This window comes from Myotis daubentonii, chromosome X, assembly GCF_963259705.1.
Source record: "Myotis daubentonii chromosome X, mMyoDau2.1, whole genome shotgun sequence".
In the NCBI taxonomy this organism is placed as follows: domain Eukaryota; kingdom Metazoa; phylum Chordata; class Mammalia; order Chiroptera; family Vespertilionidae; genus Myotis; species Myotis daubentonii.
The window spans coordinates 88,593,092-88,665,180 of NC_081861.1; the positions used below are offsets into that span (position 1 = coordinate 88,593,092).

Sequence of the window (72,089 nt, forward strand, 5' to 3'; positions counted from 1 at the left end):
AAGGTCAAGGGGAAGGGAAAAAAGGGAGACATATATAATATTCTTTGTAATACTTTAAGCAATAAAACAATTAAAAAAATAAATAAATAATGGGCAGAGGACCTGAATAGTCACTTATCAAAAGAGGATATACAAATAGCCAGGAGACACCATCACTAGTCATCAGAGAGATGCAAATTAAAATGTCAAATGAGGTACCATTGCATACCTGCCAGAATGCCTACCATCAATAGATCAACAAACAAAAGGTGTTGGTGAGGATGTGGAGAAAAAGGAACCCTCGTGCACTCCTGGAGGGAATGCAGACTAGTGCAGCCACTATGGAAAACAGTGTAGAGTTTCCTCACAAAATTAAAAATGGAACTCCCATTTTTAAGTGATCCCACTTCTAGGAATATATCCTAAGGATCCCAAGATACCAATCAGAAAGAATATATGCATCCCTATGTTCATAGCAGCATTATTTACAATAGCTAAGATCTGGAAACAGCCCAAGTGCCTATCAGTAGAGGAATGGATTAAAAAATGTGGTACATTTACATAATGGAATACTACGCAGTTGTAAAAAAAGAAAAGAAAAAGAGAATGGATGGAGAGACCTAGAGATGATTATGCTAAGTGAAATAAGCCAGTCAAATACAAATATCACATGATCTCACCTATATGTGGAACCTAATGAGCACAATAAACTTATGAATAAAATAAAACCAGAGGCATGGAAACATGAACAGACTGATGAATCTCAAGGGGAACGTGGGAAGGGGAGCAGGCAGAGACTAACCGAATAACTTATATGCATATATGCATTGCCCATGAGGAGTGAATGCAGAGGAATGGTGGTATGAGAGATTCCCTTGGCCTCTCCCCGTGAAATTTCAACAAGTTAGCCCAACTATAATTCAACAAAGAATTCCCTACTCTTTACAGAAGTATGCCTGACAGACCGTTGCATTGAGACATCTAATGGTGGGCAACAGGGAATAAACAGGGAGATGAGAAGGGAGTAAAGCTCAGACAGCCTGGGATCTTGTAGCTGGGGCCTGGAAAAGGGAGGGAGCTAGAAGTAGCAGGCATTTTCACCAGCCAGGAGGAACAGAGCTGCGGGGTCAATCCATTGGGCAAGTAGAGGGAACAGTGACTGAGCTAGCAGATGCCTGCTAGAGCACAGGATTCCGCGACATGGCTCTCCACTGTCATGCAAGGTGATGGTGTTTCAGACAATGAAACAGAATCACAGAGCCCTGCCACTACTCGTACTCCCAAAACTTGCCTTCCATTGTCCTTGATCAGGTCAATGAGCATATTATCTGTAAACAAAGAGCTATAGAAGTAAAACTGCTGTTTCCCTCGGTGACTGATCTCCAGGTGTGGTGCTTGAGGTGGGACCCCATGGGGTCAGGGGTTACCATTTCAGTGAGGGCAAAACGAACCCCACCTCCAAGCAGCACGAGTGTACTGTCTTACAGACGCGTTGGAGGTCAAGTCTGGGAGATCACAGAGGTAAAAAATTTTGCAATTCAGAACATCTACTGGGAAGTAGTAGAAATACCTCTTCAGAGAAAGCTGCTATATAGCCTATCAATATAGACAGATATACATGCCTAGACAAAGGAGAACAGCAAATACCATGAATAACCATGGTAACGAGGATTATCATTAAAACATGAAAAATCTCTAGAAAGCAAGCTGGAAGACATGGAAATATGTGATATAAATTAGAGAGACTTCAAGATTACAGTTCTGAAAATGTTCAATGAGATATGAGAAGATACAGATATGCAATTTAATGCACTCAGAAAACAAAGCAATGAACAAGATACTTTACCAAAGAGACTGAAACTTTAAAAAAGAATCAGAAATCCTGGAAATGAAGCATGCAATTAAGGAAATTAAGATTGAACCCCTGAGCATAGAAAACAGAGCCAACCAGATGGAGAAAAGAATTAGTGACATCGAAGCTAGTAACCTAGAAAAGATGCAAATGGAAGAAGAGAGAGGCATGAGAATAAAGAAAAATGAAAGAGCTCTATGAGAACTATCTGACTCCATCAGAAAAAGCAATATTAGAATAGTAGACATTCCAAAAGAGGAAGAGAGGGAGAAGGGAATGGAGAGTCTATTCAAACAAATAGAGGATGGGAACTTTCCAAACCTATGGAAAGAATGAGATCCTTGAATCCAAGAAGTAAACAGAACACTTAGTTAACTCAATGCAAAGAGGCCCTTTCCAAGGAAGGCATTTTGTATTAAAACTGTCAAAAATTAATGACAAAGAAAAAAATTCTCAAAGCAGCCAGGAAAAAGAAGGAAGTGACCTACAAACAAAAACCCATTAGAATTTCATCTGGCATGCCATGAACACAGACAATAGGGTGGTGAAGGCCTCTCTATATTAATGACCTATGTAATATTCCATTACATGTATACATTATATGTACCATAATTTACCCATTCATCTCTTGATAGATATTTAAATTGTTTCCATTGGTTGGCTATGTGAATAATGGTGCAATGAACATGGGAATGCAACTATCTATTTGGGATCCTGATTTCAATTCTTTTGGATAAATACACAGAATAAGCAAATCCATAGAGACAGCAAGTAGTTTATTGCGTAGGCCTGGAGGTGGGTTGAAGGATTGGGGTAATGGCTCAGGGGTGCAAGGGATCTTCTTGGGCTAATAAAAATATTCTAAAAGTGATTGTGGTGATGGATTTGCTTATTTGTGAATATATGAAAAGCCACTGAATAAAACATTTTATGTTTAAATTTCTTTTTTTATTGTGATAAAAAACATATCACATGAAACCTACCTTATTAACTAATTTTTAAGTAAACTATATTGTTAATTATATGAACATTATTATACATCAGATCTCTAGAATTTTTTCATCTTGCATGACTAAAATTGCACAGTCACTGAATAACTCCTCATTTTCCCCAACCCTAGCCCTTGACAACCAGCATTCTACTTTCTGCTTCAAAGAGTCTGACTACTTTAGACACCCCATATAAGAAGGAACATGCAGTATTTGTCCTTTTGTGACCAGCTTACTTTACTTACAGTAATAGTCTCAACTTTCTCCTAGCCTGAGTGGCTCAGTGATTGAGGGTTGACCTATGAACCAGGAGGCCACAGTTCAATTCCTGGTCAGGGCACATGCCTGAGTTACAGGCTCAGTCCCTACTGGGAGACTTGCAGGAGGCAGCTAATAGATGATTCTCTCTTATCATTGATGTTTCTATCTCTCTTTCCCTCTCCATTCCTCTCTGAAATCAATAAAAATTTATTATTTTTAAATATTCTTAAAGTTAATCCATATTGTAGCACATGGCAAGGTTTCCTTCTTTTTTCAGAGTGAATAATATCCCATTATATGTATACATTTTATGTATCACATTTTATCCATTCATTCATTGATATATATATTGGTTGTTTCCATCGGTTGGCTATTGTGCATAATGGTGCAATGAACATGGGAATGCAACTATCTATTTGAGATCCCGATTTCAATTTTTTTGCCTGGCAGGCGTGGCTCAGTGGTTGAGCACCGACCTATGAACCAGGAAGTCACTGTTCCATTCCCAGTCAGGGCACATGCCCCAGTTGCAGGCTTGATTCCCAGTGTGGGGCATGCAGGAGGCAGCCGATCAATGATTCTCTCTCATCATTGATGTTTCTATCTCCCTCCCTCTCCCTTCTTTTCTGAAATAAATAAAAATATATATTTTTTAAAAAGCTCTGGATTTCAATTCGTTTGGATAAATACACAGAAGTGGGGATGCTGGACTCTATGTTAGTTCTATTTTTAATTTTTTTCAAGAACCTACATATTGTTTACTAGGGCAGCTGCACCATTTTTCACTCTCCCCAACAATGCACAAGACATTCAATTTCTTTACATTCTTGCTGACACCTGCTATTTTCTTTTGTTTTATAATGGCCATCCTAATAGATGTGAGGTGATAACTCTGCATTTTCCTGGTGATTAGTGATGTTGAGCACCTTTTCATATACCTAATAGCCATTTGTATGTCTTCTTTGGATAAATGCATATTCGATTTCTTTGCCCATTTTAAAATTGTGTTACACTAGTCCCCCCCCCCCAGCCCCCCCGCCCCTTACCTATCCATGGTTTTGCTTTCTGTGGTTTCGGTTATCTATGGTCAACTGCAGTCTGAAAACATTAAATGGAAAATTCCAGAAATAAACAATTGTAAAGTTTTAACTTGAATGCCACTCTTTTTTAAATTCTTATTTATTGATTGATTTTAGAGAGAGAGGAAGGGAGGGAGAAAGAGATTTGTTGTTCCACTTGTAAGACAAAGAAAAAGACCTTTCTTGTTGTTGTTGTTGTTGTTGTTGTTATAACCTTCCATAAACTATGAGAAGCACCTGGTAATTAAACACGAAGATTGCTGGCTTCCTTGATTCAAGTTGTGTCTCTCTTCAAGCATCCAGACAGAAAGGGACTGCAAAAACAGGCTGCACTTCCCCACCACCTGCTCCTCCCTGAGGTTTTAATGACTCTGGGAAAATTGGCACCAAAGAGTTTCCAGATAGTAAAAAGTGTCCTTTTCTTTTCTTTCCAAACCCAAGTCGCCCCCTTTTGAACTCCATAATTCTTGCTCTAAGAATATTTTATACGCTTGGGAAAATGCTGATAAACACATTCCCAGGACATCTGCAGGACTGTCTTCTGGAAAGCAAACAAATTAATTTTTTTAAGACAACCTCCAGGATCTGGAAAACTTCAACACAATGCCACATTCCCCTTCCTATTTACTCCCTAATACCGTAATAAAAGAACAACCCACTCTAACTTTGGTGCCTTGTGTCCCCAAATAGCACCTGGCCCTTTCCTTCCTTGGAAAGTAAAAATAAATTTCCTCCCTGCATCTATCTCTTCTCTCAGTTGTGAATTCTTTCACAGATCATGTCACTGGCAAAAACCTAACACACTTACTTATGCATTCATTGGTTGATTCTGGTATGTGTCCTGACCAAACCAAAACCTCGGTGTATCCGGATGGCCCTCTAAACAACTGAGTTACACAGCCAGGCCTGCATGCCATTCTAAGTAGTGTGATGAGCTCTCCAGCTGTCCAACTTCAACCTGCCAGGGATGTGAATCATCCCTTTGTCCAAAGTATCCATGCTGTATACACTATCCAGCTATTAGTCCCTTAGTAACTGTCCCCATTATCAGATCAGACTATCACAGTATTGTAGTGCCTGTGTCCACGTAATCATTATTTTACTTAATAATGGTCCCAAAACACAAGACTAGTGATGCAGGCAATTTGGATATGCCAAAGAGAAGCCATACAGTGCTTCCTTAAAGTGAAAAGGTGAGTAAAATACAAAAAGATATTTTGAGAGAAAGAGACTATATTCACACAACTTTTATTCCAGCATGTTACTATAATTGTTCTATTTGTTATTAGGTTTATTGTTAATCTCTTAGAGGGCTTAATTTACAAATTAAACTTTTATAGGTATGTATATAAAGAAAAAAACATAGTTTACATAGTTTACATAGTTTACATAATATCCCTAGTTGAAGGCATACCCTGTGGGTCTTGAAACAAGCTAACACCTAGAAAATTGCCCAAGAGAAAGGAAAACTAATGTGGACAGCAAACCTGTTTGCATATGTTCATAGAAGCTTTCCTAGCTGCTTGGGTGACAGTACACTGGGACTGGACGAATACCCAGACATATCTAGGACTACTGGACACAGAGTCTAAGCTGACATTGATCCTGGAAGCCCAAAGTGTCACGATGGGCGGGGGCGGGGGAGCTGTTTGAGAGGGGCTTGTGGTAATAGAGTCTGGTTCACAGTGAGCCGACCTGGTGTTTCGATCAACAGATGAACACAGTGGTCGTTTCTCCAGCCCCAAGTTATGTGCCAGTGGTACACTTGGCAGTTAGAGCAATGAATCCCAGAGGGTCATTGGTCTGTGGGGTAAGAGCTATCGTGGTGGGGAAGGCTAAGTGAATCCCCTGATACTGGCCCCAGCCCAGGCCAAGATAGTAGGTCAAAACCAAAAATGGGGATATTGCGAGAAGGGCGTTAGCAGAGATTGGTGAGGGCCTACAAAAAGCAGGGAAACTGGAGCCAGTAGAGCCCCAGGGATGAGGAGAGTGGGGGAGGTGTGGAGAAGTTCTAGGATTCTCCCTGTGGGGTAGAGAGGGAAGGAGGATGGGAGGGAAGAAATGGAAATGGCCAGAGGGATGCTGAGGTTTCCACTGGATGGTTGGGTAATGTTTCCTAGGACCGTGGTGGGTACAGGAGATTTTGCTATAGCCTTCCTCATCCATCTTAGCAGGTCGAAAATAGCACACCATGTCTTTAAAAGTCACTGGGAGGAGTGGGGGAGGGCATCAGCTACACACAGGCAGAGGTTGGGGGGAGGGGAGGCGGGGCACACGTGAGGAGGAGGATCAGAGATTTAGAGTGTACCCAATCTCCCTGCTGCATAACCTTCTCTATCAGAGCCAGAAAAATTGGGTCTTTGAGTGCCCTCTGGCAAGAGGTGTTCAGACAGCTCCGGCCTCTCTAGGAGATCAGCCAGAGTAGGCTGCAGGAGGGAGAGGCGACTGGAAAGACAGAGGAGTATGGCCCGACCAGGCATGGCTCAGTGGATGAGCATCAACTTATGAACCAGGAATTCATGGTTGGATTCCTGGTTAGGGCACATGACCAGGTTTCAGGCTCGATCCCCAGTAGGAGGTGTGCAGGAGGCAGCCAATCAATGATTCTCTCTCATCATTGATGTTTCCATCTCTCCTGTGCCGAGCCAGCTCAGCCAAGGGTTCAAAAGCCTGAGTGAGGGCAGTGAAGGATGAAGAAATGACAGACAAAGAGAATAAGCTGGGTCTAGGGGTGGATCTTCCTGTGCCTTGCTGAGGCCACAGAGAGAGATCCAGAGGCAATCTGAGCCTTTATTTTATAGCCAGAGGTAAACAAGGCAGTGGTCACCATAGTTACAATGTTCTTGTGAGTTTCACTTGTTTTGGCAGCACTTGCTACATCTCCCTCAGCCCATTAGCTTCCCAGATAAGATCTAGGGAGCGACATAAGGTCAAGCCTAATTATGCTAAGGGGACTGTGCCCTCTAAGCTGGGACTGGTTCGTGGCATTGCCAACAGGTCAGTCCGAGGCTTAACCCCATAGCCGCACCCTACATTCTCCCTGTCCCTTCCTCCCTCTGAAATATATATATATATATATATGTGTGTGTGTGTGTGTGTGTGTGTGTATATATAATGTTTTTAAAGACAGGGGAGTATGAATGGGAAAGAGAGGAAGAAGTGTGGAAGGAAGGGAGGAAGGATGTTGGAGTAGGGGTTGGGTGGCAAGCAAGTGGAAATTCTAACACTGGAGGGCCTTATAGAAACCAAGGCAGGGCCAGGGCTGCTCAGCTCAGGAAAGCTGGGAAGCTGGGAAGCAGGCGGTTCAGGAAAATTTGAGAGACAACTGGCGCCCTGGCGGGCTGCCCACTGGTAAGCATTGGCTGTGCGTCCTCCCAGGCCTTTATATCATGTCTGTAGGCACACCTATATGTACTCTCAGACCTTATATCGGATTGACTAGTTTCAAAAGACAAGTTAAAAATGTGTATCCGAGGCCATTGCTCTGCAGCTTGCTGTGTGCCTTTGGAATCTGTGCATTCTTTGGACTGGGGCGTTTTCATCTACCCAGTGAAAAGATGTAGGGTGCATACACTACACTGCATTCATCCACCTCCTTCCTGGTGGGAATTTAGAGTGTTGCCAGTGTTTCCCACCACCCTTGAGCATGTGTCCTGATGCACTACACGTACCAGCGTGTGTCCAGAAGGTGCACTCGGCAGAGGTCCATGCCTGGTCATGGAGGGAATGGGCGCTTTTTCATTTTTAAGATTTTCTGCTCCAAAGCAAGGGCTCTGGAGCGGGACTGTCTTGGTTGCTTTGTGATCCTGCCGCTGATCGCTACAAGCCCAATGGCCTTGAGCCAGTGGCCGAACCTCTCAGTGCCAGCTTCCTCACCTGTAAGAGGGTGGTGACGGCGAGTACTTCAATCGTAGCATGGTCGGGAGGATGTGTTGCTATTGATCTACAGCGCTTAGAAGAGTGCCAGGCACGTAGCAAGGGTTGTGTAAGGTGCTTTTCCCGGATTCTGCGCAATTGCCTCCCCAAACGGTTCTTCTGTGCCTGCGCACAGGCCGCCGCTCCCCTCCCCCCAGGCCCCCCACCTCGGCCACTTCACAGTGGGCCAAGCACGGGCTTGCTCATAACCTCTCCCACCCGTGGGACGGTTAAGCTCTGTGATTATTGCAGACCTGCTGTGAAAATGGGTTTACGGTTTGCGTCCGTGTCCCCAGGCTCAGTGATGGTGAGCATCTTTTGGGGTGTGCACTGGCCATGGGGAGTCCCCCTTCTTTGAACTGACTCAGAGTGGGGGCGGGGCTGAGGGAGGGGGCAAACCCCAGCCCTTCCACCAAACCGGCCCAGCAACACACAGCCCTGGGCCGATTTGACCACCCATCCTAAGGGAAACGGAGTTGCGACAGCGACCCTGCCGCCCGTAAATGCCTCAACTTTGCTCCCCGGGCCTTTATGGAAAATGTATGTGGACCCACCGCTGACCACGCGCTCGGGTGTGCGTTCCCCTGTTGGGTCGTAAGTGTTGTTGCAGAAGAGTGGCTGGTGCTTCACCTCCATCCTGAGCTTGCACCCTCACCACCCACCCCTCGACCCACCCCCCAAACAGGTGCATCATCTCCCCGCTTCGTACATGGGAAGCGGAGGCTAGGTGCTTTGACTCCAGTCGGACAGTAGGTGCCTGGCCGGGGGAGGCGGGGCAGGAAGTGATGGGAGGAGCCCGCCTATGACCACACTCCTCCACCGGGTTGGCTTCCAACTGCCACTGTGACGTCGCACGCACACATGCACGCACGCATGCACGCACGCCTGGACCAACCAGAGGCCCTCCACCCTATTGGCCAGGGCCTGGGGGGCGGGCCTAGAAGGGGCGCACTGATTGGCAGGCGGCGGGACACGCACCAATGAGAACGCCTGGACGTTGATGGCTCTTGGGAGTCGCGCACGCGTGGAGGCCACCGCGTGAGCTGCCTGTGGTGACAAAGGCTCTCTCGGAAGGTCAAGGCCTCGCGCTCCTGCCGCTGCCTGTGCTCAGGGCGACCGTTTACCCTGTGCCTGGGCTGTCGGGACTTGGCGACATGAGCTCCCCCAACAAGGACGAGGGGTCTGTTTGGGGAGTGGGGTCCCACCCAGCGGGCGGGGAGCAGGCCGGTGGACTAGGCCCTACTTGGGGGACGCCCCTGCCCAGCAGCCAGGACGAGGGCGCGTTCTCAGACCTCGAAGGCTTCCAGGACGAGCGGGAAGTGATGGAAGGGATGCTTTGGGGTTGCGAAGGCCGACCTGGCTCCCCGGCCGACTTCGACGGGGGCCCTCTCGACTACCTTGCCGAGGAGGCCGCGGTGGCCACCCTGCAGCAGCTGACCGACCGGGATCACCTGGCTGTCCGCAGAAACCCCTCCCCAGAGAGCTGCTGCGACTCTGAGGCGTCCGCCCTTTGGGTGGACTTGCAGGCAGGTCCCGAGGGTAGAAGCTCGCAGGCCTATGGTCTGGTGGGATCTCGGCGGCCTTCCACAGCCCGGCTGCCCGTCATGGAGCCTGCGGGAGGCCGGGCCTGGGGAAACTGCGAAAGAGGAGCTAAGAATAGGTCAAGGGTCACCGTGGGTCCCCAGTGGTCCTCGGAAGAAGGCCTGGTGGGCTGGCCTTCCCACTCCGAGTCATCAGATGAATTCAGCGAGCTGTACCTGCTGAGTTTGAGCCTCTATGGCAAAGGAGGGGGCCAGGCCAAACCCAGGAGCCTGCAAGACACACCCAGACACTCGGGTGCCCATGCCAGGGACAAGTTCCTTTGCATGCCAAGTTCCTCTTTCCTGCCCTCCGCTCCCCCACGACTGGCTTCAGTTGGGGCGAGGCGGGCTGTTGGAGAGCTGGACGTGTCCCGTGGGAAACCCCAAAGTGTGGTCTGCGGGAAGGCGGGGAGCAGGCCCAGCTACCTGCCCGGAGCCGCTGCTGCAGGCAGCCCGCCCAAGGCCACTCCTGGAAGGAAAGTGGCCCAGGAGAAGAAATCCCTAGCGGGGGCCTCCAAAGTTGCCCCCCAGGGTACCTTCCCTTCCTGGGGGCAGGGAGTCTCAGCAGCTGCCCTGGAGCCAGCCACCTTCCCCCCAGTCGCTGGTGGTCCGGTGCTTGGGAGGGGCAAGGGGTATTCCTTGGACCCTTTGGGAACCACACAGCCCAAGCACACCGGCGCTGGGCAGAAGAAGTCTGGGGCCAGGAGGAAGAAGGGGTCCCTGCCGGTGGTGGTAGAAGAAAAGGAACCGCAGAGCGACCCAGGCCCAAAAGTCCAAGTGAGTATGAGGCCATGGTCCTCCCCGCTCCCCAACCCGCCCTGCACTTCTCTAGGCATGCTCCCTCTGTCCCTCCTCAGGGCTTGTCATTGGGCACCCTGGGTCATTAGGATGCCAGATCTGGGTGGTTTTAGCCAGGGCAAACCCTAAGCTAGCCCTCCATGTGTGCCAGGCACCATTCTCCGCACCTGGCAAGTTTCCCCGCTAGGGTGGTAGGGAGGGCTGGGGCAGCTGGTTTGGATCGGGGGACCCCTTAAGACTTTGGGCCCCAAAGCTTCAGTGTTTAGAACCATCGGCTCCCTGACTCCTACTTGCTAGCTGCTCCCCGAGCTGTCCTTGCAGGGGGCCGTGGGCTGTCTCAGCACCCCACTGTTGTGTCTAGCTCAGCCTGGCCTCCTGACCGGGGCTGACTGAGGGCGAAAGTGCTGATGGGGTCCGCCTCTGAACTGCCTTCCCTATTCCCTGCCTCACCCCAGCCCCTACACACACACACACACACACACACACACACACACCCACACACATCCCGAGTCCAAATAAGTGAGAAATTTTTATTTCGTCCTCAGACACACAGTCCAGGGCCATTCTGCCGAGAATGCAGCAGCGGTGAAGGCCAAGGCAGAGCCGCCGGGGTTCCAGGACAAGCACAGCCCTGGGCCCTGAGCCAGGGAGAAGTCCTGCCCAGAGGGCCCACAGCCTCCAGTGAGTCCCGTGGGTCTGCTGGGAGCGGCAGGGAGAGAGGCTGAGGAGGGAACCCTCCTGCTCTGGCTCCACCAGGGGCTCAGCCCTGCTCCCTGCCTCCCTGCCTGCCCAGACAGCTTCTCCCACAGGAAATAGGGTGTCTGGACAGGGCAGGGCTCGAGGCACTTCATCCTCTGCCTGGGGTTTGTGCACAGGGGTGACTCTCGTGGCTGTGCCCCAAACTGCCACTCCAGACACAGAGTTTCAGCGGAACAGGGCCTTTTCCGATAGGTCGTGTTGGGCCACTGGGCTCGTCCCAGGGGCTGGTTTTGCCTGCAGCTCTGCAAGCATCCAACCCAGGGCCACACACAGTGTTGGGGACCACAGCCGTGGGTGGGCTGCCCCTGGGGAACAGGCGAGGCAGGCCCAGAGAGAAGGGTGGAGCTGCTGGGCAGAGCAGGGGCAACTTGCTGCCAGCAGAGGGGGGTGCTGCCTCACGTGAGACCCTGCTAAGCCCTTTCCACCTCCCTGGGAGCTTTGGGAGCTGGATTTGGTGTCCTTTCCCTCTCAGGTGACCAGGCACCACGTGGACATCCCCCAGCACCGGAAAGGCAGCAGCAACCACCTGGAGCAGAGGGTTGTCCTCGGGTAACGCTTCCTCTGGCTCCTAGAAGTGCATTTCTGAGCTAGACTGTGGGTTGTGTGTCCAGATTAAACCGACCCGTGCCTGTCCCCTCTCCCCACACCGCCGCAGCCGCTGCCCCATCCCACACCTCCAGGAGGGCATGCACCTCCTTTTCCCACTGAGGAGCCCATGCGGGGCTAGCCCAGGTGGTGGGGGCGGGGTGTCGTCGAGGGGAGAGGAGGCCTGAGTATACTAATCATTTCTCTTTCTCTGGTGTCTGCTGGCCTAGTGCCCGGAGCTGCAGAGACAAATATACGACCTTAGACAGCAACTAGGTAGGAGGAACCTCTGGCTGGGGCAGGGGCAGGGGCAGGGGCAGGAGCAGGGGCAGGGGCAGGGGCAGGGCCAGACTTCAGTGCCTTAGCTTGGGGCTGGGGCAGGCTGCAGGTACAGGCGGCCTCACAGGGCCCAACATTCCTGTGGGGAGGAGAACTCAGCACGCCTGGCCCTGGAGCCTACTGTGCATGTACAGCTAGGTGTGTGGACAGAGAGGAAAGAAAGTGTGGTCGGAGCTACAAGCACACTTTGCCACGGAGAACCAGTCCTAGAGATCTTCTCTCAGGACGGACGTCTAGAGATGCCTCGCTGATTCTCCCTTCAACTGCTGCTTGCTGTGGCTTCTGTGGGTCTTGTTTGTTTGACAAATTCTGAATGGCTCTGGTATGCCCCAGAGCTTGCGTGCTGGCACACTTTGTCCTGTTTGGAAAACATTTCCACACTTAATTCAAGTGGTGAGTGACTGAGTCAGGCCCAGGGCTCCTTGGGTAGGGACTGGAGGGGGTTTCAGGTTGCAGGGCTAGGCGGCTTCTCGATCCCTCCATCTGGAGTGCCTGCTTATGCCTCTCTCTGTTGCAGCGGCCATGCAGTCCCTGGCTGACAAGTTCCGGAACCTTTGATGTGAGTGTTACACACACCATACCCCTTCCCACAGCCGTGGCTGTTGAGGAGGGCTGTGGGCTGGCCCTGGCTTGAGGCTCCTCCCCGACTCTGCTCTGTTGGACAGGTGGAGCCCAGCATCTTGGTGCAAGAGGAGCAGCCCGGCAGCTGCGGCCAAGCTGGTTCCCTCCTGTTCCACATCAGCCAAGGCTTCCTCTCCCCCTCCTTATGCCTCCTCCCCACCCCATTTCTCAGCAGTTTCAAATTAAGGCCCCTCTCAAATTCTGTGGTCTCACCCTGGCCGATCTGGCTCAGCTGGCTGGTTGAGCATTGTCCCGTGCACCAACAGGTCACAGGTTCGATTCCGGGTCAGGGCACCTGTCCAGGTTGTGGGCTCGCAGCCGATTGATGTTTCTCTCTCATGTCCATGTTTCTCTCTCTCTCTCTTTCTGTCTCCCCTCAATAAAAGCCTGTTTGTTTAAATAAACAAACCTCTGTGGTCTCTCTTGGGGGCGGGGGGCGGGGGGACAGGTGGAAGAGGGGATCAGGGCAGGGAGGGATTGGAGCTGCTCCATCTCAGCGCTTTTTCCAGAACAATACCTCCGGCATTCTGTGGTGGGCCTTCTGCCTGCGGGGAGTCTGAGCCAGCCTCTGATAGGAGCCTTGCAGCCAGAAGACCAGGTCGCCCCCGGGTCTGGGCTCTGCCTGGATCTGCCTGGCCACATTAGCTTCTCTCCCCTTTCCCCTGCAGGCCCTCTTGGTGTTCAAAACTCCTCCGCGTTTGGGGTCTCATGCCATTCATTGCCCATTTCCCCTCCCCTTCAGCAGGAACTCAGGACCCCCTTCCAGAGCTCAGTCCCTCTTTCCCACAGTCATTGGGTCTCCTCCCATCTGCCCTGCTTTGCTGTCTGAACACGCTTGATCTCCCCATGGCTTTCCTTCGGTGGCCTTCCCTGCACCTCTACTCCAGCGGGTGTAAAGAGCACACTAGAGCTCATCTTCCCCCTTCCCAGGACCAGTCCTCCCTGTGGAGTCCTTCCCTCCCGCTGGCACCACCTCAAGCACATGGACAACTCTGCCAGCCACCCGGGGGTCGGCCTCCTCCCCTCTTTAGCTCTCACCTTTGACGCTCCGCTCAGTTCTCCCTCCTGGGTTTCAGTAGAGAGGTGGAGGCAGAAGCCACAGCCCAGGGAGTTGAGGATCACAGGGGAAGGTACGGGAATACAGAGGAAGAGCAAGGGTTAGACTCCAGCCTGAAGGACAGGGAATGAGTCTGTTGTGGGGGCTGCGGGCCAACCTGAGGAAACTGCCTAGCAGAGGGTTCACACCCTGCCTGCCCTAGCCCACTAGTGCCCCTCCTCCCGCCGGTTTCTATGGCGAGGGTGGTTGATAAGTCTCCGTGTGGTATGTGGCCCCCTTCAAATACTGTATTTAACCAGCCCGAGACACAGGTCCTCCTGGAAGTGGCAGTTCTGCGCCCCCGCGCAGTCTCCCCCACTGCCTCGGCAGGTCACACAAGGCTGAGTCTCACTCTGTGCTCCCTTTCCCCTTCACTGAGAGCTGGGGTCCAGTTGCTTCCCTGAGCCAGGACCTGGCAGGGCTGTGCGGGCCTGGGACTCAGAGGGACACAGACTTGTGTTTGAGTGAGTTGAGGGTTGGTTCTGCCAGACTCCATTCCCCCAGAGACCGGTGTCAATATACACACACACACACACACACACACACACACACACACAGGCACGCACGCACGGCGGGGCAATGGTGGATAGAACATACGAGGTTGGAGAAGGGGATCTGGTTTGGAATAAAATTAACCGGGGATAATGTCCCTTGATGTGGTTCAGGCAGTAAAGGTAGTAGTAGAGACTGTGGGACTGAGTGAACCAAAGCAAGGGTGGGGTCTACTCTTTTCAAGGGGCATTGCTAAATTCCTGACACATTGGGTGGGGGTGGGGGTGGGGGGAGGGTTTTTGCGGGGCTGGGAATGATGCGGACGTCACCAACCCCAAGGCAGGGCGTCCTGACACCCAAAATGTGGGAGTTGCTGGAGGTGGCTCTGGATCTTACTCTGCGATCCTATGGCTTCTGACAAAGGTGCGTGGATGGAGTGAGAATGCAGAGGACAGGCCCAGACAGGCTGCATCCTAGGGTCAGGGAGCTCACGTAGAGACTGCCCCTACAGTAGCCAACCGGGGCATGGGCAGGATGGGCGCAGTGAAGATGGGCAGTAAAGAGTGATGGCGCCTGGGAAATAGGGAAGACTCGGTTCCACCCTCCTTCCTCCATATTCTCACCCTGTCTCCGTTCCGGGCCCTGTGGCATGAGCTCAGGTGGACAGACCATCACACATGCGATGGGACACCCACAGCCCTCAGAGCCAGAAAAGAACGTTCGTGGGACTTCATCCTTCCACTTCAAACCCCTCTCTGGAGAAGGTGGGCTTGGTTGCTCAGGCTATGGCTGTGATCCTGACCCAGTGGTTATTTCTCGGCGGGGTGACATGCTGTCTGAGTGACGAAGTTTGGGAGAGATTTTCCAGCTGGGCTTTCTGCCCACAGAGACATACATGGGGGCGGGTTGTGATGGCGGCTAGTCCAGCACCAGCACCGCCCGGGAGCCCTGGGGCCCTTGTCACCAGGGAGAGGAAGGGGAGAAGTGCATTGAAGGGGTCGTGGGAGGCAGGAACACGACCCGCGGTGGCTAGCTTTGCCAGCCTCCCTTCCCTCCTCTGAGCACACAACCTCCCTCTTTCATTTTCAGACCAACCACAGCACAATGATGGTGCTGTATACTTGCATGTCGCAGGCCCCTTCCAGTTCTGGAGTGGGTGGGGTTGGGGGAGGGGGGGGAAGTGGCAGATACTTGGACATAGATTTTGGAAACACATCGGGGCCCCAAGAAAACTGACCTGCTCTCCAGCCTGGGAGGCAGTGGTGGCTGGCCTGAAGAGCCCCAGTTCCCAGCCTGCCTCCTTCTGCTACTGGCCTAGTTCCTGGGCAGACCCCCCCTTCCCCACCCTCACCCCTCACCACCATCAACAGCAGCACCACCAGGACCAGCCAAATGCTCTTTCCGGACTCTCTGGACTCTCTGTGAGGATTGGCACACACAGGGGATGTAGTGGGAAGTGAGCGCTGGATAGGGAGCTAAGAGTGGTGGGCAGAGCAGTGGTGCCCAAAGATGTCCATGTCCTAATTCCTGGAATTGGCTGATATGCCACCTTGCCTGGTAATGCGGAGGGGTGTTTAAGGTTACAGGTGGTTAAGGTTACAGGTGGTTAAGGTTACAGGCTGCTATTCATCTGACAGAGGTTCACAGACTCTCCCTGTGCGTTTACCAGGTCCAGCCGACCCGCCTGTGCTGCCAGGGTGGCCATGTTGACTGTACCTGCCTGATTCCAGGGGGCACCATTAGCGCGACTGCAGGGTGCTGCTTGCCCCTGTGCTTGTGCAATGTTGACATCCTGCTAACAACCACTCAGATGAAGATGGAGAACATGCCAGCAGGCTTGGACCCTCCTTTTGCTCCAGGACAATCATGTCCCCATCCCTGGTCCTCCTGAGGTAACTGATGTCCTCGTAATGGTTCCCGATAACCGTTCACTTCCTTTCAAAGGTTAACATTCGCTATTTAATAAACAACCCTTCCAAAGTTATAAAAGATAAATGGCATGAAATCAAATACTATGTATATTTGTAAAACACACTCTGAATATAAACACAATTGTAAAAGCATAAGCCTCCAATGTGATAAGTAATTATTAAGTGGTCAAGTCATGTAACACTACCCAGGGGAAGAAAAGGTACATTCACCTCCAGAAGTCCCATGCATGTCCCTTCCCGTGAAGGAAGCCAATGGAAAACTGCATTCTGCATGACTCCACTATATGACATTCTGGAGAAAGCCCTCCTATAGGGACAGAAAACAGACCAGTGGTTGTCAGGGCCTGGGGGTTGAGAGACCTGAGGAATTTGGGGGTGATGAAAACGTCCTATGTTTTGGTTTTGGTGGTGGCTCTGTAAGGACTCATGAGACCCTGTGTGTAAATTATATCTCAACAATCCCAACTTTTTAAAGACATTGTAAAAAAGTACATTGCAAAAAGCTTATACCTACTACTTTGATTCTGAATATGCTATCACAATTCTCTCCTATAATCTGTTAATGTGGAGTATCATATTACTTTACTTTCTGAAGTTAGATCAAGTTTGTATTCCTGGGATGAATCCAGTTTAGTCATTGTATATTATGTACTTTCCTTCTTATACCCATAGGGTCCATTTGCTAATATTCTGTTTCTGATACTTGCTTCTGTATCAGGAGTGTGTGGTTGACCTGTGATTTTTGTTTCTCAAACTGTCCTTGACAGGATTTAGCATGAAGGTTATCTTTAAAAAATGAATTACGGAGTGTCCCTCCTTTTCTACTTTTCCCAAGGTCTGTGTCAAATTAAACATATTTATGCCTGACGTTTGTCAGAATTCAGTGGAAAAGCCTGGAGTTTCTTGTGAAAAGCGTTGTTTTTTTTTTTTTTCTGTTGCTGTATTTGTTGATGGTTGTGGAGTGATATAGCCTGGCTATTCCTTTCTGAGTCAATTTGGGCAACTTATGTTTTTCTAGACATTGGCCACCTTTTTCTAAGTTTTGAATTGGAATAAAATGGTCCATAATATCCTCTTCCTCCCCAAATTTTTCCTTTGTCTTACAGATAGGTGCAAGAAAATTGCAAAGAACATCCATATATACTTCACCCGGATCTCTGTTTCATCTCTTTCTCTCTCTCTCTCTCTCTCTCTCTCTCTCTCTCTCTCTCTCTCTCTCTCTCTGTCTCTCTCTCTCTCTCTCTCCCCCCTCAATAAAAGCCTGTTTGTTTAAATAAAGAAACCTCTGTGGTCTCTCTTGGGGGCGGGGGTCGGGGGGACAGGTGGAAGAGGGGATCAGGGCAGGGAGGGATTGGAGCTGCTCCATCTCAGCGCTTTTTCCAGAACAATACCTCCGGCATTCTGTGGTGGGCCTTCTGCCTGCGGGGAGTCTGAGCCAGCCTCTGATAGGAGCCTTGCAGCCAGAAGACCAGGTCGCCCCCGGGTCTGGGCTCTGCCTGGATCTGCCTGGCCACATTAGCTTCTCTCCCCTTTCCCCTGCAGGCCCTCTTGGTGTTCAAAACTCCTCCGCGTTTGGGGTCTCATGCCATTCATTGCCCATTTCCCCTCCCCTTCAGCAGGAACTCAGGACCCCCTTCCAGAACTCAGTCCCTCTTTCCCACAGTCATTGGGTCTCCTCCCATCTGCCCTGCTTTGCTGTATGAACACGCTTGATCTCCCCGTGGCTTTCCTTCGGTGGCCTTCCCTGCACCTCTACTCCAGCGGGTGTAAAGAGCACACTGGAGCTCATCTTCCCCCTTCCCAGGACCAGTCCTCCCTGTGGAGTCCTTCCCTCCCGCTGGCGCCACCTCACGCACATGGACAACTCTGCCAGCCACCCGGGGGTCGGCCTCCTCCCCTCTTTAGCTCTCACCTTTGACGGTCCGCTCAGTTCTCCCTCCTGGGTTTCAGTAGAGAGGTGGAGGCAGAAGCCACAGCCCAGGGAGTTGAGGATCACAGGGGAAGGTACGGGAATACAGAGGAAGAGCAAGGGTTAGACTCCAGCCTGAATGACAGGGAATGAGTCTGTTGTGGGGGCTGCGGGTCAACCTGAGGAAACTGCCTAGCAGAGGGTTTACACCCTGCCTGCCCTAGCCCACTAATGCCCCTCCTCCCGCCGGTTTCTATGGCGAGGGTGGTTGATAAGTCTCCGTGTGGTACGTGGCCCCCTTCAAATACTGTATTTAACCAGCCCGAGACACAGGTCCTCCTGGAAGTGGCAGTTCTGCGCCCCCGCGCAGTCTGCCCCACTGCCTTGACATGTCACACAAGGCTGAGTCTCACTCCGTGTTCCCTTTCCCCTTCACAGAGAGCTGGGGTCCGGTTGCTTCCCTGAGCCAGGACCTGGCAGGGCTGTGCGGGCCTGGGACTCAGAGGGACACAGACTTGTGTTTGAGTGAGTTGAGGGTTGGTTCTGCCAGACTCCATTCCCCCAGAGACCGGTGTCAATACACACACACACACACACACACACACACACACACACAGGCACGCACGCACGGCGGGGCAATGGTGGATAGAACATACGAGGTTGGAAAGTGGATCTGGTTTGGAATAAAATTAACCGGGGATAATGTCCCTTGATGTAGTTCAGGCAGTAAAGGTAGTAGTAGAGACTGTGGGACTGAGTGAACCAAAGCAAGGGTGGGGTCTACTCTTTTCAAGGGGCATCGTTAAATTCCTGACACATTGGGTGGGGGTGGGGGTGGGGGGAGGGTTTTTGCGGGGCTGGGAATGATGCGGACGTCACCAACCCCAAGGCAGGGCGTCCTGACACCCAAAATGTGGGAGTTGCTGGAGGTGGCTCTGGATCTTACTCTGCGATCCTATGGCTTCTGACAAAGGTGTGTGGATGGAGTGAGAATGCAGAGGACAGGCCCAGACAGGCTGCATCCTAGGGTCAGGGAGCTCACGTAGAGACTGCCCCTACAGTAGCCAACCGGGGCATGGGCAGGATGGGCACAGTGAAGATGGGCAGTAAAGAGTGATGGCGCCTGGGAAATAGGGCAGACTCGGTTCCACCCTCCTTCCTCCATATTCTCACCCTGTCTCCGTTCCGGGCCCTGTGGCATGAGCTCAGGTGGACAGACCATCACACATGGGATGGGACACCCACAGCCCTCAGAGCCAGAAAAGAACGTTCGTGGGACTTCATCCTTCCACTTCACACCCCTCTCTGGAGAAGGTGGGCTTGGTTGCTCAGGCTATGGCTGTGATCCTGACCCAGTGGTTATTTCTCGGCGGGGTGACATGCTGTCTGAGTGACGAAGTTTGGGAGAGATTTTCCAGCTGGGCTTTCTGCCCACAGAGACATACATGGGGGCGGGTTGTGATGGCGGCTAGTCCAGCACCAGCACCGCCCGGGAGCCCTGGGGCCCTTGTCACCAGGGAGAGGAAGGGGAGAAGTGCATTGAAGGGGTCGTGGGAGGCAGGAACACGACCCGCGGTGGCTAGCTTTGCCAGCCTCCCTTCCCTCCTCTGAGCACACAACCTCCCTCTTTCATTTTCAGACCAACCGCAGCACAATAATGCTGCTGTAAACTTGCATGTCACAGGCCCCTTCCAGTTCTGGAGGGGGTGGGGTTGGGGGAGGGGGGAGGAAGCGGCAGATACTGGGGCATAGATTATGGAAACACATCGGGGCCCCAAGAAAACCGACCTGCTCTCCAGGCTGGGAGGCAGTGGTGGCTGGCCTGAAGAGCCCTAGTTCCCAGCCTGCCTTCTTCTGCTACTGGCCTAGTTCCTGGGCAGACCCCCCCTTCCCCACCCTCACCCCTCACCACCATCAACAGCAGCACCACCAGGACCAGCCAAATGCTCTTTCCGGACTCTCTGGGAGTATTGGCATACACAGGGGATGTAGTGGGAAGTGAGCGCTGGATAGGGAGCTGAGAGTGGTGGGCAGAGCAGTGGTGCACAAAGATGTCCACGTCCTAATTCCTGGAGTTGGCTGATATGCCACCTTGCCTGGTAATGCGGAGGGGTGGTTAATGTTATAGGTGGTTAAGGTTACAGGTGGTTAAGGTTACAGGCTGCTATGCATCCAACTGAAGTGCACAGACTCTCCCTGTGCGTTTGCTGGATCCAGCCGACCCGCCTGTGCTGCCAGGGTGGCCATGTTGACTGTACCTGCCTGATTCCAGGGGGCACCATTAGCGCGACTGCAGGGTGCTGCTTGCCCCTGTGCTTGTGCAATGTTGACATCCTGCTAACCACCACTCAGATGAAGATGGAGAACATGCCAGCAGGCTTGGACCCTCCTTTTGCTCCAGGACAATCATGTCCCCATCCCTAGTCCTCCTGAGGTAACTGATGTCCTCGTAATGGTTCCCGATAACCGTTCACTTCCTTTCAAAGATTAATAATATTCACTATTTAGTAAACAACCCTTCCAAAGTTATAAAAAATAAATGGCATGAGTTCAAATACTATGTATATTTATAAAACACAGTCTGAATATAAACACAGTGGTAACAGACCTATACTCGAAAAATTATAAGACATTGAAGGAAGAAAATGAAGAAGCTACAAATAAATGGTAACCTATACTGTGCTCATGCATTGGAAGAATTAACTCTGTTAAAATGTCCATACTCCCCACCCTGGCTGGTATGGCACAGTTGGTTAGAGTGGGTTTCCATTTTCTAAATGGTGGCTGAATTTCCAAGGCAACCTTTGAGAGTTTGATTCCTGATGGGGGCACATATGGGAGACAACTGATGGATGATTCTTTCATACATCAATGTTTCTCTCTCAAATGAGTAAATCATATCCTCAGGCGAGGATTAAATAGAATTAATTAATTAATTAATTAATTAATTAAAAATGTCCACACTCCCCAAAGCAATCTATGGATTCAAGGCATTCCATGTTAAATTACCAATGGTGTTTTTCACAGAGCTAGAACAAATAAACAAAAATAAATTATATGGAACCAGAAAAGACCACGTATAGCCAAAACAATCATGAGAAAGAAGAATAAAGTTATAGGCATCACACTACCTAATAAACTATACCACAAGGCAATAGTAATAAAAACAGCATGGTACTAACATAAAAACAGATACAGAGATTAATGGAACAAAATAGAGAGCCCAGTAATAAATCCATGCCCATATGATCAATTAATCAATGGCAAAGATGGCAAGAATATACAATGGGTTAAAGATAGTCTCTTCAATAAATGGTGTTTGGAAAATTGAACAGATAGTTGCAAAAATATGAAACTAGACCACCTTCTTACACCATATGTAAGAGTAAACTCAAAATGTATTATAGACTTAAAACCGTAAAACTCATAGAGGAAAACATAGGCAGTAACCTCTCTGATATTTCTCTTAGCAATATTTTTTCTAATATATCTCTTGTGGCAAGGGAAACAAAAGAAAATATAAACAAATGGGACTACAGCAAACTAAAAATTTGGGCAGGATTCCAAGATGGCTGCAGAGTAAGTTGAAGCTCTGTTCACTTGCTCCCAACTCCGGACAGGTCTTGCAGCTAAACTGCAGAGCAATCAGCTTGAAAAAAACAGTTGAAGTGTGGCTGATCTGAAATAATGAAAGCAGGGAACACAGAGGAATGACAGAAGGAGATGGGGAGAGGGTGATCACCCTTGTGTATGTGCATGGCTGGGAAGCTGGAGGGATATTGCAGCAGCAAAACCCTTGCCTCTTGGGAGTGTGGGGTCTCAGGACCATGTAGGTAGCCCCAATCCAGAGCAACAGAGAAAAGCAGGGGAACCTGTGTAGCATCTGTCAATGGGAATCAATGGTGATTCTGTCAGCCTTGGAGTGCCGGGAGCCGGTCCATTGGAGGTTCAGACTGCATCATCCCAGGCAACAAATGATGCAAGGTTATTACAATAAAAATGGCCAAGGTTAAAGACAGAGAATCTTAAATGCAGTAAGGGAGAGATAGTTATCTACAATGGGAGTTCCCATAAGGCTGTCAGCTGATTTCTCAAAAGAAACACTTTAGGTCAAAAAGGAATGGCATGAAGTATTCAAAGCAATGAAAAATCAAGGATCTGAAATCAACACCACTCTATCCAGCAAGTCTATCATTTAAAAATGATGGGGAAGTAAACGTCTTCCCAGACAAAAAAGGATAAAGGAGTTTATTGCCACCAAACCAACATTGCAAGTAATGTTAAAGGGACTGCTGTAAGAAGAAGAAATAGAGAGAGGAACATAGGCATAAAGAATAAAAATGACAATAAATACCTATAAATAATAATCTCAAATGTAAATGGAATACATGCTCTAATCAAAAGACATAATGTAGCCCTGGCCAGGTGGCTTAGTTGATTGGAGCATCCTGCCATACACCAAGTGGTTTGCAGGTTAGATTCCCAGTCAGGGCACATACTTAGACTGTGGATTTGATCCCTGGTCTAGGTGCATACTGGAAACAACTGATTGAGGTTTCTCTCACATATCAATGTTTCTCTTTCTCCCTCTCTCCATTCCTCCATCTCTAAAAATCCATGAAGGAAAAATATAACCCCAGGTGAGGATTAATAAAAAGACATAGGGTAGCTGAATGAATAAGAAAACATGACCCATATGTATGCTGCCTACAAGAGACCTACCTTAGGACAAAAGATTCACATAGGACCCTAACCAGTTTGGCTCAGTGGATAGAGCATCAGCCTGCATACTGAAGGGTCACAGGTTTGATTCTGGTCAAGGGCATGTACATTGGTTGCGGGCACATTCCCAGTAAGAGGTGTGCAAGAGGCAGATGATCAATGTTTCTCTCTCATCAATGTTTCTAACTCTCTATCCCTCTCCCTTCCTCTCTGTAAGAAATCAATAAAATATATTTTAAAAAGATTCACATAGGATGAAAGTGAAAGGATGGTAACAATTTTTCCATGCATATGCAACAAACAAACAAAAATCTGGGGTGGTAATACTTATATCTCACAAAATAGACTCCAAAACAAAGGCCATAAAAGGGACAGCAAGACCAATGGAACAGAATACAGGACCCAGATATTGACCCAAGCCATTATATTCAATTAATATTCGACAAAGGAAGCAAGAGCATACAATGGAGTCAAAACAGCTTCTTTAATAAATGGTGCTGGGAAATTTGGTCAGATACATGCAAAAAAAATGAAAGTAGATCACCAACTTACACCATACACAAAAACAAACTCAAAATGGATAAAGAACTTGACTGTAAGATGGGAAACCATAAAAATCCTACAAGACTCCATAGGCAGTAAAATTGCAGACATATGTTGTAGCAATATCTTTACAGACACAGATCCTAGGGCAAGAGAGAAGAAGGAGAAAATAAACAAATGGGACTACATTAAAATAAAAAGCTTCTTCAAAGCAAAAGAAACCATCAACAAAACAACAAGAAAGCCCACTGCATTCGAGAACATATTTGCCAATGTTATCTCTGATAAGGGTTTAATCTCCAACATTTACAGGGAACTCATACAACTCAACAAATGGAAAATAAACAATCCAATCAGAAAATGGGCAAAGGACCCAAATAGAATCTTTTCGAAAGAGAACACTCAGAAAGCCAAGAGACACATGAAAACATGCTCAAAGTCACTAATCAGCTGAGAGATAAAAATCAAAACAACAATGAGGTACCACCTCACACATGTCACAATGGCTATCGTCAACAAATCAACAAATGACAAATGCTGGAGAGGATGCAGAGAAAAAGGAACCCTCCTTCACTGCTGGTGGGAATGCAGACTGGTGCAGCCATTGTGGAAAACAGTATGTAGTTTCCTCAAAAATTAAAATTTTTTTTAACCCAGTAATACCACTTCTAGGAATATATCCCAAGAAAAAAGAAACACCAATCAGAAAGGATATATGCACCCTGTGTTCATAGCAGCACAGTTTACAATAGCCAAGATTTGATAACAGCCTAAATGCTCATCAACAGATGAGTGGATTAGAAAACTATTATACATCTACACCAGCGGTTCTCAACGTGTGGCTCATGACCCCTTTGGGGGTTGAATGACCCTTTCACAGGGGTGGCTTAAGACCATTGGAAAACACATATATAATTACATATTGTTTTGTGATTAATCACTATGCTTTAATTATGTTCAATTTGTAACAATGAAAATACATCCTGTATATCAGATATTTACATTATGATTCATAACAGTAGCAAAATCACAGTTTCGAAGTAGCAACGAAAATAATTTTATGGTTGGGGGTCACCACAACATGAGGAACTGTATTAAAGCGTCGCAGCATTAGGAAGGTTGAGAACCACTGATCTACACAATGGAATACTATGCTACTATAAAAAAGAAGAAATTTTTACCATTTGCCACAGCATGGATGGAACTGGAGAACATTATGCTAAGTGAAGTAAGCCAGGAAGTGAAAGAAAAACACCACCTAATCTCACTCATTTATGAATAATAAAGACCATTATAACCTGATGAACAAAAAGATAGATACAGAGGCAGAGAAGCATCGAACAGACTGTCAAATTCCAGTGGGAAAGCTAGGGAGTGTTGGGGTGGGTAGAGGTAAGAGATCAACTGAAGGACTTGTATACATGCATATAAGCATAAACAATGGACACAAGACACTGGGGGTAGGGTGGGGTGAGGGTATGTGCCGGGGGGTAGGGGAGGCTGGGGGAAGGTCAATGGGAAAAAAGAGGAGACATGTGTACTACTATTTGTAATACTTTAAACAATAAAAAAAGAGTAACCTTAAATGACATACTAGATCAGATGGATTTAATTAATATTTTCATCCCAAAGCTGCAAATAAACCTTTTTCTCAAGTGTACATGAAACATTCTCAAAGATAGACCACATGTTATGACACAAAATAATTCTTAACAAATTCAAGTGGATTGAAATCATATCAAGCATCTTCTGAAATTACAATGGCATGAAACTAGAAATCAACAATAATAAAAAGAAACCCTCAAAAACATTGAAACATGTGGAGGCTAAATAGTAGGTTATTAAACAATGAATGGGTTACCAATGAGATGAAGGAAAAAATTTAAAAAAAAACTTCCTGTAAGCAAATGAAAATGAACACACAACAACCCCAAATCTGTGGGACACAGCAAAACAAGACCTGAGAGGGAAGTTCATAGCATTTACAAGCCTAACTCAAGAAGCAAGAAAAATCTCTAAGATACCATCTAACCCAAGAACTAAAAGAACTAGAAAAAGAACAACAAGAAAAGCCCAGAGTAAGTAAATGAAAGAAAATAAGAAATACCAAAGTGGGGAAAAATGACATAGAGACCCCCAAAAAATCAATGAAATCAAGAGCTGGTTCTCTGAAAAGATAAACAAGATTAATGAACCTTAAGCCAGACACATCAAAAAACAAAGAGAGAAGACCCAAATAAATAAAATCAGAAATGAGAGAGGCAAAGTACCAACTGAAATCACAGAAATACGAAGGATTGTAAGAAAATACTATGAACAACTATACGCCAACACATTGGACAACCTGGGTGAAATGGACAAATTCCTATAAATATATAATGTTCCAATACTAAATCAGGAAGAATCAGAAAACATGAACATACCAACAACAACTAAAGATATTGGAACAGCCCTAGCCACTTTGGCTCAGTGGATAGAGCTGAAGGGGTTTGATTCCGGTCAAGGGCATGTACCTTGGTTGCAGGCTCGATGCCCAGCCTTGGTTGGATCCCTGTGGGAGGCAACCAATTAATGTGTCTCTCTCACATTGATGTTTCTCTCTCCCTCCCTTGCACTCTCTCTAAAAATCAATGGAAAAAAATCCTCTGGTGAGAGGATTCACACACACACACACACACACACACACACACACGAAAGAATGAAATTGGAACAGTAATGAAAATACTCTCAGCAAATAAAAGTCCTGGACTAGATGGATTCACAGGCGAAATTTTCAAAACATTTAAATAACTAACACCTGTCCTCATCAATCTACTTCCCCAAATTCAAGAGTAAGAAATACTTCCAAGCTCTTTTTATGAGGCCAGGATTATCCCAATTCCCAAACCAAATAAAAACACTGCACAGAATGAAAATTATAAGCTGATAACCCTGATGTACACAGATGTGAAAATCCTCAACAAAATATTAGCAAATCAGATCTGGCAATACATTAAAATCATCATACACCATGATAAGTTGGATTAATTCTTGGTACAATATTCTCAAATCAATAAGTGTGATACATCACATAAACAAAATGAAAGATAAAGAAATACATAGTCATATCAATAGACACAGAAAAATCATTTGATGTAATCCAGTACCTATTTAGATAAAAACTCTCAGCAAAGTGGGAATAGAGGGAACATATCTCAACATAATAAAGACCATATATGACAAACTCACAGCCAACATCATACTCAATGGGGGAAAACTAAAAGTCTTTTCCCCTTAAGATCTTAAGGGACAAGACAGGAATGTCCACTTTCGCTACTCCTATTCAACATAGTACTGGAAGTCCTAGCTACAGCAATCAAACAACAAGAAGAAGAAATAAAAGGCATCCAAATTGGAAATGAGGCAGTAAAACTGTTATCATTTGCAGGTGATATGCTATTATATATAAAAAACACTAAAGTTTCCACCATAAAACTACTAGATTTATTAAAAGAATTCTGCAGAGGAGCAGGATATAGTTTTTATTTTATTTTTTAATATTTATTAAATTGATTGGACAAAATTAATATCCAGAAGAGTGATGGCATTTTTATACACTAATAATGAACTCTCAGAATGAGAAACTAAGTTGCCATTTACCATAGCAAACAAAAAATAAGGTACCTAGGAATAAACTTAACCAAGGAGGTAAAAAACCTGTATTCAGAAAACTATAAGACATTTTTTAAAAAATAGAGGAAGATGCAAACAAGTGGAAGCATATACTGTGTTCATGGATTGGTATAATTAACATCATTAAAATGTCCATACTACCCAAAGCAATCTATACATTCAATGGAATCCCTATTAAAACACCTACAGTAAATCTCACAGATCTAGGACAAATATCCAAAAATGTATATGGAACCAAAAAAGTCCCTGAATAGCCACAGCAATCTTGAAAAAGAAAAACAAAGTTGGAGCGGTTACAATATCAAATATCAAATTATACTACAAAGAGAGGAGTCCAAAGATGGCGGCGATATAGGCAGACGAGTCCCAGGTCGTGTCCCGGAGCAAATGGAGTAAGCAGCTGAAACTAATAACACCCACCCCGAATTGGCAAAATTACTCAGCTGGTGAGATGGTTTGCAGCTGGGAAGGGCAGAACTCCCCTGGAAAGGCAAAAGAACCAGGGATCTGGGCAGGAAAGTTTGCCAGACCTCTGAGCCCAGAGGGTCGGAGGGAGATCGCGTGGCAGACAGCTGTCCCTTGGAACAGGCACCAGGGGATTTGAGATCTGGGTTCTTTGATCACGGAGGACTGAGCCTAAAGGGGGCAGCCTGAAGAGCTGACCAGAGCATGCAGTGCCAGTAAGAGAAGAGCTTACAGAGACTCAGCCTTCCCTGTTTCTGCAGCCTGCGTTTGTTTGTTTCTTTGTTTGTTTCACTGAATCCTGTTCATAAGACATTTCGTATACAGACACTCACCTGTGCTGAAGAGAGGGCGAAGGTGCGGACGAGTGGAATCTGGGGAGAGGCTGACGGGGGGGGGGGGGGGGGGGCTCGGAGAGGTGCCAGCGAATTGAGTGCTGAGACACCCCTGGGCCCAGGATCGGGGCAGCCATTCTCTCTGGAGGATGGGACTCCTCCACCTAGCCCCCAGGCAAGGAGCACAGCCACACCCATATTCCACCCTGAACGAGATGAAGGATTAAAATAATCTGATTAGTCCCTGGGAGTTAACAGGGTCTGGCCTATAGAGGGATTTTCAATCCCAGCAACAACACAGAGCGGGTAACGATTATGGAACCAGCTCTGGGCAGTGGACCTCCCCAGACCAGTTTTAGGTGCAATAGAGATGATAAACCCAAGCTACTGGACAGAGAGGCCCTATAGTCTCAGAGGCCAACCCAAAAACACTGCCACCCAGAGGCTGAGCCACAAACTGACTCTTAGCTAAACACAAATTAAGGCAGTCTGGGACACAAATACGGCCTGCTTTAAAATCAGGACTGTGGTTTATGACACGGAGGAACAGTGTATGGCAGGGAAATTCAACACTCGCCTGAATACCTGGCAGGACTAAGGCGAGACAGACTGATGAGTAGAAGAACCGAAGGACCTTTACTACTGCAAATTTTTTTTTTCTTTTTTCACCTTTTAACTAAGAAACCAATTTTTTTCTTCTTTTTCCATCACCTGATTTTACCCTTTTAATTACTATATTTTTATTTTTAACCAGTATTATTACTGCTACCATTTTACCATTTTTTAAAGTGCCATTTTATTTTCTCTTTATTTTATTTTGGGATTAGTGTTCTCCATTCTATTTTCATCGTTTCTTTAGCATCAATTTTCCCTAACTCAATTTTACCTCCATGCTAAAACCCTCTCCCTCACGTTTCCCCTTTTGTTCTCCTGTTTCTCTTACCCTATTCCTGCTTTAGATTTTCCCTATTCCCAATGTTTACCTCGGGGCAAAATTTCACCCTACTTATATATCCTATTTCCAATCCACTGCTCTAAATCCTTGTACACATATCCCTTATCTTTCTTCACTATCCAAAATTTTTTCTTCTTCTTTTATCTTTCTATTGTTTTGTTGCTGTTTGCTTGATTGTTGAGTATATTGGGTTTTTTTTGTTGCTGTTGCTGTTTGTTTGTTTGTTTGTGTGTGTGTGTGTGTTTGTGTGTGTGTGTGTGTGTGTGTGTGTGTGTGTGTGTGTGTTTTAGGACTGGTTGTGAGGCTGTTTTGCTTTTTCTTTTTATTTTTTTCTCTGGTTTTTCCCCTCCCTCCAACCCGCCCCCCCCCCGGATATTTTTGTGCTTCTGTTTTCCCTTGCCTCTCTTGATATTATTGGTTGTTTCCAGTTTGCATTCATCTCCAGGGAGCTGTTGCTGGAATTTGTTGGGATTAGTGGCGGTTCTATAGCAGTTTTCTCCTCATATACATAGTCTCTTCCCCTCTTCTACTTCATTCTCACTTTTTGCTCTTTTTTCTTCTTCTCTTTTTCTTTTTTTTTCTTTCCACCTCCTTTTTCACAATTTCGTTTTTGCACTTCTTTCCTCCCCTAATTTTCTTTTCTTTTCTTTTTTTGACTTTTATCTTTTTCTCTTCTTTCTTCCTTATCCCCTAATTCTCTTAATTCGGGTGGTCACCTTAATTTGGGGTTATTAATATCGTGAATATATTTGTGTTTAGTGCCTGGTACGTGGTGCCTTGTTGTGTTGTATGTTGTGCCTTTAAATCAACACAGCAGATCCAAGTATCAGCAGCCTCCTGAGCACCACACCCTCTGTCTGAGGAACAGCAGCTGTATGTGAAGCCTCCCCCCACCAGCCAGAAGAGCCACCACAGCTGTGAACAGCACCCACCAGAGGAGCTGCTGCCAACTGAAGAGCAGCTGCTACCGCAACCGCCCGAAGAGCAACTACAGACCAAGGAGTCACTGCCACCCAGGGAGCAGCCACTGAATGACTCAACATCTAGATATGTCAGTGAGATCAAACATGGGTAGACAAAGCAATCCTCAAAGGAAAGAAAAGGAGGACTCGCCAAAGAAGCAGCTAAGTGATACAGAGGCATGCAACATGACAAAAAAAGAATTCAGAATAAGGGTCCTAGAGTGCATAAACCGGATGGAGGAAAAAATCAACAACTTCTGCAAGAAGCAAGAAGAAACAGATGAAAAAGTCAACTACCTATGCAAGAAGCAAGAAGAAACACATGAAAAAATCAATAACACATGCAAGAAGCTAGAAGAAACAGGTGAAAAAATCAACAACTTAAGTAAGACCTAAGAAGAAATGAAGAGCAATAAAGCTGCAATAAAAAAAAACATTGAAAGTATCAATAGTAGACTAGGAGAAGCGGAGGACCGACTTAGTGAATTAGAAGACAAGGAAGCAAAACACACCCAAAATGTACTGCAATTGGAGGAAAAAATTAAAAGACAGGAGGAGAGCCTAAGGGAGCTATGGGACAACATGTAATGAAACAACATATGAATAATAGGGGTGCCAGAACAACAGAAAGATGAACAAGGATTAGAAAACCTATTCGAAGAAATAATATCAGAAAACATCCCTGAGGTGGGGAAGAAAAAAGTCACACAAGCCCAGAGAGTCCCAAACAAGGTGAACCCGAAAAGACCCACACCAAGACACATCATAATTACCATGGCAAATGTTCAGGACAAAGAGAGAATGTTAATGGCTGCAAGAGAGAGACGGAAAGTTACATACAAAGGATCCCCCATCACGTTATCAAATGATTTCTCAACGGAAACACATCAGGCAAGAAAAGAATGGACAGAAATTTACAAAGTGATGCAAAGCAAAGGACTGAATCCAAGGATACTCTATCCAGCAAGGCTATCATTCAAAATTGAAGGGGAAATAAGAAGCTTCACAGACAAAAAAAGGCTAAGGGAGTTTATCACCACCCAGCCAGCAATGCAAGAAATGCTAAAGTGACTGGTGTAAAAAGAAGAAATAAAAAGTTCATAATGAAATCATCCACACAAAAAAAGAAATGGCTACAAACAAGTACCTTTCAATAATACCTTTAAACGTAAACGGACTAAATGCTCCAACCAAAAGACATCGAGAGGCTGAATGGATAAAAAAACATGACCCATATATCTGCTGTCTACAAGAGACCCACCTCATTAGAAGGGACTCACACAGACTGAAAGTGAAAGAATGGAAAAATATATTTCAGGCAAATGGAAAGGAAAAGAAAGCTGGGGTAGCAATACTTATATTGGACAAAATAGACCTCAAAGTGAAGGCCATAACCAGAGATAAGGAAGGCCACTTCATAATACTGAAGGGATCAATACAACAAGAATATATAACCCTGGTAAACATATATGTACCAAATGCAGGAGCACCCAAATTCATAAAAAAAAACACTCCTGGAAGGTATCAAAGGAGATATCAACAACAATACAATCATAGTAGAAGACTTTAATACACCACTGACAGCACTGGATAAGTCTGCTAGACAATCAGCAAGGAAACAGAAATCCTAAATGACTCACTAGATCAGATGGACTTAATAGACATCTTCAGAACACTTCACCCCAAAGCCGCGGAATATACATTCTACTCAAGTGCTCATGGGACAGATTCAAAAATAGACCACATGTTGGGTCACAAGCAAAGTCTCCCCAAATTGGTAGAGGCGAAATAACAACAGACCCCACAGAAATACAAATGATTGTTAAAAAATACTATAGACAGCTCTACTCCAACAAACTAGACAACCTGGAGGAAATGGACAAATTCCTAGAAAAATAAAACATTCCAAAACTCAATCAGGAAGAACTTAAAAATGTTAGTAGGCGAATAACTATGGAAGAAATTGAAGCAGTCACTAAAAAGCTCCTAGCAAACAAAAGCCCAGGACCAGATGGCTTCACAGGGGAGTTTTACCAAACATTCAAGGAAGAACTAAAACCTATCCTCCTCAGACTACTACAAAAAATCCAAGAGGAAGGAACACTTCCAAGCTCATTCTTTGAAGCCAGCATCACGCTAATACCAAAGCCAGGTAAAGACAACACAATGAAAGAGAATTACAGGCCAATATCCCTCATGAACATAGATGCCAAAAACCTCAACAAAATCTTAGCAGATCGGATCCAGAACTACATCAGAAAGATCATACACCATGACCAAGTAGGATTTATCCCAGGGATGCAAGGATGGTACAATATCTACAAATCAATAAGCATGATACATCACATAAACAAATCGAAAGAAAAAAACACATGGTCATATCAATTGATACAGAAAAAGCATTTGACAAAATCCAACACCCATTTTTGATAAAAACTCTCAGCAAGGCGGGAGTAGAAGGATCATACCTCAACAAAATAAAAGCCATATATGACAGGCCCACAGCCAACATCATACTCAATGGACAAAAACTAACACCATTTCCCCTAAGAACAGGAACAAGACAGGGATGCCCACTCTCTCCACTCCTGTTCAACATAGTACTGGAAGTGTTAGCCATTGCAATTAGACAAGAAGAAGAAATAAAAGGCATCCAAATTGGAAAAGAGGAAGTAAAACTGTCCTTATTTGCAGACGACATGATATTATACATACAAAATCCTAGAGATTACATCAGAAAGCTACTAGATTAACACATGAATTTGGCAATGTAGCAGGATACAAAATTAACCCCAAGAAATCTGAGGCATTTCTATACACCAATAGTGAACTTCCAGAAAGAGAGATTATAAAAACAATCTCAATTACCATCACACCAAAAAATTAAGCTACCTAGGAATAAACTTAACTAAAGAGGTAAAAGACCTCTACTCAGAAAACTACAGGATGTTGAAAAAAGGTATAGAGGAAGACATAAACAGATGGAAGAACATACCGTGTTCGTGGATTGGTAGAATCAACATCATTAAAATGTCCATACTACCCAAAGCAGTCTATAAATTCAACGCACTTCCCGTTAAAATACCAAGGGCATACTTCACAGATCTAGAACGAACTCTCCAAAAATCATCTGGAATAAAAAAAGAACGCGAATAGCTGCAGCAATCCTGAGAATGAACAAAGTAGGTGGGATCTCAATACCAGATATCAAACTGTATTACAAAGCCACTGTTCTCAAAACTGCCTGGTACAGGCACAAGAACGGGCATATAGATCAATGGAATAGAATAGAGAGCCCAGAAATCGGCCCGAACCAATATGCTCAATTAATATTTGACAAAGGAGGCAAGAACATACAATGGAGCCAAGATAGTCTCTTCAAGAAATGGTGTTGGGAAAATTGGACAGATATATGCAAGAAAATGAAACTAGACCACCAACTTACACCATACACACACAAAAAAAAACACCTCAAAATGGATAAAGGACTTAAATGTATGACAGGAAACCATAAAAATTCTAGAGGAATCCAAAAGCAACAAAATCTCAGACATATGCCGAAGCAATTTCTTCACTGAGTCAGCTCCTAGGGCACTTGAAACTAAAGAAAAAATGAACAAATGGGACTACATCAAAATAAAAAGCTTCTGCACAGCAAAAGAAACCATCAACATAACAACAAAAAAGCCCACTGCATGGGAAAACATATTTGCCAATGTCATATCTGATAAGGGTCCAATCTCCAAAATTTATAGGGAACTCATACAACTTAACAAAAGGAAGATAATCAATCCAATCAAAAAATGGGCAAAGGACCTAAATAGACACCTTTCAAAAGAGGACATTCAGAAAGCCAAGAGACATATGAAAACATGCTCAAAGTCACTAATCATCCGAGAGATGCAAATCAAAACAACAATGAGGTACCATCTCACACCTGTCAGACTGGCTATCATCAACAAATCAACAAATGATAAGTGCTGGAGAGGATGTGGAGAAAAAGGAACACTCGTGCAGTGCTGGCGGAAATGCAGACTGGTGCAGCCACTATGGAAGACAGTATGGAGTTTCCTCAGAAAACTAAAAATGGAACTCTCATTTGACCCTGTGATCCCACTTCTAGCAATATATCCCAAGGCTGGGGATGGTTGGGGGGCAGGAGGGAGGGGGGTAAGAGATCAACCGAAGGACTTGTATGCATGCATATAAGCATAACCAATGGACATAAGACACTGGGGGGTAGGGGAGGCCAGGGGACTGTCAAGGGCGGGGGAGAAAAAAGGACACATATATAATACCCTTTGTAATACTTTAGGCAATAAAAAAATAAAAATAAAAACTAAATTATACTACAAAGCCATTGCAATCAAAACAGCCTGGTATTGGCATAAGAAAAAACATTTGGATCAAGGGAACTGAACAGAGAGCTCAGAAACCAACTCAGGCCATTATGTTCAATTAATATTTAACAAAGTAGACAGGAGCATTTAATGGAGTAAAGACAGTCTCTTCAATAAATGGTGCTGGGAAAATTGGGCATATACATGCAAAAAAATTGAAACTAGACCACCAACGTACATCACACACAAGAATAAATTAAAAAACTTAAAAGTAAGTGGCAAAATCATAAAAAAAAATCCTAGAAGAAAACAGGCAGTAAAACCTCAGACCTCTCATGTAACAATATTTTTTGCTAATACATCTCCTAGGGCAAGGGAAACAAAGTAAAATATAAACAAATGGGACTACATCAAACTAAAAAGTTTCTGTACACTAAAACAAACCATCAACAAAATGAACAGGGAATACATTGTACGGGAGAACATATTGACTAATGATATATCTGATAAGGGGTTAATTTCTGAAATATCTAAAGAACAAAACACTAGGAAGACCAGCAATCCAGTTAAAAAATGGGCCTAGGACTTTAATAGACACTTCTCCAAAGAGGACATATAGATGGCCAATAGACATATAAAAAATGCTCAACATCACTAATCAACAGAGAGATGCAAATTAAAATGACAATGAGGTACCATTTCACAAATGCCAAAATGGCTACCATCAATAGATCAACAAATGCTGGTGAGGATGTGGAGAAAAAGAAACCCTCGTGCACTGCTGGTGGGAATGCAGATTGATGCAGTCAGTGTGGAATACAAGTATGGTATTTCCTCAAAAAATTAAAAATGGAACTGCCAGTATTTCTTGGCGGTTAGAGCATCAGCCAGCGCACTGAAGAGTGGTTGGTTCGATTCTCGATCAAGGTTACATACCTGGGTTGCATGTTTGATACCCAGTCCAGTCAGGCCGCATGTGGGAGGCAACCAATTAATGTGTAACTCTCACATGGATCTCTCTCTCTCTCTCTCTCTCTTTCTCTGTCTTTCTCTCTCCCTCTCCCTCCTTTCCTTCCTCCCTCCCTTCCACTCTCTCTAAAAATCAATGAAAAAAAATCCTCTGGTGAAGATTAACAAAGTTTTTTTTTTAAAGGAACTGCCATTTGATGTAGCTATTCCACTTCTGGGAATATATCCTAAGAAACACCAATCAGAAAATATACGTGCACCCCTATGTTCATGGTAGCATTAATTACAATAGCTAAGATCTGGAAACAGCCCAATTGCCCCATCAGTAGATGAGTGGGGACAAAAGCTGTGGTATATTTAGACAATGGAATACCTTGCCGCTGTAAAGATAGAAAAACTCTTACTGTTTGAGACAGCATGTATAGACCTGGAGATTATTATGCTAAGCTAAATAAGCCAGCCAGAGAAAGACAAATATCACATGATTTCACTTATATATGTAATCTAATGAACAAAACAGACGAACAAAATAGGACCAGAGGCATGGATACATGGAACAGACTGACAGATCTCAGGATGGAGTCTATAAGAAATTAACCAAAGAATATATATGCATGTATGCATTGCCCATGGGCATAGACAATAATGTGGTAAAGACCTGGAGTGAGGTGGCATCTTGGTGCAGGAGGACAAAAGGGGAGAAAATGGGTGACATTTGTAGTAGTGTCAGGAATTTAAAAGAGATGTGATTTTCTTTAAAAAAAAAAAAAAAAGAAAGAAAACTAAATGGTATTTGCAGAGCAAAGGGATGAACAAACAAAAGGACAACCTATTGGATGGGAGAAGAAAGCACCAATGATACACCCAATAAGGTGTTAATATCCAATATGTATAAAGAAGTCATACAACTTAACACCAACAAAATGAACAATCCGATTGAAAAATAGGCAGAGGACCTGAATAGACACTTCTACTAAGAGGACATACAGATGGCCAATAGACATATGAAAAGATGTTAAAGGTCACTTATCATCAGAGAAATGCCCATTCAAACCACAATGAGATATCACCTCACACCTCTCAGAATGGCTATCATCAATAAATCAACAAACAACAAGGGCTGGTGAGGCCACGGAGAAAAAAAGAACATTTGTATACTATTGACGGGATTCAAATTAGTGCAGCCACTACGGAAAACAGTATGGAGATTCCTCAAAATTTTAGAAATAGAACTACCATATGACCCAGCAATCCCACTTCTGGGTATTTATCTGAAGAAATCCAAAATACTAATTTGAAAAGAAATATTTATCCCTATGTTCACTGCAGCATTGTTTACAATAGACAAGATATGGAAGCAATCTAAGTGTCCATTCATAGAGGATTGGATAAAGAAGAGGTGGTACATACAGTGGGGCCTTGACTTATGAGTTTAATTCGTTCTGTGATGGAGCTCGTAACTCAAATTACTCATATGTCAAATCAACAGTGAACGAGTGAGACACGTGGCATTCACTGTGACATTCGCTGCGCCAACTAGCAGTGGGGTATCTGAAGCTGGCTCGTAGCCCGAATTTTAGCTCGCAACTCAAAGCAAAAAATTGGCTGAGAGTCAGCTCGTATCTCAAAAAACTCGTTAGTCGGGACACTCGTAAGTCAAGGCTCCACTGTATATACAATGGAATATTACTTGGCCATAAAAAGAATGAAATCTTAACCATTTGTGACATCATGGGTGGACCTAGAGAGTATTATGCTAAATAAAATGAGTCAGACAGAGATAGAAAAATACAAATATATGATTTCAGTTACATGTGTAATCTACAAAACAAAGATAAATGAACAAACGAAATAGAAACCAACTCATAAATACAGAGAACAAACAAATGGTTGCCAGATGGGAGGCATGTAGGATGGTTAAGAAAGGTGAAAGGCTTAAGAAGTACAAATTGGCAGTTACAGGTGCCAAGTGGATACTAGACTTATTGGAAGAAACACTCATAAGTAATATAAATGTCTAACCACTATGCTGTACACCTGAAACTAATATAATCTACTTATATAAAAACCATGGGTAGTGTTCATCACATCCAGAAGAACCGCCGAGACCAAGTGGAAGGAAGTCAGTCCTGCAGGGGTTGTCTTGGCAACTGCTGCGCCCGCCCCCAAGCTGTTTCCTGGAGCTGTTTCCTATAAGGGTGGGGTTTGAGGCAGAAACCCACCCTGGGAGCATGGAGGCAGATCTTTCTAAAGTGTGCCACGCGCCAGCACGGCCAGGGGTGAACCTGAGTGGGGGTGGCTGAAAGGCTTAGAAAAGACAGACAAGAGAATGAAAGCTGGGTCTCTGTGGGACGCTCTTTCTCTGAGAGACAGCAACCACGCCCACAGCCATGCCTTTATTTTTTATTTATTTTTTAAATATATTTCTTTATTGATTTCAGAGAGGAAGGGAGAAGGAGAGATAGAAACATCAATGATGAGAGACAATCATTGATTGGCTGCCTCCTGCACACTCCCTACTGGGAATCGAGCCCGAAACCCAGGCATGTGCCCTTGGCCGGAATTGAACCTGGGACCCTTCAGTCTGAAGGCTGACGCTCTATCCACTGAGCCAAGCCGGCTACAGCGCCATGCCTTTATTTTATAGCAGATGTTACGAGGCAAAGTAAGGTGTTTACAACATTCTCCTGGGTTTCAATCCTACTCAACTACATGCACCTGAACTCTATCAAGCCTACATCACTCAGGCACGTGGGGCCATGTGTTCAGAACATAGGTTCAAGCTTACAACTACAGCTGTTGGCTATAATTATGCTGGGAGGGCCCTGCCTTCCACACTGGGACTTGCACGTGGCAATGAGAGGACTGTGCCCTCTCATCAGTCCAAGGCTTGAACCTGTCCAAAACACTGTAGCGGCTCCCCACAATAAAGTTTTAATTGTTTCTTTGTTACTAATGTTGTGGCCCCACCCCATAACAAAGAAACAATTTCTGGAGGATGAGGCCCAGGAATAAGGATTTTAAAAAGATTCCCAGGTGATTCTAATGTGTGGCCAAGGTTGAGGACCACTGCTATAGATAATATTAAAAATATATCTAAATGTGCAATTCTTTGTCCAAAAAATGAGCATGTTCAAAAATTAAATGCAGAAAATTTGGATATACTCGATGGAGATTTTCACACATATTTGAGTGATGATTCCATTGATTCCACAGATGATGCTGAAAGGAAAATTTTCCCATCGAATTTCTTAATAGTATTACTCCTTCGGGGATGCCGTGTCATAAGTTAAAATTGAAAGTGGGTGCAATCATCATGCCATTGAGAAATCTCAATAGTAAATGGTGTCTTTGTAATGGTACCAGATTTATTATCAAAAGATTACGACCTAACATTATCGAAGCTGAAGTATTAACAGGATCTGCAGAGGGAGAGGCTGTTCTGATTCCAAGAATTAATTTGTCCCCATCTGACACTGGCCTCCCATTTAAATTGATTCGACAATGGTTTCCCGTGATGCCAGCATTTGTGATGACTGTTAATAAATCACAAGGACAAACTCTAGACAAAATAGGCATATTCCTACCTGAACCATTTTTGCACATGGTCAGTTATATGTTGCTTTCTCTCGAGTTTGAAGAGCATGTGATGTTACAGTTAAAGTTCTAAGTACTTCATCACAAGGGAAATTAGTCAAGCACTCTGAATGTGTTTTCACTCTTAATGTGGTGTACAGGGAGATATTAGAATAAGTTGAATCACTTTATCAGTCATTGTTTGCATCACTGTTGTTTTTATATCATGTTTTTGTTGTTTTCATATCATGTTTTTGTCATTTTTATATCATGCCTCTGTTGTTATATCATTTTGTTACTGTTTATTTATTAATAAATTTATATATTATTTTCATATACATTTTACTAATTTCCTTTCATCTCTCACACTTCTATTATAGAGAAAGGGAAAATAGCAATATTAAAATATCTCTGCTAATTAATTCCCTTTTAAAAAAATATATTTTATTTATTTTTTACAGAGCGGAAGGGAGAGGGATAGAGAGTTAGAACATCAATGAGGGAGAAACATCGATCAGCTGCCTCCTGCACACTCCCTACTGGGGATGTGCCCGCAACCAAGGTACATGTCCTTGACCGGACTCAAACCTGGGACCCTTGAGTCCACAGGCCGATGCTCTATCCATTGAGCCAAACTGGTTAGGGCAATTAATTCCCTTTTAATGTGCACGAATTTCATGCACCAGGCTACTAGTATTGAATGTCAACTCTAATTGAAAAATAAATAAATAAACGTAAAAATATACTAAACATTTCCAAAGGGTTTTGTTTGTTTGTTTGTTTGTTTTTTAGAAATAGGTCTGACAACTTCCCAATATAGGGAGAGATTTGGACATTCAAGTTCATGAAGCTAATAGGTAACTCCAAAATTTTAATCCCAAATAATATGTTCCAATATTAAAATTATAAACACAGGAAGAAATCTATCATACAAAGGGATCCCCATAAAATCACCAATGGATTTCTGGGGTTATTGAAGGCCAGGGCAGAATGAGATATGTTCGTGTTGAAGGAAAGAAACGGCCAACCAAAAACACTTTCCCAAGACAAGTTATCCTTCAGAAATGAAGGTGAAATACTTTCTCTAATTAACAAAAGCTGAGGGAATTATCACCACTAAACATGCCTTACAAGAACTGCTACTGAAAGTTCTTCAAGCTGAAACAAAAGGATACTTGTTAGTATCATGGATACACATGAAAATATACAACACAATGGTAAAAGAAAACATATACTCAGATTCAGAATAATCTAATAGTGTAGTATGGTGATATAACTACTTAGCCCTAGTATAAGGATTAAAGTATAAAAGAATTTAAATCACTATACTTCAACAATTTGTTAATGGATACACAATTTAAAATATGCAAATGGTGACATCAAAAGCATAAAAGGGGGGAGTACAAGGATACATATGATTGAGTTAAATTGTTATTAGTGTAAAATAAACTTACATAATATTTTATGTAAGTCTTATGGTAACCAAAAAGCCAAAATATATAGTACATTCATGCCGGAAGCCATCCACTGTCAAACACCATCATGAAAGTGGAACAAGGAACTCAGAAGGCTGATGAACCTTGCTTGTGCTTTAGCAAGGGCTAAAGCTATGCACCAATTGTTCCGTCGAGATAGTGGTGCCTCAAAGCAATTTCCTGACCTAATAGTCTCAAAGTAAATCTTTACTAATATTTACTGACTTTTGAGATAGTTTGTCTGCTACCAGATTGCCTTGCCTAATTGAGGGCAAGATGTGTATCTAAAATTGAATAAAAGCCGAGAGGTCCAGGGCTTCAGGGAGCTTCTTGTCTAGAGGGAAGTTTCTGCCTAGCCTCCATGCCTTCTAAATTCATATTTATTGTCTAGTGTTTTCATTTGTGCATGGTCTCTTCTTCAGATTCTGAACCCTAGCTGCTGGATGTGGCTTCACATTTTGGTGCCTTGAAAAGGACCTGGAGAAGATTTGCCTGAGCGAAAAATGAAGAAAAAAAGAAATTCACCGGAAAGGCTGGAAGATCACCAAAAAGGTAGAGAAATTCACTGCGCACAAAACCTGTGCTAGCTTCAGAGTCACGAACTGTAAGTGGATGGGAACATCTTTTATTTCAGCCAGGTTATAATGAGGAAGAATTCAAGTAAAAGGCAAAAACATGATTGTAAATTTTTAGCTTGCATGCTCAAGGATAAAGGAATTAAGGTGTCAAAAGATACTGTCTTAAATCAGGCTCAAGGAAAATGAGTGCCCTTGTCATCTTTAACTAGGTGGGCTCTTGTTAGAACTGCATTATGCCTACTTCATGTTGGGGATCAAAAGTCTGTAATACCTAAGGCCCCAGATTCTCTGCCTCTAGTGTGGAAAGGCTGAACAGCTAGAGAAAATGGGGCTAACAGTTCTTTTACAAAAGGACTCCTTAATGCTTTGTCTGAAAATTACCATATGACACCTTGGGACAGGCAGATTTTGGCTAAAACAACTTTAGACGCTAGTCAATGCTATGGAGAGCAGAATATGATAAGATCTGTGAACAACAGGCTAAGATCTGGGCTGCACCTGGCTGTAAGTCAAAGGCAATGTAAAACATCTGAAAGATCCTTGAAAAGGATTCTGATATATTAAGTCTTGTCTATTTGTTATGGGTGCTTGTTTGTTGATTGTTGTTTCATTTGTCTTTGTTGTTTGATTTAATTTGTTTATTGCTAGTCTATTAAGCATACCTTTAATTTAATTTAATAGAAAAGAAACAGTAAATGACCAGGCCATTACTAAATTTCCCCAGAGCAAACAGAATGTGGGGATGAAGAGAAAGAATATAAACGACACACGTGGCTGATAACACAGGTTCTAGGATAATTCCCTAGACAAAAGGAAGTAACAAAAAAGGCCCCAGCCCATTAATTACTAGGACTTTTGGTGATCCTGTAAAATGGATGCCCATTCTTAAGAGTGTTATTAAAAGTCTCATTTTTGCCATGTTTTTATTTCCCAGTCCATCATTTAAAAGTTGGGCAGATGAGACATTTCTCACAACTTAGGGATGCATCTGGGATTTCTGTACCTATGAAGAGAAAAAGGCTAGCTTAAGAGAAGGTGCGCCCCGCCCAATTTTGGGTGGCCTCTTGGCCTGAGCCCTATCTCTTCATGGGTGCTATAGAATAAACCCAGCACTGTTTTTCTTTAAAAGATGGTGAAAATGACATAAGGAAAATATACAGGCTATGTTTGAGCAATAGGATTAATGTTTCCATAATAATGGGTAATTCTTGAATAATAATGTACCGCATTCCAAAGTTGCCTCCTAGATCTCGGGGACACTGCTGTTTTTATAAAATAAAATAAAAAATAAAATAAAATAATACTTTAACATTAAAGCCACTGAAAGTCAATAAGTTATCTCTGTTACAGAATTTGCCAAAGAATTTTTTTTGGATAATAATAATTGGCTTTAAAATCTCAAAATTGTTAAAACATAAATAAATAGATGTAACTAAAATGAAGGATTTGTAATAAAGCTTTTCAGTAATAATTATAAATATACTAATAATGAAAGTCGAGTCATTCAAGAGGAGACTGACTGCACTCTCTGTTAGAGGAAAAGGCCAGTCACCTATCTCCCTGTAAGAGCAGAGAAGCCTCAGCCATAACCTTAAATGTTATCTCTGAGGAAGGATGTGGCAGTTTTAAAATCCAAGTGGCTAGGCCAGGCCTGCTCTCTCCTCCCCCTGCCTTTTTCACCAGCCTCATATGCCTAACCATAATTTTCCAAAGCGTTTGGTAATTTAAAAGTTTGCTGAATTAAATAATAAAAATTATTAAATATCTAGGTATTTTAAAATGACAAAATACTGAAATGTTAATCTGAGTTTGCCTCATATGAAAAATCTACAGGATAGATTTGAATCTATTAATACAATATGTCTTGTATTTTATTTGAAATATAGCCTTAAAAATATAAATATATTACTAATCTGAGAAATGCTAAGTATTTAACTTGCCACCTAAAATTTGAGGCTTCTAAGAGTTTAAAGTTAAAATTAAGTTGGGAGAAATTATATGGTTATAACAACAAAATGCATAAAGTATAAATATTTATTTTTGAGAAAATAATTCTTATAGTCCTTATGTGTACTATGTGTGGTAAAAATTTCAACCTAGGATATAATATTTAATTGGCCTGATCAAAAATGAGGATTAATTCTATGGTTTGAATCAAATTTTATTATGAAGACGAGTTTAAATTTAATTGATGTCTTTTAAAATAATTACAGAAAGTGTGTTGATATATGTCAATCTAAGAAACACTGGCTGTTTACTTTTAATTATCATTGGGAAATTAAGGTTTAAATATTGTATAGTTTTAATCATAAAAGGCAGGACATACATTTTAAAGGAAAAGGAGGGAAAAGAGCTACACAAATGACTGAAGGTATATACAAGTTAATGACAGAAAGAAAGAATATTAGAATAGAAATACTTAATAGGAGGTCTAAGGCATGGTTATGCATTTTTGAAAGGCATAGAAAGAAGGTTTGAAGGCTAATTTGAAAGTATGAAATTTGTGAAGGTTATGTATGTGATGAGAAGGAAAAAAGAAATTTTGAAAGAGAGAAATGAATTCTAAAGTTAACTATTTGCAAGAGTTGTAAAAGGGTCATAAAATCTCAGGGAAGTTTAAACAAAGGCTAGACCACTACTTTTATCAATTTAAAAAGGCTAACAAAATCCAAAGTAAAATTTGCATACATATGCAAATGAGCACTACACAAAAAGAATGCTGTTTAAAAGTAAATTTTAAGCTTAATAAAACGGAGAAATTTTAAAATCTCTACCACTACTATTTACAAAGTAAACTAAAAATTATTAATCAAGCATTAAATCTTACCATTAATGAGAAACCATAAGTGAAAGAGAGTTACTTATACTTGAAATGTATGCATTACAGTATTGGCCAGCATACTTCTCTCCTACTGGTTTTTCTGGAAAGCAACCAAGTTTGTTGCTCTATTTAAAAGAAAGTAAAAGTTTTTAAAAGAAACTCCCTAAATGTGGCTTAGAGATTGCTCTGAGGGAAAATACAGAGGGAAACACCCTTCAAATATTTAGGAACTGTAATTAACAGTCAATGTATTAGGCCTTAAAAAGTAGAAATAAAAAAAGATTGCCTTAAAATCTTTTTTTTTTAATTAAATCTTTATTGTTCAGATTATTACATTTGTTCCTCTTTTTTTCCCCCCCATAACTCCCCTCCTCCCAGTTCCCGCCCCACCCTCCGGCCTCACTCCCCACCCACTGTCCTCATCCATAGGTGCATGATTTTTGTCCAGTCTCTTCCCACATCTCCCACACCCCTTTCCCCCCCAAGAATAGTCAGTCCATTCCCTTTCTATGTCCCTGATTCTATTATAATCAACAGTTCATTCTGTTCATCAGATTATTTATTCACTTGATTCTTAGATTCACTTGTTGATAGATGCATATTTGTTGTTCATAATTTGTATCTTTACCTTTTTCTTCCTCTTCCTCTTCTTAAAGGATACCTTTCAGCATTTCATATAATCCTGGTTTGGTGGTGATGAACTCCTTTAGCTTTTCCTTATCTGTGAAGCTCTTTATCTGACCTTCAATTCTGAATGATAGCTTTGCTGGATAAAGTAATCTTGGTTGTAGGTTCTTGGTATTCATCACTTTGAATATTTCTTGCCACTCCCTTCTGGCCTGCAAAGTTTCTGTTGAGAAATCAGCTGACAGTCGTATGGGTATTCCCTTGTAGGTAACTGAGTTTCTTTCTCTTGCTGTTTTTAAGATTCTCTCTTTATCTTTTGCTCTTGGCATTTTAATTATGATGTGTCTTGGTGTGGTCCTCTTTGGATTCCTTTTGTTTGGGGTTCTCCGCGCTTCTTGGACCTGTAAGTCCATTTCTTTCACCAGGTGGGGGAAGTTTTCTGTCATTATTTCTTCAAATAGGTTTTCAATATCTTGCTCTCTCTCATCTTCTGGCACCCCTATAATTCTGATGTTGGTACGCTTGAAGCTGTCCCAGAGGCTCCTTACACTATCCTCGCATTTTTGGATTCTTTTTTCATTTTGCTTTTCTGGTTGGATGTTTTTTGCTTCCTCGCATTTCAAATCATTGACTTGATTCTTGCGCTCCTCTGGTCTGCTGTCGGGCGTCTGTATAATATTCGTTATTTCAGTCCGTGTATGCTTAATTTCTAGTTGGTTCCCCAATATAAGATCGAGGGTCTTATTAGTTTTCGTGTAGAGCTCATTAAGTTTATCGGCAGCTTCTAAACAGTTCTTGAGAGACCTTAAAAGTGTGGTTCTGAACTCTATATCTTCCTTTGACAATTTTGTCCTGTTTCTTTGTCTCCACATTTTGTTATGCTTCCTTGGTGCACCCCCTAGTGGTCTTTGTTCGCAGTCTTATAATTAAATCTTGATTGTTGTAGCTAATCCCAGGGAGGGTTTGACCTCCAGGCCAAGTGGTTATGAGAATCAGCTGTGTCAGCAGTGAGAGAACTTCTGTCCTCTAGGGAGGTGCTAATCTAGCCTTTGCCTGAGGCTATCCGGCAAATGCCTCTGTGCAGGGCTTGGGCAGGGTGGTCGCACAGGATCAACAGGGTGGGCCGGAGAGAGCAGTTATGGCGGCTCTCAGTCCTGTCCCCAGGGGCTCTGCCTCTCTGAGTCCCAGCACCAGCTGCAAAGCTGGGAGAGAAAGCTGCACTGGCTCTGACTGAAGCCAGACAGTCCCGCTTCTCCCGTTTGAGACTGGGTCCCCAAAGACTCGCCTGTATCTGGAGCTCAGAGTCTGCGACTCCCTCCCGATTGAAAACAACAACCGCGCCCTCCACCGCCAGCCCGCTCCGTGCACTCCGCACCTCAGAATTTGACTTCAGCACTGCGCCTCCTCTGAGTGTCAGTGTGCATTTCTCTTTCCTCCTAGTTGGAGGACTTCCACTCAGCCAGCGTTCCTGTGGTTCTGGGTGATGTCCCTTCCGTTTTTTGGTTTCACTTTTGAAGTAGTTGTTCAAAGCAGCAAACTCCGGCGTTAACTTCAAGATTGCCTTCAAATCTTAAATGACATTTTAGAAATTATTAAAGGACATTAATTAGTTAAGACCTTATCTAAAAATCTCTTTAGAAGAAATGGCAAATTTATTACTCAATTAAAATGGCTGAGTGAAACACAGAGACAAGATGGTGGCAGAATAGGAAGATGTGTCCCAAGGCTTGTCCCAGAGCAAATAGAATGAGTAGTTGAAATGAATAACATCCACCTCGAATAAGTGAAGGAGACTCAGCTGGTGAGACAGTTTGCAGCCAGAAAGGTAAAAGTGTGGGCTGCACAGGGCTGCTGCTCCTCGGATGTGGTCGGTCTGTCTGTTCGTGTGGCTGCTACTCCTTGGACAGGGGTAATCTGCTTACCCTGGAAAGGTAAAAACCATGGATCTGGGCAGGAAAGGTTGCCAGATCTCTGAGCCCAGAGGGTCAGTAGGAAACCGTGTGGAACCCAGCCACGTCACTTGGGACAGGCACAGCCTCTGACTGTGCAAAGGAGATCCGCAGGACTGTTGGCACTGGGGGATTTGAGATCTGGGTTCCATAATCATGGAAGACTTAGCCCAGAAGAGGCAGCCTGAAGGGCTGACCAGACCACGCAGTGCTGGCGGTCACTTATATTGGGGTTATTAGTGTCGTGAGTACATTCATGTTTTGTTCCCTTTGGGTCATGTCTTGTTAAGGTGAATTTTATCCTGTCTGGCTAATGTGCTAGAGAGCAAATCACATAACCAGACACCTGGAGAGGAAACTCCATCCACGAACGGATCAATTACACCCTAGACCCAGCTACAGAGGCAGGAAGAAGGTGGCAGTGAGGGAGCAAAAGAGGAGTGTGTGGTTGTCTGTGGTGTGTGGTTTTGTGGTGTGTGTGTGTGTGTGTGTGTGTGTGTGTGTGTGTGTGGGCATGTGTGAATGAGACACAGTTAGACTCCGCAGGACCTTGGGGGGCAGGCTAACCAGGCTCGCCTAACTGGGCAGCCTCTGCTACCATTGCAAACAGGACCAGGAGGCCAGCTCTTCTTCAGAGGCCTCGCCTTTTCGAAGGGGAGAGTTGATATGACTGAGAGCACAGCCTCACCTCCACCCAGGGTGCCCTCAGGTAACTCCTTGGACTCTACAGCCACCTCTGCCAGGGACCTGCTACCTCGGCTGTGGTCCCACAGTCACTGAATTTCCAGCCACCCTGGGCGCAGGTTCCTGTGAGTTCTGAAGCATGCTCTCCTCCAACCAGCCCAACGCTTTAGCCCGGGGCACTGCAACCACATGAGCAGCCCACTCCTGTCCAAGGAGCAGCAGCCACACGAGCAGCCTGTCCCAGGCCTAAAAGCAGAAGCCTCACATGGCCTGCCCCTATTCAAGGAGCAGCAGCTGTCAGCTGTGTGAGCGGCCCGCTCCCTTGTTCGAGGAGCAGCAACCATGTGAGCAGCCTGCTCCGTCTGAGGAGCAGCAGCCACATGAGCAGCCTGCCCACAATTGAGGAGCGGCAGCCCCACAGAGCCTGCCCCCATCCAAAGAGCAGCAGCTGCACGAACAGCCTGCCTCCATACGAGGAGCAGCAGCAGTGTGAGCAGCCCATACCCATACGAGGAACAACATCACTGTGAGCAGCCTGCTCCCATTCAAGGAGCAGTAGCCACCCGAGCAGCCTCCCCCAGTCTGAGGAGCAGGAGCCACATGAGCAGACCACCCACATCTGAGGAGCAGCAGCCCTGCCCAGTCCACACTGGCCCTAGCAGCAGCAGACTCATGCAGCCTGCACCTGTCCAACCAGCAGCAGCTTGGTGAGCGGCCTGCCCCCAACTGAGGAGCAACAGACACACATGCAGCTCACTCCCGCCTGAAAAGAAGCAGCCACACAAGCAGCCCATCCCCCGTCCAAGGAGCAGCAGCCTTGTGAGCAGACAGCCCCTGTATGAGGAGCAGCAACCACACATGCAGCTCACTCCGGACCAAGGAGCAGCAGCCTCCTGAGCAGATTACCCCTGTCCAAGGAGTAGCAGCCACACGAACAGACAGACCGACCACATCCGAGGAGCAGCAGCCCTGTGCAGCCTACACTGGTCCAAGGAGCAGCAGCCACACGAAGTCTGCACCTGTCCGATGAGCAGCAGCTGAGTGAACATCCCGCCCCCATCTGAAGAGCAGCAGCCACACGTGCAGCTCACTCCCGCCTGAGGAGCAGCAGCCATGCAAGCAGCCAGTCACCCATCTGAGGAGCAGCAGCCACATGTGCAGCTCACTCCCACCCGAGGAGCAGCAGCCACGCAAGAAGCCCGTCTCCCATCTGAGGAGCAGCAACTGTGTGAGCAGCCCGCACAGGTACGAGGAGCAGTAGCCCTGTAAGCAACCTGCCCCTGTCCAAAGAGCGGCAGCCTCACGAGCAGCCCACCCCATCTGAGGAACAGCAGCAGCTTGCAGCCTGCCCCGATCCAAGGAGCAGCAGCGACATGAGCAGTCCGTGAACATAAAGGAGCAGAAGCCACGTGAACAGCCTGCTCCTGTCCAAGGAGCAGCAGCCGCACTCAGCCTGCCCCCACCTGAAGAGCAGCAGCCTCCTGATCAGCCCATCCCTTTCCAAGGAACAGCAGCTGTGCAAGCAGCCTCACCACCAGCCAGAGGAGACACCACTGCTGCGAACAGCACCCACCAGAGGGGCCGCTGCCAACTGAGGAGCAGCCACTACCATGACAACTTGAGGAGCAACTGCAGCCCAAGGAACCACTGCCACCCAAGGAGCAGCCCCTGCACGACTCGACATCTAGATCAGTTGGTGAGACCAAAAATGGGTAGACAAAGAAACCCCCAAAGGAAAGAAAAGGAGGAATCGCCAGAAAAGCAGCTAAGTGAAACAAAGGCATGCCATATGTCATCATAAGAATTGAGAATAAGCGTCATACACTTCATAAACCTGATGGAGGAAAAAATCAACAACTTATGTAAGAATCAAGATGAAATGGGTGAAAAAAACAATAACATGTAAGAATCAAGAAGAAATAAAGAGTGATATCGCTGCAATAAAAAACACCATGGAAAGTTTCAATAGTACTCTAGGAGAAGCGGAGGACTGAATTAGCGAATTAGAAGACAGGGAAGCAAAACACACCCGAACTGAACTGCTACTGGAGAAAAAAATTAAAAGACAGGAGGAGAGCCTAAGGGAGCTATGGGACGTGAAACAAAGCAACATATGAATAATAGGGGTGCCAGAACAGGAAGAGGAACAAGGATTAGAAAACCTATTTGAAGAAATAATGTTAGAAAACTTCCCTGAGGTGGGGAAGAAAAAAGTCACACAAGCACAGAGAGTCCCAAGCAAGATGAACACAAAAAGACCCACACCAGGACACATCATAATTACCATGGCAAATGTTCAGGACAAAGAGAGAATATTAATGGTTGCAAGAGAGAGATGGAAACTTACATACAAGGGATCTCCCATTAGATCATCAAATGATTTCTCAACAGAAACACATCATGCCAGAAAAGAATGAACGGAAATCTACAAAGTGATGCAAAGCAAGGGATTAAATCCAAGAATACTCTATCCAGCAAGGCTATCATTCAAAATTGAAGGGGCAATAAGAAGCTTCACAAAAAAAAAGGGGGGGGGGCTAAGGGAACTTATCACCACCAAGCCAGCAATGCAAGAAATGCTAAGGGGAATGCTGCAAAAAGAAGAAATAAAAAGGTAAGAAAGAACATAGGCACAAAAATAGAAATGACTACAAGCAAGTACCTTTCAATAATAACTTTGAACATAAATGGACTAAATGCTCCAATCAAAAGACATTGAGTGGCTGAATGGATAAAAAAAACATGACCCATATATTTGCTGTCTACAAGAGACCCAACTCAGAATAAAGGACTCACAGAGACTGAAAGTGAAGGTATAGAAAAATATCTTTCAGGCAAATGGAAATGAAAAGAAAGCTAGGGTAGCAATACTTATATCAGACAAAATAGACCTCAAAGTGAAGGCCATAACAAGAGATAAGGAAGGCCACTTTATAATACAAAAGGGATCGATACAACAAGAGGATAAAACCCTGATAAACATATATGCACCCAATGTAGGAGCACCCAAATACATAAACAAAACTCCTGGAAGATATCAAGGGAGTGATTGACAACAATACAATCATAGTAGGGGACTTTAATACACCACTGACATCGCTGGATAAATCCTCTAGACAAAATATTAGCAAAGAAACAGCAATCCTAAATGACTCACTAGATCAGATGGACGTAATAGACATCTTCTGAACATTTCACCCCAAAGCCGCAGAATATTCGTTCTTCTCAAGTACCCGTAAGACATTTTCAAAAATAGACCACATATTGGGTCACAAGCAAAGTCTCCACAAATTTATGAAGATTGAAATCATACCAAGCATATTCTCAGACCACAATGGCATAATATTAGAAATAAACTACAATAAATACAATCCAAAACACTCAAACACTTGGAAGCTGAATAGCATGTTAATAAATGATGATTGGGTTACCAATGAGATCAAAGAAGAAATTAAAAACCTCCTGGAAAATAATGACAATGAAAACACAACACAAAACCTGTGGGACACAATGAAAGCAGTCCTGAGAGGGAAGTTTATAGCTCTACAGGCCTACCTCAAAAAACAAGGAAAAATGGTAGTAAATCATCTAATTCTACAACTCAAAGAATTAGAAAGAGAGCAACAAGAAAATCCCAGAGTGAGCAGAAGGAAAGAGATAATAAAGATCAGAAGAGAAATAAATGACATAGAGAACAAAAAAACAATATATAGGATAAATGAAATGAAGAGCTGGTTCTTGGAAAGGATAAACAAGATGGATGAACCTCTAGCCAGGCTCACAAGGAAGCAAAGAGAGAGGACCCAAATAAAGAACATCAGAAATGATAGAAGTGAAATAACAACAGACCCCACAGAAATACAAATTACTGTTAAAAAATACTATGAACAACTCTACTCCAACAAAATAGACAACCTGGAGGAAATGGACATAGTCCTAGAAAAATACAACCTTCCAAAACTCAATCAGGAAGAATCTAAAAATCTCAACAGGGCAATAACTATGGAAGAAATTGAAGCAGTCATCAAAAAGCTCCCAGCAAACAAAAGCCCAGGACCAGACAGCTTCACAGGGGAGGTTTACCAAACATTCAAGGAAGAACTAAAACCTATCCTCCTCAGATTACTACAAAAAATCCAAAAGGAAGGAACACTTCCAAGCTCATTGTATGAAGCCAGCATCACTGTAATAACAAAACCAGATAGAGACAACACAATGAAAGAGAATTACAGGCCAATATCCCTCATGAACATAGATGCCAAAATCCTCAACAAAATCTTAGCAATTTGGATCCGGCAGTACATACAACGATCATACACCATGACCAAGTAGGATTTATCCCAGGGATGCGAGTTGGTACAATATCCTCAAATCAATAAACGTGATACATCACATAAACACACTGAGAGAAAAAAAACCACATGGCCATATCAATTGATTCAGAAAAAGCATTTGACAAAATCCAACACCCTTTTTTGATAAAAACTCTCAGCAAGGTAGGAATAGAAGGATCATACCTCAACATAATAAAAGCCATATATGACAAACCCACAGGCAACATCATACTCAACGGTCAAAAACTAAAACCATTTCCCTTAAGAACAGGCACAAGACAGGGATGCCCACTCTCACCACTCCTGTTCGACATAGTACTGGAAGTATGACCCATTGCAATTAGACTAGAAGAAGAAATAAAAGGCATCCAAATTGGAGAAGAAGTAAAACTGTCCTTAGTCGCAGATGACATGATATTGTACATAAGAAACCCTAAAGACTCCGTCAAAAAACTATTAGACTTGATAAATGAATACGGCAATGTAGCAGGATACAAAATTAACGCCAAGAAATCTATGGCATTTCTATACTCCAATAGTGAACTTACAGAAAGAGAAACTAAAAAAAGCAATCCCATTTATTATCACACCAAAAAAATTAAGATCCCTAGGAATAAACCTAACTAAAGATGTAAAGGACATCTACTCAGAAAACTACAGGACATTGAAAAAAGAGATAGAGGAAGACATAAACAAATGGAAGAACATACCGTGTTCATGGATTGGTAGAATCAGCATCATTCAAATGTCCATACTATCCAAAGCAATCTATAAATTCAATGCACTTCCTGTTAAAATACCAATGGCATATTTCACAGGTCTAGAATGAACTCTCCAAAAATTCATCTGGAATAAAAAAAGACCCTAATAGCTGCAGCAATCCTAAGAAAGAAGAACAAAATTGGTGAGATCGCAATACCAGATATCAAGCTGTATTACAAAGCCACTGTTCTCAAAACTGCCTGGTACTGGCACAAGAACAGAAATGTAGATCAATGTAATATAATAGAGAACCCAGAAATCGACCCAAACAACTATGCTCAATTAATATTTGACAAAGGAGGCATGAACATACAACGGTGTCAAGACAATCTCTTTTTATAAATGGTGTTGGGAAAATTGGATTTATACATGCAAAAAAATGAAACTAGACCGCCAACTTACACCATCCACAAAAAATAAACTCAAAATGGATTAAGGACTTAAACATAAGATGAGAAACCATAAAAATACTAGAGGAATCCAGAGGCAGCAAAATAGCATACATGTGCCGAAGCAATTTCTTCACTGATACAGCTCCTAGGGCAATGGAAACTGAAGAGAAAATAAACAAATGGGACTACATCAAAATAAAAAGCTTCTGCACAGCAAAAGAAACCATCAACAAAACAACAAGAACACCCACTGCATGGGAGAACATATTTGCCAATGTTATCACCAATAAGGGTTTAATCTCCAACATTTACAGGGAACGCATACAACGCAACAAAAGGAAGATAAACAACCTAATCAAAAAATGGTCAAGGGACCAAAATGGAAACTTTTCAAAAAAAGACAGAAGAAAGGCCAAGAGACATATGAAAACATGCTCAAAGTCACTACTCATCTGAAAGATGCAAATCAAAACAATGCAGTACCATCTCTGTCCTGTCAGAATGGCTATTATCAACAAATCAAGAAATGACAGTGCTGGTGAGGATGTGGAGTACGGGGAACCCTCATGCACTGCTGGTGGGAATGCAGACTGGTGCAGCCACTGTAGAGAACATTTATGGAGTTCCCTCAAAAAACTAAAAATGGAACTCCCATTTGACCCAGTGATTCCACTTCTAGGAATTTATCCCAAGAAACTAGAAACACCAATCAGAAAGGATATATGTACCCCTATGTTCATAGCAGCACAATTCACCATAGCTAATATTTGGAAACAGCCTAAGTGCCCATCAGCAGATGAGTGGATTAAAAATCAATGGTACATCTACACAATGGAATACTATGCTGCAGTAAAACAGAAAGAATTCTTACCATTTTCAGCAGCATGGATGGATCTGGAAAACATTATGCTAAGTGAAATAAGCCAGTTAGAAAGAGACAAATATCACATGATCTCTCTCATTTATGGAATATAATGAGCATCATAAACTAATTAACAAAAACAGATCCAGAGACAGAGAAGCATCGATCAGACTGTCAAATCCCAGAGGGAAGGTAGGGGAGGGTGGGGGTAATAGAGAAAGATCAACCAAAGGACTTGTAGGCATGCACATAAGCCTAACTAATGGACATAGACAACAGGGGGTTGAGGGCATGAGTTGGGGAGGTTGGGGGTGTTATGGTGGGATAAGGACACATATGTAATACCTTAAATAAATTAATTAATTAAAATGACTCAGTGACACAAGCTGTCATTTCTAGCAATTTTATAAACAGTAGAAAATTCAACAAATTATGGGACAGGCAATTATAGAAATCCAACATCAGCGGCTAAAATCCCAACTTGAAAAACAAAAAGGGGGAATAGTGGAGAAATGTCCTGTAAGTAAACTACATCAAGCCCTAATTACTTTAAGTTTTTTCACTTGTAATGCTGATGGCAAGACACCCATGTAATTACACTGGTGTCAGAATAAGCCAAAGGAAAATGGTCTGGATAAATGGAAAGATCCTGAGTCTGGTTTATGGAAAGGCCCTGACCCCTTGTTAACATTTGGTCTAGGATATGCTTGTGTATTTCCAGAAAATTCCTCCAAGCCCATGTGGATTCCTGCAAGAAATATTAAATTTCAACATGGATCCGAGGAAGGAACTGATCAGATAAATGAAGACCCTGCACCTGGAGTTGCATCCTGTTCTTACAGCTGCAGACAATCGACTACTCCAGCCACAGATAGCAGTAGCTCCAAGCAACACGCTGAAGATAAGGAACGGGAGGAGAATGAGACAGATGACAAACAGTCCGGAGATGACCTGGAGGATGATGAAGAAGACGGTCCAGAAAGCTGAGCCAATTTGTGAGGAGACCAAAACCCCAAGAATGCCTGAGAACGTTTTTCTTGCCATGCTAGCAATCATCAGTTGTGCGGTGATACTACCAGAGGCAAATGGGGAAGTATATTGGACTTATGTTCCTGACCCTCCATGGGTAAGATGCCTTACTTGGGCTGATCCCCCGCCTAGTGTAGTCACCAATAATACCAAGCACCTTGGTCATCCAGGAGGACCACAGGTGGAACAAGGAAGTATATGAGCAAAGTATAATTACACGGGTGTTGCCACCAGCTTCCCTTTTGTATGTCACAGAATCCAACTACTGTTCCTGTGTGTAGAATTAAAAAGAGGTTTCTGGCTAGCATGGACACCAAAGGAGGGGGAAGCAAAAGCCTACATACATCTACTATCACTGCTTGCTCCTGGGGGAGGTACAGAAAATATAACATTACTAAGACATCCCACCACTAAGCCATTATGTAAAAAGTTTTATGAATGGCACCCCACCTAGGAAGAAATTAATTGGCAAGACCATTATAGTGACCACCCCTGCTGGGAGCCGGTCCATCCTTGCTGCTTGACACAGTCGCTGCAGGGAAGAAACATCTGCACAGCATATGTTTCAAGGGACCTGGCGTATATGGCATACTATTCTTAATATGTTTGCTCACCTTCTTGGCGCTATGTGTTTTTTTGTGTGTGTTTTTTTTAAATATATTTTATTGATTTTTTACAGAGAGGAAGGGAGAGAGATAGAGAGTTAGATACATCGATGAGAGAGAAACATCGATCAGCTGCCTCCTGCACACCTCCTACTGGGAATGTGCCCGCAACCAAGGTACATGCCCTTGACCGGAATCGAACCTGGGACCTTTCAGTCTGCAGGCCGACGCTCTATCCACTAAGCCAAACCAGTTTCGGCTTGGTGCTATGTGTTTTAACCAAGGTCACCTCTCCAAGAAAGGTTGTTTCCCCAGGTAGGGATTTCCCCCTGAAGTTATGGGGGGGGGGGGATAAAACCCCTTAACTAAGTGCCAGGTGGGTAGTTAATCACTTTAACTACGAACAATCACGCTTAAGCTACATAATCTTTACTCCCTGGAATGGAGATAAGAAACACCCTAACCTTTGGAATACAGATTGATAGGATTGCAATCAACTGGTATAAATACAGATGTAACAAGACAACAGGACTCAGAACCTAGAGACAGAACCTATCCAGAGAACATGGCAAAAGATCCTGGACTGAACCTGACTACAGAAATTGGCAAGAGAACCTGATTAGAACCTGGTGACTGAACCTGGCTGGAGAACCTAGCAAGAGAACATGGACACAGAACCTGGCTGGAGATCCTAACCAGAACTTTGCTGGAGATCCTGACCAGAACTTGGCTAGAGATCCTGGCTATGCTGCTGATCAACTGAATGCTGTCTCTGTGTCATTCCTTCTTCGTCGACTCCGTGCACAACTTTGGGGACCCCTGGACCTGCTGGGGATGGACCCCAGCATCTGGCGCCCAAACAGGGACCCCTAGGTAAGTGCCCCGCACTCAGGACGGATAGGACTCCACCGTAGGAAGAGGTTGGATAGTCTTCGCCTACTCCGTCCACACCTTTGGGAACCCCTGGAACAGGATTCCCCTAGGTAAGCCCCCCCTTGTGAACTCCCCACACTCAGGATGGATAGGACTCCACCAGGGTGCTTCAGACCCCCCTATAGAGGATAAGTAGGGTAAGAAGGTGGATAGTACAGAACTTAGATTGAGAAGATGTGCCATACTGAGTCCAAAGAAAGAAGACTCTGTATTGATCTTTAGATTAAGAAGATGTGCCATACTGAGTCTAAAGAAAAAAGACTCTGTATTGATCTTTTAACACATATGCTTGCTAGCAGAGGAGTTAAGGTTACGCCCAGTCAGATGGAACATTTTATACAAGAAGTATGTCCATGCTTTTCTGAGGAAGGAAAGGTAAATGTAAAGGCATGGGAGAAAGTAGGCCCAAGGAGCCTTATCCTTAACCCCACTGCAGCCTTTCCACCCCGGGAAAGTGCAGGATTGGCAAGCTCTCCCTGGGATGATAGATCAGGACTCAGGTAATAGTGGAAAGTGCCAATCCTACTCTTAAAATGGATACAAGAGAGCATTTGGGGTTTTTCTTTTTAATGCCTGCTTTGCATTGAGTAAATACATTACGTGCATCACCACAATGGACCCAGAGAAGCTCCTTGTCCCATCGTTCCAAAGTCTTAGAGTTTCCCCAATGACAGAAAAGCAGAAAAAAGAAGAAAAGAAAGGCTATGCAAGGGACTGAGGTGCCAACATGGGGTCAGCTGAAGAAGTTAACAACTGAGGCCCAACAGATGGTACAAAAGCAAGAAGTGGAAGCTACTCTCTCAGCCAAGTCTGAGGACTCTGAGTAAATCAGCAAAAGAAACTTTCATTTAGTAGAAACTCACTTATTTCGTCAAATGGAAAGACTTAATTTACAGGAGCCTGGAAGGGACCTGATGTACTTTTAACCTGGGGGAGAGGAGATGCTTGTATATTTCCACAGGATGCAGACTCACCTGTGTGGATTCCAGACCATCTAATCTAACCTTATGTCCCACCACCCTCCGTCTCCTCCTCCTCCTCCTCCTCCTCCTCCTCCTCCTCCTCCTCCTCCTCCTCCCCGGTATTATCCATATCGCCAACCCAGAGGGCACAGCTGACTCCTCCCTGGACACCGACACCACCACCAAGCACAGCCCTGATGGACCCTTTGATGCAGCCCTTCAACTCGCTGACGCTTCGGGAAGCCCACCACCAATGATGCTGCCCGTAGCCAGATTAACAAGGACAACCAAACCCCCGACTTGAGGACAGCTGAAATCCCTTGACTAAAGAGGCCAGCAACCTTCTACAGGAACAAGGCTCCTTGTGCAATCTATCCACTATGTTTATAGGTATGCTCGCTATCATTGCTTGTCAGTCATCTTCTGAGTCTTAAACACCCCAATCTGAGAGGTGGCCGCTGATTTACATGCGCTATCATTAAAAAAATAAAAAAGGGGGAATTTGCTGGGAGCCAATCCATCCTTGCTGCTTGACACAGTCGCTGCAGGGAAGAAACATCTGCACAGCATATGTTTCAAGGGACCTGGCATATATGGCATACTGTTCTTAATATGTTTGCTCACCTTCTTGGCGCTATGTGTTTTAACCAAGGTCACCTCTCGGAAAAATTTTGTTTCCCCAGGTAGGGATATCCCCCTGAAGTTAGGGGGGGGAATAAAACCCCTTAACTAAGTGCCAGGTGGGTAGTTAATCACTTTAACTACAAACAATCACACTTAAGCTACATAATCTTTACTCCCTGGAATGGAGATAAGAAACGCCCTAACCTTTGGAATACAGATTGATAGGATTGCAATCAACTGGTATAAATACAGATGTAACAAGACAACAGGACTCAGAATCTAGAGACAGAACCTAGCGAGAGAACATGGCAAAAGATCCTGGACAGAACCTGGTTACAGAACTTGGCTAGAGAACCTAGAGAGAACATGGCAGGAGAACCTGGATAGAACCTGGCGACCGAACCTGGCTGGAGAACCTGGCTGGAGAACCTGGACAGAACCAGTCTGGAGAACCTAGCTACAGAACCTGGCTATGATGATCACCTGAATGCTGCCTCCATATCATTCCTTCTTCACCGATTCCGTCCACACCTATTGGGGACCCCTGGACCTGCTGGGGTTGGACCCCAGCACACCCCACCAGCAGCAAACTTAATAACGGTTTTTCCTTTGTGGATTGCAGCCCCTATGGGTCTTCGTATAGTAACAGTCACACCCTAAAATGGAAGGGGACTGCATCCTATCTATATGTTGAAGCTAATCACTCCATCTCATGGTATGGAGGAGGACTTGTTGGATCTCAATTACAACATGATAATTGGCCCCTACAAAATACTCAATGGAAATTAGCTGCTGCACTTACACCTATAAAATGGAACGGTTTTAACTATAGCTGAAATAATTCCATTTGTACTTCATGGGGAACTCCCAATAAGACAGTATTTGCCACTGTTTGTGTATTTAATCATTTTCTACTCCTCTCAGTCCCCATCCAGATGTGTCTTAATGCAACAAGCCATCTGTATGAGATGTCATGCACAGGCTGCACACTATCCCATTGTATTTATTCTACATTCCAAAAAGATTCCTCATGATTTTAAAACAACCTGCTTTAGCTTGGATTCCTACTAACCTAACCGAGCCTTGGGAATCTCATCAAACCTATCAACTGTTACATGACCTGTTAAAAATATTAACATGCCAAAACGATTTCTTGGACTGTTAATTGCAGGACTCTGCTCTCATAATGTTACTTACTTCTGTGGGAATTGCTGCTTCATCCATGGTACAAACTGTTCAAACTTCTCAGTTTGTACAACAAGTTAAGGAAAATGTAACTAAGACCTTGTCTATACAAAAAAGAATTGACAGCCACTTTGAGATAGAATTATCGGCACTAAAGTCTACAGTCTTCTGAATGGGTGATAAAATCCACAGCTTGGAGCAAAGAATATCCTTATAGTGTCATTATAATTTTTCTCAGATTTGTGTTACCCCCGTTCCCTACAATAGTACCTTACACCCTTGGGAATCAATAAAAATCACCTTCTTGGTGCTTGGGGTAAAGAAACACAACCCTTGATATTTTAGAATTACAGCAGCATATTGTACAATTATCCCAGGCAAACTTACAAACTAATTCCTTAGATGCCTGGCAGCAATTTTAAAAGGATATGAAAGAATTTAATCCCTTTCACTGGATCTCCTTACATTTGCCTCTTAGCATAACCACTATGGTCTGTCTCATTCTTGTTCTTATATGTTTATTTCTAGTCTGCAGATGTGGAATGAAGAGTCTTAAAAGGACTCAAGCCCTACAGATGGCATATACTTTTCAAGATTTATTAAGAAAACAAAAATGGGGAGATTCAGGAAGCCATCCATTGTCAAACACTATCCTGAAAGTGCAACAGGGAACTCAGATGGTTGATGAACCTTGAGTTTTAGCAAGGGCTATACACTGATTGTTCTGTCGAGATAGTGGTGGCTTGAAACAATTTCCTGACCCAATACTCTCAAAGTAAATCTTTACTTATATTTACTGACCTTTGAAATAGTCTGTCTGCTACCAGATTGCCATGCCTAACTGAGGGCAAGATGTGTACCTAAATTTAATAAAAGCTGACAGGTCCAGGGCTTCAGGGAGCATCTTGTCTAGAGGGAAGTTTCTGCCTGGCCCCCATGCCTTCTAAATTCATATTTATTGTCTAGTGTTTTCATTTGTGCATGGCCCCTTCTTCAGATCCTGAACCCTAGCTGCTGGATGTGGCACATTCACACAGAAGATGAAGAGAATCAAATCATACTACTATGGAACATCATCAACTCACAAGGAAAAGCAACCAGAAAGTAAGAAAGGAACTACAGTACTACAAAACAGGCAGAAAATAAATAATAAAATAGCATTAGTAAGTCCTTACCTATTAATAATTACTTTAAATGTAAATGGATTTACTTCCACAATCAAAAGGCATAGAGTGGATGAATGAATTTAAAGAAAAACAACCAACTCTATGCTGCCTACAAGAGAATCACTTCAGCTTTAAGGACACACATGGTCTTAAAGTGAAAGGGTGGCAAAGGTCTTCCATGTGAGTGGGAAACAAAGGAAAGCAAGGATGATCATACTTGTATCAGATAAAATGGACTTCAAGACAAAGTGAGACAAAGATGATAATTATATAATGATAAGGAGTGGTCAGTTAATGACATAATGATAGAAAATACATATGCACACAGTATCAGCAAGCACTGTATAAATATATAGGCAAATACTAACAATTTTAAAGTAAAAAATAGACAATAATACAATAATAGTAGGTAGCAGACTTCAATATTCAACTTTCCACAATGGATAGATAATCCAGACAGAAAATCAACAAGGAAATGGACTTTAACCACACTTCAAATCAAATGGTCCTAACAGAAATATACACACTGTTTTATCTAATAGCAGAAGAATACACATTCTTCTCTTGTGCATACAGAATATCCTCCAAGATAGATCACCTGATAGGTAAGAAAACAAGAATAACCAAAACTTTCCTTTGAATTTCAAAAGACAACTTTATCCAGATAAAAACACAGAGAAAAGTCAGGCAGCAATTATTAAAATATAATGTTTGCCAAATGAGTTAATATTAGAACAACAGGAGCAGGGGAAATGATGGCACAGGCCCTGAGCCTGCCTCCCCACCCTCACTTTCTCCTCTCCCTAATCCACACCCTCCAGTTCCTCCCCATCATCCTCCAAAGCAGAACAATCAGACATGACCCAATCTTCTTAAATGGGGTCACAGCCATCTTGGGCACTAGTGAGAAGGCTGGTCTACACCTTCCTGTGGTGTGTATGGTAGTAGGAAAACCACACCCGCAGGCTACTTTAGGGGCACCCAAGTCCTGTGGCCAGCACACTGCCCAGAGAAAAAGTGCAGCCCCCAGGTAAACCTGCTATGGGTGGGGTACTCAGAAACCATGCAGATTCCACCTTCTTGCCTAAGCAAGAGAAATCATGGCTGCTTTCACTTCCTGTTGGGGTAGTGGGGTAGGGCAAGAACCAGCATGCTTGGGAAAGGATTCTAGAGAATGAGACCACACCGGTTGACCACACCCCTGCAGAAGCTTTAATGGGGACCAGTCTCAAGGGTGCATCTTGAGCTTGTGTTCTCAGGCAGCACAGCAGGGTACGAGGAGGCAATTGGAACATGGCAGTAGGACCTGAGGGACCAGGAAGGCCAAAAGGGGCCTGGGAACTCCTGAGTCATCACCTGGGCTGCTCTGCTGGCCTGTTTCCAGTGTTGGGCATTCTGCTATTGGGGGTAGGGGAAGCAGTGCTCCTGCAGGGGGTCAGGCATTGGGGGGTGGGGCACTGGCTCAGACCACAGGTGGACAGTGGTATGTTAGGAGTCCTTAGGTCAGCTGGTACCTACTCTTGGTGCCCAGTAATGGTGGCTACAGGAAAAGTACTAGCTAAGACACACAGGTCCCAGGTGGTTGCCAAGACAATCTTGTTGCCATACATTCAAGGCCAAAGTGCCTTCCTACCCCCAGCCCTCCTACCCGCAAATACCTCTTAGGTATCCTGTGGAATTTGGTGGATGTCAATCTCAGCAGGAATACAAACCACGTCTCAAATTTGTGAATCCCAGTGACTGCATCATCATGGCCTTGGCCCTGAAGTGCTGGCCCATGCCCTGCTTATCCCCACCCCCAGTGGCCCTACATGCCTTTCACAAGAGAACCAAGTGTGTGTTCTGCCACCCCTACCCCAGCCCTGTGGATCAGGACCACACCACTTACTGGAGTGTTAAGAGAGTTAATGTACAAGTAAAACCCAAAATCGTCTGAAGATCAATAGAGTGTGACTCTAACCTCTAGAGGCACCATAGTCAGGGGCTCCACACAGTCAGGGTGCCACACAGTCAAGGGCCCAGGACTGTCCCATGGTTAGAAATACGCCCTTTGGCATCTGCAAGAGTCACTAACAGTTTATGTTTTCCAAATTATCTTTTCAAAAATTACTAGACATATGAGTTTAAACATTCCCCACCTCAGGTCCCTTTCCAGTGGCTCCAAAGTAAAAGATGACAGTTTGTCCCCACTCCGGGCCTTTACATGGCAGTTCTGCTTCTCCTGGAGCCACAGTTCTAATCTCAATGAAGGCGACTTTGCTGCACAGGGGCCTCTGCTGGCTTCAGTCACATGACTGCAGTTTTGTTTCCAGGCATTTTGTAGAAGGTTTTAGAGTGTATTCCCAGAACTTTGGATTTGAACACCAGGTCATCTATCTTCTTGCCTCATTCTAACAAAGACTCCATGGTATTGTGCAGAATTATTTTGGTCTCATCTAGTTTAGCCTGCACTTTACTCATGAGGTCAGCTTCTCAGGGATTCTGGTATGTACTAAGGTAGCCATCCAGGGCTGCATCCTGGATGGTAGCAGGGGATCCAACTCCATCCTGTCAATCTGCTTGGAGAACTCATCCAGCACCTTCTCCAACAAGGTGAAAACCACCCAGGATGGGCACTGCCAGCATGACCACTCCTGCAAGACTGTTGCTTCCCATGAGACTTGGCACAGATATTCTTGTTTTTTCACAGAGGCTCTGCTGCCTTTTGTTAAACATTCCCCAATCAGCTGACTTGTGAAGGTCATTAATTTCTGAACACTAGTCCACTGGAAGAAGCTGAAGGACAGCGCCTCATAGGTAGCTTTGAGTAGCACCACCTTGTGCTTGACCTTTGTAGAGGATGCTCAGGTTGTAGCTTCAAGATGCCATGCCCCAGTACTGACCACCTGGCCAAGGGACTGGCTCTCAGAGAGCAGCTCAGCCACTGCCCCTCAAGACTACTGCAGCTGCTGACAGTCAGATGCTACTTCTTCCTCCTGGCCAAAGTCTAAGCAAATTTAATAAGACTGGGATCATACCAATTACCTTTTCTGACCACAATAATATGAAACTAGAAATCAATAACAGGAGCAAAGCTAGAAAATTCAAATATGTGGATACTAAACAACACATTCATGAACAACCAAAAACTAGAAATCAATAACAGGAGCAAAGCTAGAAAATTCAAATATGTGGATACTAAACAACACATTCATGAACAACCAAAGGGTCAAAAAGAAGTTAAAATGCCTATTGAAAAATATCTTGAAACAAATGAAAATGGAAGCACAATATGCCAAAGAGTATGGGATACTGCAAAAGCAGTCCTCATAGCAATAAATGCTACATTACAAACAAGGAGCCCAGCCATGGCTTGGTAGTCAAGCATCTACCTATGAACCAGGAGGTCATGGTTGAATTCCCAGTCAGGACACATGCTCAGTTTGCAGGCTTGATCTCCAGTGGTGGTTGTGCAGGAGGCAGCTGATCCATGATTCTGTCTCATCATTGATGTTTTTTTTCTCTCTCTCCTTCCCCTTTCCTCTCTGAAATAACAATATATATATATATTTTTAAAAAAAAGAAACAAGGAGGATCTCTAAAAACATAACCTAACTTTATACCTCAAGGAACAAATAAAAGAAGAACCAACTAAGTCCAAAGATATCAATGGAAGGGAATAGCAAAGATCAGAGCAGGAAAAAATAAAATGAAGAACAGAAAAGTAAGAGAAAAGATCAACAAACCTAAGATCTGGATTTTTCTTGAAATGCTAAACAAAATTCACAAACCTAGCTAGACTAACTCAGAAAAAAAGAGGATGCAAATTAGTAAAATCAGAAACACAAGAGGGGATATTACAACTGACACCACAGGAAAACAGGATTGTGAGAGATTACTATGAACAATTATGCACCATTAAACTGGATAACCTAGAAATGGAGAAATACCTAGAAACATACAACTTACCAAGACTGAATCATGAATAAATGGAAAATATGAACAAATGACTAAAAATGAGTAAGGAGATTGAATAATCCTATCTAATAAAAGAGAAAAATGGTAATTGACGTACGACGATACCCTTTTCATTGGCTAATCAGGGCTATATGCAAATTAACTGCCAACTATGATTGGCAGTTAACTGCCAACTATGATTGGCAGTTAACTGCCAACTATGATTGGCAGTTAACTGCCAACAAGATGGCGGTTAATTTGCATATGTAGGCACAATGCAGGGAGGCGAAAGGGAAAGCAGGAAGAAGCCCCCTGCCACTGACAGTGATCGGAAACCCAGGGGGGAGCTAAGAGCTGGGGGGCAGGGCAAAGGCGGCCCTGGGGCCGCCTTTGCCCTGCCCCCCAGCCATGATCAGAGAATCAGGCGCCTTTGCCGCCCTGGCCAGTGATAGCAGGAAGTAGGGGTGGAGCCAGCGATGGGAGCTGGGCACGGTCGAAGCTGGCAGTCCCGGGAGCTAGGGGTCCCTTGCCTGGGCCTAAAGCAGAGCCCACGATCGCAGGGCCACTGCAGCTGCGGGTCCCCGCTGCCCGGGCCAGACGCCTAGGCCAGAGGCGTTAGGCCTGGGCAGGGGCGGAGCCTGCAACCGCGGGGAGCTGGGGGTCCCCTGCCCAGGCCTGACACCTCTGCCGGAGGCCTCAGGCCTGGTCAAGGGGCCGATCCGGTGATTGGTGATCGGAGGGTGATGAGGGTCAACTCCTCTGGCCGAGGCATCAGGCCTGAGTGGGGGGCGGAGCCGGGGATTGGGGGAATATGATGGTCCCCTTGCCCAGGCCTGAAGCCTGGGTCAGAGGCGTCAGGCTTGGACGGGGGCCAGAGCCAGTGATCAGGGGGAGATGGGGGTCCCCTGTCCAAGCCTGACATCTATGTCAGAGGAGTCAGGCCTGGGCAAGGGGCCGATCCTGCGATTGGAGGGTGATGGGGGTCAACGCCTGAGGGCTCCCAGTATGTGAGAGGGGGCAGGCTGGGCTGAGGGACACTCCCCTCCCCACACACACCCAGTGCACGAATTTCGTGCACCGGGCCCCTAGTAATAATAATAATAAAAAAAACTCCCAAAAAAGAAAATACCCAAAATAATTTCACTGGTGAATTTTACCAAACATTTAAAAAACAGTTAACACCAATTCTTCTTAAACTCTTCCAAAATATTAAAGAAGGAATACTCCCAAACCTCAAGTGCCCATCAGGAGATGAGTGAAAAACCTGTGGTACATTTACACAATGGAATACTATATACAGCTGTAAAAAGAAAAGGTGGGGGGAGTCTTTTACCCTTTGAGACAGCGTGGAAGGACCTAGAGAGTATTATACTAAGTGAAAGCATTCAGTCAGAGAAAGACAGGTATCATATGATCTCATTTATATGTGGAATTTAATGAACAAAATAAACTGACAAACAAAATAAACTGACAAACAAAATAGACATGGAAGCATTCAACAGACTGAGGATCCTCAGAGGGAAGTGGAGGGAGGAAAGAGAAAAACCAAAGAGCTTATATGCTACTAGAGGCCCAGTGCATGAATTTGTGCATGGGTGGGGTCCAGCTGGCCCACCCCAATTGGGCCGATCAGGCCAGGCCAGCCTGGGGGAGGGGCTGCAGGTAGTTGGCCAGCTGGCCCCACTCCCTGGGTGAACTCCAGGTTGAACTCTGATCAAGGGGACAATTTGCATATTAGCCTTTTACTATATAGGATAGGCATAACTCTGGACACAGATAATAGTGGTGGGGTGAAGGCCTGGAGAGGGGTTGAGAGTGGGAAGTGGGAGGGGTGTCAATGCGAGAAAAAGGTGTACATCTATAATACTTTAAACAATAAAGGTTAAAAAAAACCTCAAATGGTATTTTTTTTTACAGAAAGAGAAAAAGCAACCCTAAAATTTGTATGGAGCCACAAAAGACCCCAAATGCCCAAATCAATACTGAATATTCTAGCAAACTGGAGGCCTCATAGTTAATGACCAAAGTTTACTATAAAGCTATACTAATCAAAAGTATGGTACTGCCATAAAAATAGACACATAGAGTTGGCTTGTATTTTTCAGTGGTTAGAGTGGCGGCCCATGCACCAAAGAGTCTCAAGTTCGATTTCTGGTCAAGGACAGGTACCTGAGTTTCAGGTTCAATCCCTGGCCCTGGTCGGGGCATGGGTGGGAGGAAACCAATCACTGTGTCTTTCTCACCTCTCTCTCTCAATCTCTCTCTCTCTCTTCCTCTCTCCCTCCCTCCCCTCTACTCTTTCCTCAAATCAATGGAAAAATATCCTCAGGTGAGGATTAACAAAAATAAAAATAGACACATAGGCCAATGGAACAAAATAGAGAACTCAGGAATAAACCCTTGAACGTACAGTCAAAATATATCTGATGAGGGAACTGAGAACCATCAATGCAGAAAAGATAGTCTCTTCAATTAATGTTGTTGGAAAACTTAATAAATACATGCAGAGAATGAAATTACACCACTCACAAAAATTAACTTGAAGTGGATTAAAGATTTAAATGTAAAAACTGAAAATGTAAAACTCTTAGAAGAAAACAAAGGGAAAAACAGGAGGAAGGAATCAGAAACTGTAACTCCAACCAAAGCTTTCTGAGCAACAACAGACCTGGACCTTCAAAAATGTCAATGTCATGCAAGAATAAGAGAAATCTGGGAAATTGTTCGAGTATCAAGGACACTAAAGAGACACGACAACTGAATGCAATGCATGGTCTTTGAGGGGAAAGAAGTTTTTTAAATAAATAGATAAAAATGATATTAGGATAATCTGAAAATTTGAGTGAGGATAATAATTGTATCATCTCAATGTCAAATTTTCTGAGTGTGAAAATTGCATTAAGATTTTAGAGCAGAGACTTCCAAAATGGCGACCAGCAGGAAGGTAGGGAGGGAGAGAGTGTGAGAGCGCAAGGAAGTGATAGAGGAGTGTGTGGACGCGTGCGGTGTGTGTGTATGAGCTAGGGACAGTTAGATTCTGCAGGTCTTCTAAGGGGCTGCTAAACCGGGCAGTCTTAGGCGGCGGAGTCCAGCTCCCTGCGCGGACACTCCTGGGCGGCCAGGACAGGCACAGCGACCACGCCATCTTGGGAAACAGAGCTGCTTGAGACTAGGATCCTGGCCTCAGCACCACCCAGTCTGATCTCAGATGCAAACCAGGACCCTGCAGACACTGGGGACAGAGACCTGTGACCACAGCTACAGACCTGAGGACACCAAAAGTTCAGAAATCCCCTCTGCAGATCCCTGAGTAACAGAGCCCATCCCCCCTTCCTGCAGGCTTGCAGGCAGAAACAGAGTAACTAACTGATAGACCCACCCCTTGCCTCCAGGAACTTTAGCCTGGAAGTGCGCAAGCACCTTGGAACTGATCCTACTTGCACTGCCAGCTTCTGAGACCTGGGCTGGGAGCAAAGGCGCGAACCCCAGGAACTGAGCCTAGGCTCACTGCTGGCTTCTGAGCCCTGCCTGGGTTGGGAGCAAACACACAAACCCCAGGAACTGAGCCTAGGCGCAATACTGGCTTCTGAGCCCTGGGCTGGGAGAAATTGCGCGAACACCAGGAATTTGTACCAGGTATCACAGGCCCAGGGACCCCGATTCTCTGGGCAGGAGGCAGCACCAAGCACCAGTGACTTGACTGTGTTTCTTTTCACCTGCGCCTGAGATCCTGATTTCCTGTGCATTCATACTAAGAGCCAGTGACTCCAATTCCTGGTGCAAGGGCACACAGGGACCCTGATTCTCAAGGCAAGGTCGCGCAAAGCAACAGAGACTCTTATACTGGATTCTGGGGAACTCTGATTCCTGGCGCACGCTAGGGGGCTCTGGTTTTCAACACGCTCCAGGGTGGTCTCTGTTTCAGCATGGTGCAGGCAGGGTCCCTGATTCTAAGGGTGCATAGGAGGCCACATTGAGCGCTGACAACACTGACTCTGAGCGTGCCTGGTTCCCACCAACCCACAACAACCACACATCTTAGTGTCAGAGCTCTTCAGTGACACTAGGGTGGTGGGTGGCTCCCACTGCACAAGGCCCAGGCCCACGCAACTCGACATTTGAACCATCGGGAGATAATCAGAATGAAGAGACGAAACAACACCCAGAAGAAAGACAATGAGAAGTCACCAAGAAAGGACATTAATGAAGTTGAAGCATGCAACATGACAAAAAAAGAATTCAGAATAATGGTTGTACAATTCATTCACCGGATGGATGAGAAAATCAACAACCTATGCAAGAATTAGGAAGAAATGAAAAGTGATACAGCTACAATCAAAAACACCATGGAAAGTTTCAACAGCAGACTAGAAGAAGCAGAGGACCGAATTAGTGAATTAGAAGATAAGGCAGAGCAAAAAGCTCAATCTGAACAGCAACTGGAGAAAAAAAATTAAAAAGCACGAGGAGAGCCTAAGGGAGCTTCGGGACAACATGAAACGAAGTAACATACGCATAATAGGGCTGCAAGAAGAGCAGCAAGGATTAGAAAATCTATTTGAAGAAATAATGTCAGAAAACTTCCCAGATATGGGGAAGAAAAAAGTTACACAAGTACAGAGAGCCCCAGGCAAGATGAACCCCAAAAGACCCACACCAAGACACGTCATAATAATGATGGCAAATGTACAAGACAAAGACAGAATCTTAAAGGCTGCAAGAGAGAAACAGAGAGTTACCTAAAAAGGATCCCCCATCAGATTATCAAATAATTTCTCAACATAAACACATCAGGTCAGAAAAGAGTGGACAGAAATTTACAAAGTGATGCAAAGCAAAGGACTGAATCCAAGAATACTCTATCCAGCAAGGCTATTATTCAAAATTGAAGGGGAAATAAGAAGCTTCACAGACAAAAAAAGGCTAAGGGAGTTTTGCACCACCAAGCCAGCAATGCGAGAAATGCTAAAGGGACTGGTGTAAAATCAAGAACTAAAAAGCCCAGAAAGAAAACAGCCACACAAAAAAATTGAAATGGCTACAAACAAGTACCTTTCAATAATAACTGTAAACGTAAATGGACTAAATGGTCCAATCAAAAGACATCAAGTGGCTGAATGGATAAAAAAAAAAAAGACCCATATATTTGCTGTCTACAGGAGACCCACCTCATTAGAAGGGACTCACACAGACTGAAAGTGAAGGGATGGAAAAATAACTTTCAGGAAAATGGAAATGAAAAAAAAGCTGGGGTAGCAATACTTATATCAGACAAAATAGAACTCAAAGTGAAGGCCATAACAAGAGATAAGAAAGGCCACTTCATAATACTAGAGGGATCAATACAACAAGAGGATATAACCCTGATAAACATATATGCACCCAATGCAGGAGCACCCACATACATACGAAAACTCCTGGAAGATATCAGGGGACAGATCGACAACAATACAATCATAGTAGGGGACTTTAATACACCACTGACATCACTGGATAAATCCGCTAGACAAAAACTCAGCAAAGAAACAGCAATCCTAAATGACTCACTAGATCAGATGGACTTCATTGACACCTTCAGAACACTTCACCCCAAAGCCACAAATTATACGTTCTTCTCAAGTACTCATGGAACATCTTCAAAAATAGACCACATATTGGGTCACAAACAAAGTCTCCCAAATTCAAGAAGATTGAAATCATAAAAAGCATCTTCTCAGAACACAATGCCTTAATATTAAAAATAAACTACAATAAAAACAGCTCAAAATACTCAGACATTGGAAGCTGAATAGCACGTTATTAAATATTGATTGGGTTACCAATGAGATCAAAGAAGAAATTAAAAACATCCTGGAAACTAATGACAATGAAAACACAACAATCCAAAACCTTTGGGACACAATGAAAGCAGTCCTGAGAGGGAAGTTTATAGCTCTACAGGCCTATCTCAACAAACAAGAAAAAATGGTAGTGAATCATATAAATCTACAGCTCAAAGAATTAGAAAGAGAGCAACAAGAAAAGCCCAAGTGAGCAGAAGGAAGGAGATAATAAAGATCAGAGCAGAAATAAATGACATAGAGACCAAAAAAACAATACATAAAATCAATGAAACAAAGAGCTGGTTCTTTGAAAGGATAAACAAGATTGACGAACCTCTAGCCAGGCTCACCAAGAAGCAAAGAGAAAGGACCCAAATCAACAAAATCAGAAATGGTAGAGGTGAAATAACAACAGATCCCACAGAAATACAAATGATTGTTAAAAAATACTATGGACAACTCTACTCCAACAAACGAGACAACCTGGAGGAAATGGACATATTCCTAGAAAAATACAACATTCCAAAAATTAATCAGGAAGAATCTAAAAATCTCAATAGGCCAATAACTGTGGAAGAAATTGAATCAGTCATCAAAAAGCTTCCAGCAAACAAAAGCCCAGGGCAAGATGGCTTCACAGGGGAGTTTTACCAAACATTCAAGGAAGAACTAAAACCTATCCTCCTCAGATTACTACAAAGAATTCAAGAGGAAGGAACACTTTTAAGCTCAGTCTATGAAGCCAGCATTACCCTAATACCAAAATCAGGTAAAGACAACACAATGAAAGAGAATTACAGGCCAATATCCCTCATGAACATAGATGCCAAAATCCTCAACAAAATCTTAGCAAATTGTATACAGCAGTACCTCAGAAAGAACATACACCACGACCAAGTAGGATTTATCCCAGGGTTGCAAGGATGGTACAATATCCGCAAATCAATAAGCGTGATACATCACATAAACAAATTGAAAGAAAAAAACCACATAGCCATATCAATTGATGCAGAAAAAGCATTTGACAAAATTCAACATCCACTTTTCATAAAAACTCTCAGTAAGGTGGGAATTGAAGGATCATACCTCAACATAATAAAAGCTATATATGACAAACCCACAGCCAACATCATACTCAATGGACAAAAACTAACACCATTTGCCCTATGAACAGGAACAAGACAGGGATGCCCACTCTCACCACTCCTGTTCGACATAGTACTGGAAGTATTAGCCATTGCAATTAGACAAGAAGAACAAATAAAAGGCATCAAAATTGGAAAAGAAGAAGTAAAACTGTCCTTATTTGCAGATGACATGATATTATACTTAAAAAACCCTAAAGACTCCATCAATAAACTATTAGACTTAATAAAGGAATTCGGCAATGTAGCAGGATACAAAATTAACGCCAAGAAATCTATGGCATTTCTATACACCAATAGTGAATGTGCAGAAAGAGAGACTAAACAAGCCATCCCATTTACCATCGCACCAAAAAAATTAAGCTACCTAGGAATAAACTTAACTAAAGACCTCTACTCAGAAAACTACAGGACATTGAAAAAAGAGATAGAGGAAGACATAAAGAGATGGATGAACATACCATGTTCTTGGGTTGGTAGAATCAACATCATTAAAATGTCCATACTGCCCAAAGCAATCTATAAATTCAACGCACTTCCCATTAAAATCCCAAAGGCATATTTAAGAGACCTAGAACAAAATCTCCAAAAATTCATTTAGAATAAAAAACGACCCCGAATAGCTGCAGCGATCCTGAGAAAGAACAAAATAAGTGGGATCTCAATACCAGATATCAAGGTGTATTACAAAGCCACTGTTCTCAAAACTGCCTGGTACTGGCACAAGAACGGGCATATAGATCAATGGAATAGAATAGAGAGCCCAGAAATCAGCCCCAACCAATACGCTCAATTAATATTTGACAAAGGAGGCAAGAACATACAATGGAGTCAAGATAGTCTCTTCAATAAATGCTGTTGGGAAAATTGGACACATACATGCAAGAGAATGATACTAGACCACCAACTTACACCATACACAAAAATAAACTCAAAATGGATAAAGGACTTAAATGTACGACAGGAAACCATAAAAATTCTAGAGGAATCCAAAGGCAACAAAATCTCAGACATATGCCGAAGCAATTTCTTCACCGATACAGCTCCTAGGGCATTGGAAACTAAAGAGAAAATAAACAAATTGGACTACATCAAAATAAAAAGCTTCTGCACAGCAAAAGAAACCATCAACAAAACAACAAAACCCACTGCATGGGAAAACATATTTACCAATGTCATATCTGACAAGTGCCTAATCTCCAAAATTTACAGGGAACACATACAACTTAACAAAAGGAAGATAGACAATCCAATCAAAACATGGGCAAAGGATCTAAATAGACACCTTTCAAAAGAGGACATTCAGAAAGCCAAGAGCCATATGAAAACATGCTCAAAGTCACTAATCATCCAAGAGATGCAAATCAAAACAACAATGAGGTACCATCTCACACCTGTCAGACTGGCTATCATCAACAAATCAACAAATGACAAGTGCTGGAGAGGATGTGGAGAAAAAGGAACACTTGCGCACTGC

At 44.0% G+C, this 72,089-nt stretch overlaps 1 protein-coding gene across 1 annotated transcript; it reads left to right on the forward strand.

The window, feature by feature from the left end:
- Positions 1-9,229: 9,229 nt before the first annotated feature.
- On the forward strand, positions 9,230-54,192 carry LOC132223550 (uncharacterized protein CXorf49 homolog). Its single transcript, XM_059678675.1, has 3 exons — positions 9,230-10,432; positions 11,685-11,761; positions 54,048-54,192. Exons 1-3 carry the CDS (start codon positions 9,230-9,232, stop codon positions 54,190-54,192), a joined length of 1,425 nt encoding a protein of 474 aa, XP_059534658.1.
- The last annotated feature ends 17,897 nt before the right edge of the window (positions 54,193-72,089 follow it).

Bases quoted from the DNA above. Each gene is read 5' to 3' on its own strand.
- LOC132223550 (XM_059678675.1), top strand. From the start codon at position 9,230: ATGAGCTCCCCCAACAAGGACGAGGGGTCTGTTTGGGGAGTGGGGTCC. The intron at 10,433-11,684 runs GTGAGTATGAGG...TTTCCCTCTCAG, and splicing joins ACCCAGGCCCAAAAGTCCAA to GTGACCAGGCACCACGTGGA. The intron at 11,762-54,047 runs GTAACGCTTCCT...CTGTTCTTACAG, and splicing joins GAGCAGAGGGTTGTCCTCGG to CTGCAGACAATCGACTACTC.